At 42.4% G+C, this 65,212-nt stretch overlaps 2 protein-coding genes across 3 annotated transcripts; one reads left to right on the plus strand and one right to left on the minus strand.

Annotated features, from left to right (window-relative positions):
• The first annotated feature begins 7,166 nt into the window (after positions 1 to 7,166).
• Positions 7,167 to 8,111, plus strand: LOC146694483 (uncharacterized). The gene is made up of 2 exons (XM_085430680.1): positions 7,167 to 7,326; positions 7,691 to 8,111. Exons 1-2 carry the CDS (start codon positions 7,242 to 7,244, stop codon positions 8,050 to 8,052), a joined length of 447 nt encoding a protein of 148 aa, XP_085286806.1. The 5' UTR covers positions 7,167 to 7,241; the 3' UTR covers positions 8,053 to 8,111.
• Positions 8,112 to 8,452: 341 nt separating this feature from the next.
• On the minus strand, positions 8,453 to 43,706 carry cdon (cell adhesion associated, oncogene regulated). Of its 2 annotated transcripts, none has more exons than XM_085430682.1 (19): positions 43,244 to 43,706; positions 30,282 to 30,420; positions 29,430 to 29,708; positions 28,767 to 28,913; positions 27,912 to 28,055; positions 27,527 to 27,814; positions 27,176 to 27,445; positions 24,111 to 24,385; positions 23,604 to 23,778; positions 22,218 to 22,334; positions 21,415 to 21,618; positions 20,611 to 20,792; positions 19,264 to 19,369; positions 16,892 to 17,014; positions 16,431 to 16,622; positions 14,646 to 14,941; positions 14,449 to 14,528; positions 13,240 to 13,502; positions 8,453 to 12,373 (listed from the first exon to the last, which is right to left on the minus strand). In XM_085430682.1, exons 2-19 carry the CDS (start codon positions 30,352 to 30,354, stop codon positions 12,219 to 12,221), a joined length of 3,369 nt encoding a protein of 1,122 aa, XP_085286808.1. In that variant the 5' UTR covers positions 30,355 to 30,420; positions 43,244 to 43,706; the 3' UTR covers positions 8,453 to 12,218. The 2 variants fall into 2 exon arrangements, with proteins under 2 accessions (XP_085286808.1, XP_085286807.1); XM_085430681.1 differs by having other exon boundaries at positions 14,646 to 14,956.
• Positions 43,707 to 65,212: the final 21,506 nt, after the last annotated feature.

Here is a 65,212-nt window from a genome sequence, read left to right on the forward strand (position 1 = left end):
GCTTTGTACACTGGTGACACTGTCTGTGGTTTAAAGCTGTGGAAAAACAGCTTGTGGAAAAACAGAGCACGGCTTCATATCAGACGTTTGCTCTGACTTCCTTCTGTTCTTCTAGGACATACTTGACAAACAAACAAGATGTGGTTATGTCTGAAAGCTGTTCTGTACTTGGTCTGTCCTTCAGTGTGGATGTCAAACTTGGACACCTCATACTTAAAATTACTGATCCAAATAAGGAGAGAGAGACAGGGGTAAAAGGTACAGGCAAATCCCGCATGGCCACTGCCCACCTAAAAGCCTTTAGCGACTGCTTCCATATAAACGGCAGGCCCCACTTAAAAATGAGCAAATATCCATTTATGAAGTTTGTAAAACAACTGAAGGTACAAGAATAGGACAAGAAGCCTTTTTGTTGGTGGACTTTAACATGTCCATGTAAAAAAAAATAAAAATTGTGTGCTGAGCTTGAGTAAAACTACCAGTGAAATTTAGGAAAACAATACATTTTCTACTTTTAAGTGTGATGAACAAAGTTAGTTTTAGGTGCATGCGTGGATACATTTACATCTCAAATAAGTAGAAGAAAATAATTCAGTGTGAATACTAATTGACCTCATATGGGAGCCTGACCAACACGGAGGAACTATCAGACTTCCTTTCCAGCTGTGAGTTCTGCCAGTGTTGAATAAGCTAGCATCGTGCCAACCACCATCATGCACGTTCACACCCCTATTTGCCCAAATTAGTGGCGTGCTCGTAAATTACACAGGGTATATTTTTGCTGAAAAACCATGGAGTTAAACAACTTTTGACAACTTCATTACCCCACTGCAAACAAAATAGCAATTTCACTGTTATGTTCAAAGCAGTTTTAAGTTAATTTTTGGCTCAGTGGACACATTAACATGCCATATTGCTGTTTCACATTCTGCTGAAAGAAACTGATAATTTACTGTTGTGCATCTGTTGAAAAATTGGATAATGATACAAACAGATCCCCAAATGCTGCAGTATAATCAGTTTGAACAAGGGAATAACAGTGATGTATGTCATCTGTCTCTGAAGAAAAAGGAAGTTCTGCCCAAAGCCACGGAACATCTCATTGCATCTTATAATTACTGCAAATTATTTTGGAAAGCATGCGACAGTTTGTGGGTTTAGAACCGTGTTCTTACCAACTTTCAGATTGATTCAGCTTCTTTATAAACAGTGAAAATGTCCAAATGGTTTATACTTCTAGTTAAACCATCACTGGGTAAAATATATGTGATAGTTATTATAAATAGGACTGTATTCCTTTAGCAGATAGTGAAGCCTTTAACATTATTGCTGGAGATGGGATAAGTATCCTCTGCACTACCCTGTACTATAAGATGCTATGTGCTGGCTTATTTCTTGACTTTATGCAGAAATTAATGGTTTCCTGGTATTGGTAATTCAGAGGTTTCACGCTCCTTACTGAACTCTTTATGATAAGGCAAATAAGCACATTTTTTAAGATGTCATCTTCCAACAAATCTCAGTATTTTTCATCAAATGTGCATTAAATCATTAGAGTTTACAAATAATCATTTGTAGTCATGCCAGTTCCAGTTTAGCACAAATATGTTAAATATGGGAAAAGGTAAAGAAAATTAAAAAAAGGGGAAGGTAATCATTTAAATCACTAAGTCATCTGATAGTTTAGCATCTTGTGAAAATTATTTTGTTTCTCTTATTTTGATCCTTTTTTTAAAAATCGACCTTCCAAATGTCTTAAATTTCATCTCTGGCAGGTTATTCTTGAAGACTGTGTTTAAAAATATTAGTAACATATAACATTATCCGTGATTAAATAATTTTGTTGTCTATTTTACAATAAATGCATTTAATATTTGTTGTGGCAGCATTTAAACTGACCTTGCTGCTTCACTACTGCCTCCAGTATTACTCTATAGGCATTACAAAATAAAGTAGCTTTGTCAAACCACAAAAAAAGAATACTCACTGAGCAAAGCACTGTGTCGGCCTCACTCATCTCATCTATGATGACATTCAAACTAAATCAATTAAACCAAACATTTTTTTAAATCCCATAGATCTAGATTATTGCACGTGTCTTCTATTCTATGGCCTCAGCTGCCATGGGAGACTCTGGAAAACAAAGAGGCCTATGGCAGACCACCTGCTCAGAGAGGATTGTGGGTTTGAGCTACTGTACAATAAACAGTTGAACCAGGAGCAGCATGAGTGTCCCGTGGGGAGAAAGGCAGGAGAAGGGGTGGTGGAGGGAAGCTGGTCTGGATGAGGGGGTCTTGTGGAAATGGTTGCTGAGGTCACGGATGAATGTGGCATATCTGCTCCTTGTATCCTGATGGACAGTGGTCAAGTCTTTGCTCAGTACATAAATACTCCACGCTACATTAGCCACCAAAGCCTTTCCACATGTTGTTTGCAGAAGGCCTCTATGGTCCCTAAATCCCAATCCCCATCTGGTTCTTTCCAGGTCAACTAGTCGAGGACTTTGCACGTTCCCTGACATGGACCAAAGACATGGATCTCTGTAGTTCTGCGATTTTCATACCCAACTTAGCACCTTTCAAGCACCACTCAGACCAGCACACTGTAAAAAATGGCCTCAGCCAGACAGTTTTTAGCATTTGGCTGAGTCTGGTTTCTTCTGTCAGTGGAATGAAACTACTTGTGTTCGATCCAGAGTTGGTCCTCATGTTACAGGACTCAGTGTGTGTGTAAACATTTTGAAATGAGGCAGAATAAGCAGATCTTTCCACTAGTCTCAAGAGAACAACACTTGTTTCAAGTCAATCGTTTACACAAGTTATGTTGTTTTGCAATCTTAATACTTCAGTCTACTTGAAGGCCACCCAAATAACATTTGTTTAAAAGAATTAATCGCAGGCTACAAAATCAATAGATGGCAGTTGATCTGAATGCCAGCCCACATCAGTGATGTTCAGCTATTTAGTGCATCATATTTGTTGTTTTAGCCTGCCTGCAGTTTCCGCTTACTCTACAACTTCTACATTTAGGAGCACCCCTCAATGTCATATCTGTTATCATTGATGCTTACTTTGTTCTATACTTGGGAGGCATTACTGATAGTCTTACAAAGTTACTGGCACACATTAACAAAATGGGCAAATGTGGCTCTACCACAAGGTAAAGTATTGCTCTAGTGTTAGTTGACATCATTTCTGGAATTGTGTGTGTGCAAATGTAGAAGTGTACAGTGAGTAATGCTTGACAACACAATCCCAGAACTGAGAAAAAGGATTATGCATTATGCCTGAGTGCCGTGCATTAGTTTGTAGCTTCAGATTGTTCAAATTCATTTCCAGACTACATGGAGCCAGTCTCTTCTGCTCCAGCAAGTGTTAGGGCCATCCAGGTATGCTTCGGAAGAGTCCACCATAAAATACAGGCCTTAACATAAAAATGACTGAAAATTTTCTTTTGAATTTGTTAGTCTTGGCTAAAGTCAGATTTAGTGTCTTTGTTTTCATCAGTTAACATTTGTGTTATTTACAGCTAACCTTCAATCTGTCTAACAATGTCTCGCCATGACATCAGTCTTTGCATGTTTCAAAAATAAAAAGAAGTTTCTGGGTTACTCATTCAGCTTTATCTATCCACCCAGCAGTTATGGGACTGATTAAAAGATGAATCATTTCAGACACGCAAAATATCTCACTTGGTTCAAAGTCAAATGTACTTACGCACCTCTGAGCCTTGTTATTTTAATTTGTGCAGCTTTAAAATGCTGGTTAAACATTTACATGCATTTTTGTGTTTGGAAGACTATTTACTTGGGTCGAGAGCTACAGACTGGTAACTTAACATAAAGCCACGGTGCTGTCAAGGAGAAATGTATTAGCGAGCTTGTGACATTCAATATTTTATGCATCCCACAAGGAAAGTGTACATCTGTAGACATCCTCATTCACTTGAAACTGTAATCAAAACAAGACCATTCTTCTTCGGTTTCAACTGTTCTGCTCCAGTATTCAAAACAAACTTCTCTAATGGTGACAAATAACGCTGGGGTCTAGAAATAAGCTCTTACTAAGACTTCAAAAAAGTATGAAAGTGAAAGCAAGCTCCTAAAAGACACATTGCAAAGACTCACTAGAACAGTTTTGTTTGTTTGTTTGTTTTTGTGCAGCCCTTAATTATATGGTAGCTCCCTAAATTTGCACTTCAAGACTTGGTGATTAACTAATCAGCTCCTGGAAACAGCTGTACACAGAGGTATCAATCTTCTCATCGACCTCTCAGCAAGGAAGCAATTAAGCTTTTTTTTTTAACTACAGTGAACAGCTGTTTTATGGATGTGGTTTATTCTCTACCTTGTACTCATTTTAATTGGTTGTAATATTTGATCATTTCCGTATTCTTGTGTATTTGAATCTTAGTGATCTGTTTTGCTACTTACCAAGTTTAACTTGGATAGCAGCATGGAAACAAATGGATAACTGCAGAACTTCAGATTTAAGATGACATTTTGTGTTTGTGCACTCTTGGGGCTCAGTTGTGGAGAGGACCCTTCCTGCTGCCCTTGTTCCAAGGCCAGTCAGCTGTGCTGTGCTCTGCTCAGTGATTCAGGTGAAGGCCCAACAGGGAGCCCTCTGCAGAGAAATGGTGAAGTCTAAGACTAGACAAATGAGAAGCCAGCCAGGAGGGAAATAGAGGTCATGAGGGATGGGCTTCTGTGTTTTACGAGCGCAAACCTCTGCAAAACTTGGCTTACCTCTTCACTCTGCTTGCCTGGCAGATAGATGATGATAGAGAAGACATATATGGTAGGGTGGCTAATATATGTTAGCCTGTCTACTAGAGTAATACAACAGTCTCGCTCCACCTCCTCAATGTGTGGTCCATGACCCAACCGTCAAGAGAAGAAAAAGCGGGGAAGAGGAAACCTGCCAGCTGCAGCCAGCGTGAGACTCAAGTCTGAGGACAATGAGGAAAGGAAGACACAACGGAAGACACAAATAGGAGGAAGTTCACATTAATAAAAACTGGGTAACGCTCTGAAAAAATAAACACAGTGGTTGCACTGCAGTTTTTTATCAAATGGGAAAATAAAGGAATCATTAAATAAGTGAAAACACACACTCCTTACTGTAAGCCAGGCCAGACCTTTTTTCTCATCCAGCGACTGAATCATCTTCTGTTTAGCTTTAGTAACACATTCCAATACAGGTGGTCCTCTACAATGAGAGGTTATCTTTGATTTCAACAATGCCAGTGGTAATGACTGATCTAATCATAGGGCACACTCAAGGAACCCACCTGTTTTGCTAGCTCTGCTGTCTCATAAAGTGCATTATTGCCAAGATCTCACAGTCTGGGAGGGTGGGACATGTTAGGGTGGCAGTAAAGTGTTACACAGACCCCTCTATAGTCTCAGTTATCTGAGTCTGATTTTCTTCTCTCATCTTCTGCCAAGAACAAAAAAAAAAGCTGCAAGAGCTTGGCCTGGCCGGATCTGCTCAATGGGGCACTGCACCTGAAAGCTTTTACAGGGCTAAGAGGGTCCAGATAAGAAGCCTTCATCACTAACTCCCCACCAAGGCCACCCCCCACAACAACCACCTTCCAAAAAACATTTTGCTTTTAAAATGACTCACATTTTCCAGTCGCCTGGTCTTTTTCTTATCCATTTTTCAAAAAATTTGCAAGCAGCCAGGCAGCAAATCAGGCAGGCAGCCAGCAGATGTGGCAGCTCCTTGTATGCAGGACTACAGTGCTTCGAAAGGATGTGCTTCACCAGTAAAGAATTTGGTCAGCTCTTTCGCCAGCGAAACAGGACTTTCTAGTCTCATTAATGACAACTCACGCTTCTTCTGTCTTTTGTCATAACTTGGACATACAGCTCATAGCAGCTGCAGGGTAGTGGTGTGACCGGAGCTGCACTGGCACAGGCCAGTGCAGCTGGTTCATTTCTTATCTGAAGTCTATTTTATGATGATCAGATACAATATAAATTACCCCCATTTTTTAGAAGTTTGACTTACTAAGTTGTTCCCAGAGCTTTCAGCCCTATCACCCTTTCCTCTTCAGTGACTGGAAATTGCTCTTTTATCCTGTGATTTTGGGCCAGTTATAAGAGGTTAATATGATATAATAATATTTAAATAGAAGTGGTATGTAAGAAAATATGCTAACACCTCCTTCTAAAAGGTAGCTCCATGTTAAAAGGTTTCCAAGACAGTGAACTCATTACAAACTTTTGTGATGGAGATATCTCAAAAAACTGCATGTATCAAATAAGATACACATGGAATTAAGGGGTTAAAGTCCTCACAAAATGTGTTTGTTTTATATGTGTTTGTTTTCCAGACACTTTCTAAATTTAGTCCCCCTTTCCCCTCTAAAAAAGAGTTAAAGATGAAGCCCTTAGTAATTAGAGCTTGCTCCACAGCCTAGTCTGGAGCTGTGCACAGTTAGAGCAGTTTTATGGAGTGCAGCTTCAGCCTCTACTGCTGCAGCTTGCAGGCCCAAACATTAGCCAGATGCTCTGAGAAACACAGTTTGCTTTTACTGGAAGCTGCTGGGTGGCTCTGCTAATGATATTCACGTTTGTCTCCCCCCAAATCTAGTCCAAACACAGACTATTTTTGTAACAACAAAGATAAGTGAATGAATGTCCAACTTGAACAAGCAGTCTAAGGATTTTTGGACTAATATCCATACATGAATAATGCAAAGACATGCATTTTTAAGGGTATACTGCTTCCATGAGTCAAAGACTGGATGACACAATGCATTAGGAAGATTGTGTGAATGTGTAGGGATTTATTCAGGTTGCGTGCTTCTCATAGGGTAAATAATAACTCGTTGTGATAGGAGCTAGCGATTTTCTGACCTTGCTAGACCCTCGTTTCCATTTCACGCTGGAAGTGATGGAATTTCTGAAAAGGCTATCTGCACCGGTTTATTTAATAATATATGAAGAGATGGCATCACCGTGACATCCTATACCTTTTACTCTCAGGTCCAGCCATTAGCCCAGTCATGAGTGGAGAGCTGGAGAGACAGGCAAAATGGAGCAACACTGGGGAGGTGGAAGCATTGATGAATAATTTAAAGGGAATCCAGTGTAGTTTGAAAGAAATCTCCCTGTCAGTCCCCCTGCCTCGCTCAGTCACTCTCAGTGTGTACAGCAGTGTAGAGTGGAGAGGGACACACTATCAGCACTGTGATAGGCTTTAAATAGCCCCCTGGCTTGAGATTTCCAGATGAAACTTTGTGGCACCGCAGAGAGACTGAGGATGATTCCTTATCTCTGCATTCTCCTCTGCTGGATGGCTCTTCCGCTACACGGTAAAGGCTCATTGTACTTTAACCTTAAAATGTTCAGGTGGAGGCGAGTTGAGGCAAGGAGAATTTCTCTTTATCACACACCGGTATCATTATTTTGTCAAATTGCTAAGCTCAGGCGGAGATATCATAAAATGTGATCTATCAAGTGGCCAGAGGCGTTAAGCTGTAAGTGTTTAATTATGTGTTGTTTATGCTGACACGATTCCTTTGCAACAAACTGTGAGGTCTTAAAAAAGTTTTCCAAGGACACCAATTAATGCATAAATCTGTCAATAATGTTGCTTTGGTCTACTTGAGAAAAAAAGAGCTTTTCTTTGCACACAGTCACAGGCAGGTAACTGACTCTGCCTGTCTTGTGTTGCAGGTCTGGAGATATTTGACCCCGAGGAGGTGGAATACATCCGTTCCCATACCAACGCAACTGTGGGAGGCTCGGTCACCTTGGACTGTGGCTCCATTATGCCGACCATCTTCATCTGGGGCTTCACCAAACCAGGAAGCGATAATAATATAGCTTTGGCTTATAACTACGGGCAAGGCCCGAAGGTTCAGTCTCAGTCCAGCGACTTGGGTCGCATGCACGTGCCCGTGAACACCTCCGCTTTAGTCATAGAGGAGCTTCAGAGTGAAGCAGCCGGGACGTACACCTGCCAGGCTTTGTACGATACAGAGGAAGGGGCCAGGATAACGTTTTACTTCACTGGACTGGATGTAGAGGACAGCTGATTTTGTTGTGTATGTCTTCACATATATCTGCTCTAAAGAAGCGGTTCATGCAAATCCCCCCCCCCCCCCCCCCCCTCAAATAAGTTCCCTAACATTTAATAACGCAAATAGTTTTGATGTAATTTGTCTCAGAGTTTACGTTGTTAGAGAGGAGTTTTGCTCTTAAATACAGGTGAAGACAATTTCACAGTTAAAGGGAGCCTACAGCAATTCTACACAACTACAACAATTTCCAAATATATACTTTTACTTTGTCATATATGAGAAAACCTGAGAAAGCTTGGCCTTAAAGATTGCAAGTGCTTTTCCAGAAATCTACGTTGAAGGTGTGAAGTTTGAAACTTGTTATGGTTTGTAGAAGTTTGATTCATATTTTGAACAAAATGTACCTCAAAATGCGTTCCCTTTATAAACATCATCTTTATTATTCCTGTTTATAAATGACGTCCTGGTGAATCGAGATAAATATCTTTGTGTATTTTTAATAAAGAAACTTTGCTGTGTATATAATCCAGACTAACCGACTTACTCCATCTTCCAATACAGGGAAAACACCAGTTTGGGCTGAAGGACACTCAAACACTTTGATCAGTGAAAGACCGCACTGTTGCCTCCTGCAATCTTTGTAGCCATATAAACTTACAACGCGTGACACCATGTAGACCTGAGGTTGTGGTTTTCATTTCAGTGTTTCTCCACTCTTGCATTTTCTTGATTATTAAAGCCATCTGGATTTTTTTGTGCACTGGACATGACTCATTTTACTTGTTCTTTTCTTCAGTGACATATACTGTTCGTGAAATCTTCAGTTGAACTCCAATAACCACCATCCTGCGTTGTTATTCCTTCCTTAAGTACAGAACGATCGTTAGATAACCTCTGTGTGTTGTTGCTATCAACAGACTGAGAGACGGCGGCAGAGCAGACTGACACACTTCATCATTTTAAAGCACATCGCTCCAGGCTGCAAACTGAATAAACGTTTTAGCCTTTTAGCAATGACAGAAACGCTTGCACATAAAACAAGTTTTCTCCTAAATAATTAATTTGTAAAATAAACATATCGCTACTTATCTTCCTGCGCTGGTACCCTCATTTATTTTTCATCTAGGGTGAATTTTTTCTTACTTGTTAATACTGTTGACTCTGAAGATTAGCTCATGTCAACACAAGGTATCATCAGTATATTCATTATGGATCCTGATCAGTCCGATCAAAGAAATTGCAAATTTACCAGGAAAAACGGGGCAGTTAAGGGAATGGAGGTTAAATAAAGATTAAGAGTATTTTTCCCCCTAATTATATCCAACAGGTGCAGTCAGCTCATAATCAGCCAGCTGCTCCAACAGCATGAAAGTACAAAAATGAAAACGTTGCAGCATTTTTGTGTGCTACAAAGGCTGACTGCAAATAAAGACCAGATATCCTCGAGGGAGACTTTGATTATTAGTCTTAAAGCATTCTGCACATGAGCTCATCCTTTGCAGGGGCCCGTTGGAACACCGCTGGACTTCATCCAACAACAACACGCTTCACTTGTGGTTTGTGACATCTCAAGGATAAAACTGCCCGTGGCTGAATCAACCGAGTTAACAGCACACTGCCCGATTCATAAGAATTGCATTCATTCAGGGTGTGCTGAAGAGGGGAGAGAGGAAGAATGGTGGGCGGAGGGAAGAGAGACTGGCGTTAACAGGTCCGCTCTGCAGCAAGGGGCAAAAATTCCAGGGCGGACAATAAGCTTTCTTGTTCCCATGGGCTCCTTAATGAAGGGGTGTAGCTGTGTGGGTAGAGGGTGCAGGGCAGGGCTGGGAGAGAGTGCCGACTGACAGACGTGGGAGATGGAGAAGCAGCTCATTTAGAGACAACCCTGTCCTTATCTTTTCCTCATCATCCCAGGCTGCTTCTGTCAGCATCCCCTCTCCCTCCCCGGATAATTTCTCCTTCATTTCCAGCTTCATTTCCTATCCATTGTTTTGTTCTCTTTTTTCTTTCCAAACAGCAACAATAGACACTGTATGGACATAAAATAAATGCTAAGAGGAAACTTGAGTCTGCTTCTGTAATGCCGAGTTTGGAGCCAATAGGCACTTTTTTCTCTTTCTCACAATCAAATCAGTGTAAATTTAAATAACTAGAGTTTCAGGGCTGCCAACACTTCTACAGACTCTTCTTGGGAAACAATTCAAGTCAGCTTAATGGACTCTGGCTGCCTTAATGGCACAACAACCTCCATCAAAAATAAAAATAACAGCCGGAAGATGCTGCGCCACGCCTCAGCAGTAGGCGAGCAAATCCAGGAGCCAGGAATATCCCGTATACCATCAGTGGGAGGAGAAATGCCATGCGAGCCAGGGCCTGAGGACTGGCAGCCAACTCTGGCAAAAATCACAGGCAGACAGGCACCAAGCATGGAAAGCCTGCACCGCAGTCATCCTCAGTGAAGCACAGCCAGCCCCGTCATCCGCCTGCTGCAACCCTATCAACTTCAATCAGCCAACACACCATGAAGATTATTTTTAAAACCAATAGAGGTTTTACGCCTTTAGAAAATGGGCAACACAGGCTGAAACTTGAGAAGAATATTGTACAAGTGTTTTATGAATGAGTTTTCTGCACAGCAGGAACATCACACAGCAACTTTTCACAACTGCTTTGCTGGTTTCCTCTATTTGGTGCTTTTCTCACTGCCCGTCACGTTTTTCTCACTCTGGTTTTTTCCTCACAGAAATTGTAAAACTGCAGCAGTAGATTCTGGTACTCGACAAAAGCCACTAAAAGCTTCAGTTCACTGGTGACACAAAATGCACTTTCAAGCATGAGAAGCATTAGAATCTTTGCTACTTCTAGCAAATAACTACACCGAACTTTTAATCTGATGTCACATGGACCAGCTGTTGACTGTGTCTCACAGGTAACTCTGTCAGGTGATGTCTTGAGAGTTTCGGTTTAAAGAAAACTGGCTACATTCTCCCAATTAGCCCTTTATGATACCTGGCCACGCAGTGAGTTTCATTTCATTCTTTCATCTTTGAGACATTTCTGCAGACTAACACAATAGTGTTACAGACTTAATAACACTGTGTTGTTATGGCCATTTTCCCTGCAAAATAAGACATTAAAAACTGTTTTCTTTGTAAAGTGGTTGACGTTTCGTTTTTAGAACTAGTGATGCCACACTGACGAGAGGATTTAAGATTTCTTTGCACATAGTATTTCCTGCTGTTCGTAGAAACATTCTGCTTGTGGCCGAGCATTTGCACTGATGCATTGCAAAGTTATCTAGGCTGCTCACACTTAACATCTCTGTCTTAATGTAACTACTCAATTTCTCTAATAGATTGCGGTCAGCAGGTCATCAGAGCTCTCAAAGTTAACTGGATTTTGTGTAAAGTGATGACTTATCAAACAGTCAGTGAAGCAAAGCGCATCAGCCTTAATCTGAACAGTGCAGGGAGCGTTCACCCCATTCAGGGGTCACTGCAGTGGAACAGCCCATCACACAGCCACATCAAAGGCCTGCCAGAAATATCGATGGGTTTGGATCGAGGCGGGGAAATTCACTACGGCAATCATTCATCGGGTGCTGCACATGAAGGAGGTCAGGAAAGACATTGAAAAAGGTTGTTGTTGACTCTCCCACATCTTTTTTTTTTTATATTATTACAAAACTTTACACAGACAACTGCTAATCTCCACACTTGAGTGGAACACATAGAGACACAACACAACAAAAAATAAAAAGTATTTCTCATTCAAAAGGCATAAATAATATAAAAGACAAACTTTTTTCTTTAAAACAGATACATTCATATGAAATAATATTTTACTACTACAAAAAAATAAATAAGTCATCTAAAGAGTTTTTGATCTTTTATGAGACGCTTCCCGCCAGTGGGATATAGTGTCTTTTCGCTTCTCTCCATCTGACTGCGCTCTCAGTCTCTTGTAGTCCCTCTTTTTCCCCCACGTTGCTCATCTCAGCTCAGTCCAATCAACACTTTAGTGTCCTCGTCACCATAACATGCAGTGTCTCTGACTATCCCACCGCTCGCTGGTCTTCCTTTTTTCCACTCTTGATACTTCCACAGCTCTCGTTCAGCCTCTCTGTCTGTTTTCTCTAAACTTCCAAACTGTGGGAGAGTGTGCTTGTGTGTGGGCTATGTTCAGGCCTCCTGCGGGCCAGGCTGGATAAGCTCTCCCGCCAGGCTGCTGCTGGAGATCCACCCAGGCTTTTCGTCACAGTCCAAGTCTGGCAGGCCAAGACTCTCCCAGCGCACCACAGGCCCCTCCGTGTCCACACACTCCGGCTCCTCCCCAGCTGCACACAGAGCGAGAGAGAGAGTGAGAGTGAGAGAGAGCGAGAGGCCTTGGTTTACTATTTGTATTAAAAAAGACAAGCAGAGATTCTGGAGAGGCCCACAGTGTAATTTGTGGTGACGCCGCATAGTTTGTCTGCATACAACATCAGGATTGGCAGTGATATAAAAATCTACTAGCAATGCAACAGTGCTGAACCGTGAGCATCTAGAAGTAAATGTTTTAAATTAATGCGCTAATTTCTTAAAGCAACTTGTTAAAAGCTACATATGGGATCTTTTTCCCACTAGGAAATGTGTAGAAAACATCAGCCTACCAGCGCTGTAAGTACTGGGTCACCTTCACATTGCACCCACTTGGCCATGAAAATCAATGCCACGAACTTTCTGCTGCACAGTTTTTGCACTGATGGGCAGAGAAGCTTTGGAGCTCTGCAGTTATTGAGTCAGCAGATTGCTGGTGACTTTTACACTCTAAGTGCCTCAGCACTCAGCGACCCCACTCTGCAGCGGCTCTTACATGGTCTAAAACTTTGTGGTCGAGTTGACGTGGTTCCTTCAACTCTTCCACTTTGCAATAGTGACTCACTCTTTCACCCACTTCTTGAGTTATGATCAAGGGCAATAATGAGACCGGGATATCATAACAGCTACATAATGTTAAGGCGACAAGGTTGTCCCCGCCTAAGTCTTGTTCTATAGCCTCATTATTCGACTGATAGCAAATTTAATTAAATGATCTGTAATCATGTGAGAAGCTTGGATATAACTTGGGAATTTAATTGCATAATAGGTGCAGTGAGAAGATGCAGAAATGGAAGACAAAATACATGGAAAGAACTTTTTTTTCTGGAAAAACGTGTCTCACCAGTGTTGTCTGCTAGATAGGTTTCATTGTTGCTGATCAGACAGCAGGAATGCTGTGAGGGCGAGGACTCTTTGTGCTCATCTGATCGGTATCCTGCGTTGGCCTCCTGGTCCACAGAATGCGTGTGGCTGTCGTGGCCGCGGCACTGTGATGAAACCTGGCCCAGAGGCACCATCTCCAGCCCGTCCTGCTGGCACGGCGCCACGCGATGCATTAGAGGGAGCGTGCCACTGGAGAAAGTGCCATTGGTCTTGTTGTAACATCTGGTCAGAGACAAACAGAGATGGAAGGGAAACATTCATTAATGCCCGTGCGTTGCTGAGTGTTCACTCTCTGACAGCTCGTAGCAGTGCTTTACATGCTCATTCTTTCTCTCTGAAGGTTTGCCACCAGACACAGAAAAACTCTGAATTAATATTACTAGTCCACAAAACAATGACAGCTCTAACACAACTGGAGCGCTCTCATCGTGCTTCAAAAACTGTTTTCATCAGAGATTACAGGCCACACAGCCTCTAAGTAACTGTGACACATTGTGGTTTTGCTCTTCAGTGAAGTTCCAAAAAGCAGAGAGTTGCACGCAGCAAAGTTGTCCCTGTTTTTCCGAACTCAGCTTCCCTCAATCGGGACACGATTGGATTGTGACCTCACCCCCCTCTTTTCCCAGCAGACGGAGGTAAATAAACACAGGACTCATTAGGTCTGCTGGCTGGGTGCACACAGGGTAAACTGTGATGCTGGGAACCCTTAAATACATAAACAGGACTAAAAGGAAGGCAAATGTGTCCGTGTGTGTGTTTGGATCTCAAAAGGGGCTCTTGAGCACTTCTCAGCGATATCTTAGTAGAAATATGACCGATCTGTATTTTTAGGCCCAATTTGAAGTAAACAACGTTAATTTGAAATCCCAATAATTTCCATTTCCAGATTTTTTTCACTTGTTTGCTTGTTATTTCATTTGATTTTCCACACTGATCACTGCAATTGAAAGTAAATAATCTTAAAAAGGGGATGTCATATTTTCATTGGAGAAAAAAAGAGAAGATGTAAGAAAACTGTACAGGGACATAACTATATAAGAAAAAGGATATACAACTGGTATTACAAAGCCCATTAAGAAAAGTCCCGTTTCAGTTCACCTGCCAAGTGTAAAATAGATCAAAAACCCATACAAACACCTTGCTTAAGAGTTAGATTATGCTATCTCACCTGTTGTTGTTGCAGAGGTTTTGACAGCTCATACAATCAGAAGACTCTGTTTGGGGAAGAGCTGTGTACATGCCTCCACCCTGACAGGGAGACACAAACACCAGATTAAGCCACACTGAATGGAATTTGTACCTGTGCATGTAAAATACCACAATTTAAAACATCATGGACATGGACACCACGACCTCAGCACTCACGTTATGATGGTGGTGAGGGTGTGAGTGCTCGCAGTCCCGCGTGCTGTGCGGCAAGGTGCCGTTGTGGCCATGCGGGGGACCTGGTGTGTACAGATTCCCAGAGCCGTTGAGCAGTGCCAAGCCATTCGGGAGTTTGTGGTGGAGGTGATGGCATCCTTGGGGTAACATCTGGCCACTGTGTCCATAGCCACTGTGGATACCCCCATTAACGCGACTGTTGCCAGGCAGCGTGGTGTAGTCGAGCACATGGCCGTTCAACTCTGGTGACTGGTACAGGTAGCCGGGAGCATCAAACTCTGCAGCAAGAGAGGCTACAATCAAGATAGGAACAAGACCAGTTTCAGCTCTGGAGTAACTTTAGCTTGAAAAATTATTTAGGGCATCAGCTGGAATAGTTTTGGATATTGCTTAAATAGACAAAAAAAACTGTAAAACTACAATTCCAAGAAAGCTGTAAATAACAGCAAAATAAAATGATTTAAAAATCTTTGATTGCTCTGACCGCAGTAGAGTTTTCCACTTGGTGATGGTGGCATTTTTGGTGGATGGCAAAGACAATGATTTCTGGAAGCGTTCCTGAGCCCACGTAGTGATTTCTAGTTTTCAATACAGCTCCATCTGTGAGCTTGAAAGTCACAGGCATCAAGAGTCTTTTGATTATATTATTTAGTATAGGTTATTTAACGTAGTCTTCATAATTTTATATTATTCTGACAATGTTAAAAATTGTAGACGCAACTTGGTGAATCTCTGCCTATCTGCCTCTTCTAATTTTATTTAATTTAATAACTGTACAGTACTCTGTTTATAGTAACCATTGTCCTTGATGTAAATATGTAAGAAAAAAAATTGTGTATGTTTCTGTTCTGTGTCCTGTGTACTGTTTGTTGTATATGTGTCTTTCTGGCTGCTGTTACAACCAAATTTCCCCTTGTGGGACAATTAAAGGATTATTCTATTCTATTTTATTCTAAGATGCTCTTTTTATACCCAATCACATTACTGACCTGTTGCTAAGTAACAATTAGTTTCAAAATGTTCTCCCTTTTGTTGCCCATGTCCCAACATTTTCGAGATGTGTTGCTGCCGTCAAATTCTCGATGAGCTCATATTTTTCATGACATACTAATATGTCTCAGTTTAAACATGTTTTCTGTGTTCTATTGTGAATTAAATATAGGTTTGCAAGACCCGAAAATCACTGCTTTTATTTACATTTTACTGAGTATCCCAGCTTTCTTGGAATTGGGGTTGTATGCGTGGCTTTGCCAGTTTTGATGATGTTTACAGCCCCCCAGACAAGCAACCAAACAAGCATTTCAGCACTGGTGACATAATTCAAATATCATATTGTAACAGGTATCATGTGCCCAACTGTTTGATCAACTAAGATGTTGATGAACTGCGATGAATCATATGCGACCCTCATACTTACATAAAAGGTGGAAACCAGTGACCCAGTCTACGAAATCTTTAAGCTACAAAATTTCAGCTATTTACAGATCCAGCGGGTCTGATAAAGAGCTCATCTAACAATGGCCAACTCTTTTGCAGGCACTGTGGGATCTGTATATGCACTTGGAATGAACACTTGGAATATGTTTCACAAGCTGTCTTGGGGCCAGCTATTCTCAAAAATGAGTTAACTCTTGCATGCTTGCTGTTCATCTTGCAGTGAACAGCAGTGTAAGATAGAGCATGCTACGAGAAAAAGTTTGCTTTTCATACCCTGAGCAATGTTTGGGTATTGATTTTTAGTCTAGTCTACTTTGATATTAAACTCACTGTGCATGTTGTTCTGTTGACGATTCCTCCACAGACAGATGATAATAAAGGACACCAGGATGAACACCATCACCGTTAAAACAGAGCCCACAATCACGTAGAGCAGTCCTCCAGGAGGGCTTGGGGTATCCACAGGATGGGGGTCAGATGGGGTAATAGGGTGCTGGCTGGGTGATCCTGGAGACTGGCGTGCTGCAGAAGAGAGGAAGAAGGGGACATGAGGAACAACTTTTTACCCATTTGCGTTAAGGAAAATAACAAGGTACAGCACCAAACCATAAAATGCAAGCCATTGTTGTTGAGCTCATAAAACCCAGTACATTTATGTTGTGTAATTTTGGTGATCATACCCGTCATTAAAGTTACAGCCTTTGCAGAAACATGCCTGGACTTCTGATAAACTAGAGGTTTGGTTAAAGTGTGAGTCATTTCTTCTGCATTACAGCGTTGTGTTTCCTTACCTCTGGTCTCACAGATCATGACGTTACTGTATTCACTCTCTCCCCCGTCATTAAAGCACTGCATTTTGATATCGTAGGAGGTCTCAGGTTGGAGATGTCCAATCATGTGCCAGTTTTTTATACCTGGGAAGGCAGGAAAAAAGGGGGACAAAGGTGAGAAATCACAGCCAGTTTTTCGCTTCCTATTGTCCTTCGCTTCAGGCTTCTCACTCAGGTCATGTTCTTTCCCTCTCTCTCTGCTTCACACCCAAACCTTGTCTCCTTCTCTGACAGTCTCACCAGGACCCAGACAGTTGCCTTATTCGAGACAAGCTCCATATATGGCAGCTTCATGTTTGTCCTGGCTTGCCTCCAGTATTCCCACTCCACACTCACGCCACTGCTGCACTACTACACACTATCACACTACTACGTGCTTTGAAATCACAGATGAGACAGCTACAGTCTCCAACATGGAAATGCCACATTTCCCACAAATGAGGCTGAAATAAGCTGCTGTACTTGTCATGTTTCATTTCATAACAAGTATAATAAATCGCTGCACATGTACTACCTATGTCCCGAGGTAATTTTAGTGGGAACACGTTTTTAGAGAGGAAGCATACACTGAATCTCAGTATTTAATGTCAGTATCACCGTAACAAAAATGCCTCTAGGCAAGTGAGCGACTTAGAAACTGTTGCAAGAAAAGGTCTCTTCTAGAAAATAAGGATAAGGCTGGGTATGCTATGGGACAGGTCTCCTTTGTGATCGGCAAGCAGCGATGGCATGAGTGTATTCTAAATCTGACCCATCCTTCCCTCGTCAAGTGTAGTTTCAAAAGAAATAAAAGGCCAAAACCTTTAGCTTAAGACTAAAAAATGGGACTTAACACGTCAATAGGTGATGTTATGGTCACTACGTCCAATTTTATCAGCTTTTTATTTTTCCAACTGTGGCCTCAGTCACACAGGACAAGAGATCAGTCAGAAACCTGTCGGCAATTTCCCGTTACCAGGATAATATTACAGTCACACTAAGGAAAACAATGAATGGAGACAGTGGCACAACCAACATTATTGCACCATGTGCAATAAACAGACTACGTAATTGCCTTTGATATCATTGCTTCAAAGATGGAGGCAGTCAGTTGCCGTCCTCAAAGCAACTTCAGTGCATCAAGACAGCAATAAAAGGGCATTTAGATGGCTATCAGTCTGCTAACGGTTTGCAATTGAATGGCGTTAAGCTGGCAGTTGCACGCAATCTGTTTGTGACTAACACGATTACTAACTGTGATAAAACAGCAAAACTTCCAAATCTGTTATTGTCTGCTGCAAATCTGTTCCCATCTAAATACACAGAAAATCACATTGAACAGAAATCCAAAATGTTCAACTCAGCACAGTCTAAATAAGATTGGTTGTTAATTGTCGGCAGTTATCTTCAAACCTTTGCCAGCCTGTCTGAGACTGACTGCAGCGACTGTGCCTTGGGTTCAAAATTGGTCAGTTTTTTGGGTACTGCAAGTTAAACCTCATGGTCACCAGTTGGTTGGCCTCAGCTACATGCAAATGTGAAAAAAATCAATTTAATCACCAGACAATTGATTCAAGTGCCATTCTCTCTTCTGCCACTCTTCTGAAACTGGCAACATTTTAGTGCAAAAAATAAGACAAATTCTTCTTTAGTCCAAATCTTGTGCTCAGTCTGATTTGATACTTTATTTGCCAAACTGTAATTTTATGAGCATACCATAACACTATAACACTGGGCTTTGATGGGTATTACCATTTTTTCAGCTCTTAAAATCTGACATTAAGTGTAAGCTGGTCAGAGGTTCCTGTTTAAATCTACTAATTTTTAAATGTTATAGCAACGCAGCTATCCACATCTTAAAATTTCTCTCTTTAATGACTGAATTTTTGGAATTTGTAACTTCGGTGTAATAACAAGCTGCTCGCTGGGGACAAAGACCAAACAGACATTTGTCCCTGGCGGTGTGGAAAGTCACATACTCAGATGCTGGAGAGATGGGCAAAGTGAATGGATGCCCCTCCCTCCCTCCCTGCACCCAGCTCAACTGTTAGCATTCCACCCAGCAACCTGAGCTGCTCTCGTCTGGTCGGGCTCATATTACATCTCCGGCCTATTAGCTGGCAACCATTTATTAAAAACAGATTTCAGAAAGCAGTGCACTCTCTATAAATCAACGCGCCAAAATGCACACCACTCTCGACACAGTATCCATTACACTTCCAAGTTTATCTGTAAAGCACGAGCTTACGTCTACAACAGGACTGGGGGAAGCTGTCGACAAACACTCTACACCGTTACTCACTCGGTATGCAGTGGAAAAACATACACGCGGTAAAACATGTAGCTCCACTTACCTTCAACCACGTCCCTTTTGTAGTCGCTGTCATTGTCACTGTCCGTGGGCCGGTAGTAAATGTAGAAGCCTTGGATCGGAGTGTTGTTGTTAGTCGAGGGACTATACTGGATGGGGATGGAAAAAAGATTATGTTGGACTACAGCAATCTGGTAAGCAATTATCATACAAAGAGAGGAAATTTTCCAGCACCTAATAGCGGGCCCTGTTATCAGCAGATGTACAAGACTGCAAGCTAGATTGTGATTGCACTGTCTGTCTGAAGTTGAGGAAATAATGAGGCTGTCTGAGGTTAAGTAAATGTGGGGAACTATCTACATCCATCTGCAACCAAAACTGTTGTAAGGCAGAAACAGCTTTGAAGACAGAAGAATCAAAACCCAGAGGGACAGGGCCTCCCTTTCTTGCTGTTGGAGCAGAGCTCCTATCAGTACAGTCTGATTGGCTGCAAAAGAACCACGATCAGTTCAAACACAGGTGAGCCACCTGGAAAAGTCACTTCATCAGCCAAACTTTTCCACTGTTATGCAGGGACAGGAAGTTGTTCAGATCATTTTGATGAATGCGCACTTAACTTTGGAGACAATTACAAGCGATGCAGCTCTTATAGGAGCCTGAACAGGAATCATCAGTAAAAGCGGAAAACATTATCAACCATGTTGCGGCTGGCATAATTCTCCACTCATTATCGGAGAACACATGTAGGTAAGGGCACGCGCTGTTTTTCTTGGCTAACATAACATGAATTTCCACAGCAATTGTTCAGCGCTCCAGTGGGTTGAACCGGAGATGCTGATCATGTCGGCACCCTGTATTTAGGCGTAAATAAATCCACAATGGCATGGCATTTTGCACAAGTCAACAGACTTTTTAAGCACGGTTTAATCAGATCTGACTTAAGTTCCGGTGACCACTGAAAGAAACGTTTTGGCTCTCTACTCATTCACTTTAAAATTCCAGCCCAAGCAACCGAACAGAGCCACTGCCATAAAGGTGCTGAGTCCTAACAGTTGCCACTAGAATGTAAACGCGTTAGTATTTCATTTTTATACTTTCTTGCTTCCATTTCAACAGTATTTCATATCTGTAGCTGTGACATCACTGTTTCACAGTATCCACAGAAAGGAAATCCACAAGGAAACAAAAGTAGCCAGATAATCAAACACGACTGAAAAACCTTTTAAATGCTAATTTTGGTCAATGCACTAGAATACTGCGTGGACACAATTACTGTAAATACAGCAGTTTTGTGTAAAACTCACTGATAATTTTTGACAGTTTATCTTTGTTTTCACTACTAAATGCGCTTGTTTGAATGCCACTACTACTTCCATGATGTACTACTCACAGTCCAGCGCAGCATGATCTGTGTGTCGCTGATAGCATCCGTGGATGAAATATGAGGCCCAACCACTGGACGGTCTGTCTTAGGAGGGCTTGTTTGCGGCACTTGGTACGGCTTCGAGGGAATGCTGTGGGGGCTCTCACCGTACATGTTCATGGCTGCCACCCGAAACTTATAGGTGGATCCTGAGTGAGAAATACAACAGGAGCAGCAGTGTTACAGTACAGTGTTGCTAAGCAAAAGCTAATGTTGGATTTCTTAAGCAGGCAACACTCATATGATGCTGTTAGTTGGTGTATTGGAACTGAAAGGGGAAAAACAGCTGATGGCACAGCATCTGAAATCTTGTTAATAGTTGAAACTTTATATTATTTATAATATATATACTATTTGCTGATGTATGATATGATCTGTTTTATCTGGTTTATAAAGTTTGAGAAGCCCTCAATGCTTTGACCATAAAACTTTTATTTTCCCTTATTAATAATTGTCCCTGGGTATTTTATTTTATTCTCACTATTACTTTTTCTCTTATTTTCACATCAGCATTTTTGCAGACCAGTGACAACTACAAATCAACATAGACCAAGAAATAATAACAACAACTAATTGCTGTTTATCAATTGTTGATTTCATTGTCAGTGATGGGGTAAAGTTTTTGCGAGCCGAACGGCAGCATAAAGTTATTTATAAGAATTGTGCTATTTTTCAAATCTCCTTAAAAAAGGAAATTCTCCTCTGGGCAGATCAATCATTTTCTGCATCACTGGACTGTAGAGAGAAGTTGTGAACGATGTGTAAACTCACCAGGCTCCAGATTGCGAACCTCCACAGACAGCTTCAGAGGTGAGATGTTATCTGCAGCCACAACCCACTCGGCACTGCGGCCGCGTCTGTACTCCACGCGGAAAGCTGTGATCGGAGAGCCGCCATTGGCTCTCGGGATCCAGGTGACGTATGCTGAACTTTCAGTCGCCATGGAGATGGTCGGGCGATCGGGAGCCTCTGGAACTGGTGAAAAAAAGCAAATAGGAATTAAACTCGTACCTGTCATTACTGCATCTGAATTCATGCAAACGTGATTACGGAAAAAGAAAAAAAAGTAAAGCACGCACATCACAGGGAAGCCACAGAGGGATGTATACTTACTGCCTGGCCCCTTAGTCACAGAGTTAGAGAAGGCAGGAGCGAGTAAGACAGAAAGAAAAGAGGGTTAGTGAAAAGATTAATGTGAGTCTCAGCAAAGTAGGGCCTGCTTGTGACGCGAGTAAGTCAAATGCACGCACACAGATACACACACTCATTTCTGACCCTAAAGCTGTGTGTAATCTCACAGCATCTCTCTCCCAAAGAGTCATTACGGGGTGTCAACTATCATCTGACTGTTTGTACTCTGAGGCACAAAGAAACAAAGCAGACCACATCTAAACATTAAGCTCTGCGATCTGTTTAACACAGTCTGGTCATGAACTCCACAGTAACTAGCTACATGACAGAAAGCCCCATAATTTTCCCCAGAAACATCCCACAATCATTGTCTGCACAGAGTCCAGCAGCTGCAGCAACAACGCAGGGCCTTTCAGACAGTCTGCGATTGTGTCGGCACCAACCTCTGTCATGTATGACAACTCCAAAGTGCGTGTTGGGGGTTTTGTCCTCTGGAGCTTTGGGTGGCACGGAGATGACGGGAGGCTTGGAGGGATTCTTGTTGGGGGAGGTGCTCTTCTCTGAGAGAGGAAGAAGAAAAGCTGGAGGTAAGAAAAACATCAGCACTGCCACCAGAGGACACACTTCAAACATCAGTTTTGTAAAAATCTGCTTACGGCTGCATAAAGATCTGTGTTTTAAATTGCACACTAGGACGTGTTTTAAACAAAATGGGCGTATAAAACCTGCAAATTTCTTAGTTTACGGCAGGCCTTTGAAATTGTTTGTGGGTATTTGAGTTCTTTGTATCTATTTGGTGACTTGTAATGGTTGTAAAGGACTGTATATTTTTATAGACTTCGTGGAAGCATAAAAGTTTATGGATTTAGTATTTCTCTACCAGAATTGGATTCCTAAAAGCAGGAAGAGGTAAACAGAAGACACATAAAAATGCACGTTACTCTTCTTCTTGTTCTGGTAGAGTTTGGCTGGACGCAGGAGCCCAGAGGTTGGCATTTTGATGGTCCTGGACTATTTTGTAAATGATCCACCCCGAAGATATAATCATATCTGTGGTTTTTGGCAGTATCCCTGGCTTTGCATATTTCTGACCAGGGAATATTTTGTAACCCTGCTGTGGTAAAGCACAATTGTTATTGTGTTGGAATACTTGCGGTCATTCTTCTTTTATTTGTCTCTAAACAGACAAAAAGCATGTTCACGCTTGTCTACGATGACTAACACCGGTCATTATGATTGTGTTCACAATGGTGACTGGACGACCTGCTGGAATACCTGAACAGGTAAGGTAATAATCTACGATTACACTGAGTAAATGGCTGCATATAATAATAAAATTTCAATAACTGTCTTCATTGATCTGCATAAGATTTTATCATTTTTTCTTCATTCTGTGCCAAAAGCCAAAAGTTGAAGGCACTTTGTTTGGCCTTACACAAATCACAAATATCAAGCTAAATCCCTCAAATTAATATAATTGCGCAAAAACTACAGTAAATCTTCTTGCAACCCTAAACGAAAAATTCATTGTGCTTTGCTCATTTTTCTGTCCTCCGGAGACTGCTATCAGCGGAGAACATGCTTCTGTTTCTTCTCCGACAAATGTATTCTCTAGCGTCTGCTCAATGTTAGTGCAAAATGTCCAAAAACAACCAGACCCTCCTTAACTCAGCATGGCCCTTAATTTATTGTTCAATCTTTGTAGCTTTGGTGGAAATGAGAGTAAAGTTTTTTTCTTACAGCATTTAGCAATTCCCAGGAATATTAGCAGATACTGATTAAATAGTGTTTGAGAGTTTTCTTCATTATAAGCCAGTGACTGGGCTGACCTTTGCCCGTGCGGAAGGTGAGCATGGCCGGCTGACCCTCGCCTGCTGAATTTCGAGCCACCATCAGCACCTCATAGAGACTTAAGGACTCCAGCTCTGACAGCCGCAGGGTCTTCTCACTGCCAGGCACACGGACCGTGTGCCAGCTTCCCACCACCGTTCCCATTTCATCAACCTGACACACAGACACATACAACAGCATGACTAAAAATGACAGTGATAGTTAATAATCCTTCGTATTTAGTCTCAGTTTAGTTTAGAAGCCTGAGCAGCATCACTAACAAAGGCTGTGATTTACACAGGTGCTCCACAGTCACATTTTCCAACTCCAGCAAAACCGATTCCTGCCAACAAAGTTTAACTAGCAGTTTTATAGTCAGAGTGAGACGATTTCTGAAGCAAATATTTTAGAAGGAAAGTGAACAGCCTTTTATTCATATTCATATTTTCAGGGTAAAATATGAGCAAAATATTTCAGAAAAACTAAAGAAAAAGATTTTTCCCTACCTTACGGTATTTAACAAAATAGGCGTTGATGGGATTGCCTCCATCGCGCCCCGCCTTCCACTCCAGATCATACACATCAGGCTTGTGAGTCTGAGGTGGGCTGATGATGATGGGTGCCTCTGGGGTAGGACGGTTGCCGCTCCTATCAGCCGGCAGGTTAATCGGATCTCCTTCGTTTTCTGTGAGGAGACGCTCGTGGCCCTCGTCGCCCTGTATCGGGTGGAGTGACGGTGAAGCTTCAGGCAGCGCACCAACAGTGGAACCCGACTGTGAATCTGTCAGTGAGGAAGATCAGAGATGATTAAAGTGAGATGTGATACAGTCGCATCAAAGATCAGTCAGATTCACAACAGACTTTGTTAACTTATGATCACCAGGCCACATCAGCTCAAGTCTCAGCTGATACCCTTTTACACATGCAATCTGCAAGCTGCTTTTCAACCCACCTCCACAGGTGACTCATCTTTTCAGTGCAGACTTAATCAACGTCAAGTCTACCGTCAGTGATGCCTGCTTTGTTCTGTGTAGGGGGTCTTAGTGCAACTTTCCTGAGTCATACCATTAAATACAAATGACTGTAGATGGAAACGCCTATCTTTGCTCATACTTTAGGCAGAAAATAAGATTTTGGAAAGTCATGCTTTTCATGGCATTAGGCAAACAAATGCCATAAATAACCGTTAACAGTACTATATTTGTTGATCTCATTTTTGTGTTGTGTATGTTCACTTTTTCCAATACAATTGTGGATCTTTGTTCAGTTTTGTACAGCATGGAGGAGGAGAAAGCACCAAGAAAAGCTGACTAACACAGTGGCCCCACCTGTGCACAAAGGGCAACTTGCTGGAAAGTTTTACATTTGGAACAAATATGTGTACAGTGCTACATCAAATCACACTTTGCTTTTTTTATTAAATCCTTGTCAGAGCCAGAGTGGTCCACCTGGGCAAATCATGCGAGCTGGGAGTCTTATTATGGCTGACATTAGCTTGGCAAAGTTCAGGTGAACTGTTGGGTTTTTTTCACAGACATTTAGAAGCCACAAAACCTGGGACTGCTCAACTTTGAGCCACATCTCAGAGGTCAAACAGAGTCACAGCTGAATATTAAAAAACAAAACAAGTGAGTAAGGAGGTAAACACCGCAGAGGCACACACACACACTGCAGGGTCCTGGGTCCAGTTTCAGGCTGTTTTTGGTGTATGTGGGACCGGTTCACTTTGTAAAACAAACAGGCCTAGAGCTGGTAACACTAGACCTGATCCTGGGACTGTGGCCAGCTGCCACACATTCCACACACCAACCATTAAAATACCGGAGAGAATCAGACCTCAGCGCTACATCCAGCCCTCCACACGTTCCTGTTCGTTCAGCCCTGCAACACTCTCAGCTCTCCACAGCTCTGACTCATAGCTCAACCACAGCCAGGGCTCCTACTCTGACACAATGAGAGAGGAGGAGGCGATTAAGGACACAGCGACCTCACTATTCTGATGGGAAGGAGTGGTACATTACAAGTGCTAGTAAACCAAGAAAAAGATACATTGCCAGGTTCTTCCCAGAAAAAGGTCATGGCATTAGAGGAGAGCACCTGGGAGTGAATGTGGTGGTAAATCATGAAGGATTAAGGACAGAGACAGGAGCCTGGAAAGAGCCTGCTGGAGGACCTGTGGATACCTCCTTCCTGTGAAGACGGATCCAGTAAAGAGTAAAGTGTTTTGACTCCTCTTGTTTCACAAGTTTCAGGCAGTAAAAAGGCCAAGTCTTGCACTTAATGATCTTCTGTCACTGATAACCAACAAATAATGACTTTAGTGGATAACTTTGTGATTAGTTTGCATGTTAATTCATAAAAGGTCAAAGAAACCCAGACCACAGCATGATAGAATAACGCACATCAGCAGGTAAATACAGGGTGCTGTCAAACCAAATTTCTTTCTTTGATGAATTACTATCACAGGCTACATAAATCAATAATACTGTTTAATTTGAATGTAATAGCATTTGATAAGCTCCGGTGCCTGGTACCTGATAACAAACTGAATTATCAGCTTGTTTTGTGTATAAAAGTGGTCTGCAGCAAAAAATATTCATTTCTGCAGTTTGTGGAGGGAAGCAAACGTTTTGCAGTGAACCCACCTGATGGTGACTTGTACTCCCTATGTTCTGCATGTAGCCGCATTAATCATTCTGAAGATAGCAAGGAGAGCTCAGGAATGGGGCCTTGGAGTAGAAGGAAAGCTTGGGGGAGACTGCAGGAGGAGGAGGAGGAGGAGGAGGGGGATGGTTGTGATGTATTAATAAATAAAAGGCAGTTGTGTATGATGTTGACAGCTGGGTGGTCTGGTCCTCGTCATAACCCTCCACGGCTACTCCTTACATTCCAGCGTCCGGGGGCTTATCCCCGACGGTGCGCACAAAGCTCACTCTCACGCTCAAGCTCAGTTCAAGGCTCAGGAGGAGGGCGGCCTTGGCCAAGCCTCCCCTGCCAGTCCTTAGAGAAACACGTACATTCACACTCACAAAGCGAGGGCTCCCTGCAGATACTGTATGCACAGGCCCCACAGAGATCCCATCTGGTAAGATGCCTTAACCCTTTCTAACAATACCCTAAATTTTTTGTAACATTTGCAATGCAGTGTATTTCTTGGAACTTCTAACTTTCGGTGTGTGGAACATCTTCAATCTAAGACTCCTCCATTTGTGATGCAAATGCAGGGAAAAGTCTAAGTAAGTTTTGGATATACTGGCTGTCAGATCTCTGCACTCTCTTGAACATAATGGGACCAGATGGCACTTGTCTTGTGGTGCGCAAAGTGATAAAAGAAAAAAATATCAGCAGTGAAATCATAACCCAGTTACTGAAGAAATCTCCAAAACCAGACACCGAAACAATCTAGCGGCACGAATGTCACTAAAGGCTGAATGAAAAATAAATATGTTTGGTTTTGGGATGAATTAAACCTAAGAGAAGAAAACAACCTTTAGTTGTTCCCAACCTAGGAATCAACAAGGCAATCCGGTACAGCTTTTGTTGTTTGATAGAGATAACTGATCATACATACCTCCTTGAGTTGTGAGCATTCCAAAGGACTGCGCTGAGCTAAAGCCATTGTCCAGCAGACACTGATAAACTCCCTCATCCTGTCGTGTCACATCTGAAACAACAAGTGAGGATCCAGAGATCTGAAAGCGATGTGAAGGGGTGATGGGCTCTGCGTTGAACAGCCAGGTGATGTTTGGAGATGGATTTCCTTGGGCTACACAGATAAAACGAGCAGAGGAGCCGAGAGAGGCGAGCTGGTTCCCCGGTCCCTCGATGATGGAAACAGGCTCTGTGAAGGTGAGCGTGAAATGTTAAACATCTGCATCAAACAGTCACCACTCACACTCCTCTCTCATTGTGTTTTTCTTACCGAGAACCTTCACAGTATAGTTAGCGCTGACGAGAGTCCCCTGCTCCGTCTCAACAGCGCAGGTGTAACTGCCTTCATCGCTTCTCATCGCCCCAACAAAGGCCAGATTGTTGTGCTGTCGTTGGTGAGAAGGCCCCGGTATGACCTTGCCATTCTTAAACCACTTAGCTGCAGGTGCAGGACTACCAGACACAACACACTCCAAGGTCAGCGGCTGCGACTTCTCAATCGAAACAGTCTTTGGGGTTTTGGGATAAACGATCTGCACTGAGGAGGAGGGGTCTGAATCTAAACAAACCAAAAAAAAGACAAAGACGTTCGTTGGTCTGACATAACAGAGCAGACATATAAACGCTTCTCCTTGATTTAACATCATCTAACTTACATTTGACGGACAGCTTAGTGCCATGAGACTGTATGACGGTCTCCTTGGTAACAGGGTTCACTGCACCACATTTATACATGCCCTGGTGCTGGGCTGAAACAGAGATAATCTGGAGGTTGCCAGATGGAAGTATTAAATAGTCATCTGAAAAGAGAAGGAAAGGATTAAAGTAATAGGAAGGCCTCCACAGTATACAGCCAGCATGCATCACACCACAAGCAGATGAACAAAAGGGGACAAATGCATGGATTCCTTCATAAATTTTCAAAATGAATGACCAAATGGAAGTGTCTGTTTTGAGGAAATCATATTCACAGATGGCTTCACCAAACTTTACTTAACTCCCTCAAAGTAGTCTTCACTTCTTATCAGAGTCTCTACACTGGAACAAATTATTTTTAAAATCAATAAAAACAAAGCAATAAAAATGAAATATAGAAAATCAAATGTTTATTTATTAAAACAAGAATACTATAGAAGGAATATGTACCAATCAAGGAAAATTCATTTGACCAGATTCCATTAAATCTAAAACTCTGCCTTGCACTTATATCACAAAATCACATGGAAAATTTACATGTAATGAAAAATTTTCATAAAGCTCAAAAACACTCAAAAGGCCTCATAAATGAGAGCCACCTTTATCTCCCTTTGATAAGTGATAGTATATATAAATAATATTTAGCGTAGTGCAGTGTTGCACTTTTTAAATATTCTACAGTCTATTTAGAGCTCATGAATAAATAAAGAAAACTGACATAAGTGGTATTTTTACAATTGAGCACTTTTTGACTTTTTCAGAGAACAGCATATACAGTTAGAAAAACTACACATTTATCTGAGTTTCAAACATACCTTTTGAAGCTTCCACCCAGCCCCCCTGTATCCTCAGTCTAGGAATAGCTGGAGGAATGCTACGTGGTAGAGGACACTCTATAAGAGCAGTGCTCCCTTCCTGCACTGATAATGACCGCCGTTGGCCATCTTCGTATTTTGATATTTCTGCATGGATAGAAATAAACACAATTGCCTTAGTTCAACTTTCCTTGAGTCCAGAATATCAGACATTTAATATCTTCTGAGCATCTGCACAGTCAGTGACAAAGATGATCAGCACTACTTGAGCTGAGCTGTTTGTGTTGGACCACTTGGCTTGTTTATTGTTGCAGTGAGTGATTCGACTCATGCCTGATACAGTTCCAAAGCAAGGTCAGCCTCTTAGCATACTGTCCAAGAGCAAGAAGCATCCCAGCAGGAACATGCTGCACACAGGAAAGCCCAAAGCTCATTAAGGATACCGGTCAAGAGGCATCTGGAACGATGCCCGAGTAAAAGCTCCTACTGCTTCCTTCCCCTCCGCCACTCAGCAGCAGGCAGCTGAGGATAGGCATTCTTTCTAAGTGTTCAGCAATCACGAAATAGCCTTCCTTTTCTCAAGGCCATTTCCTCTCTTTCTTCATCACTGCGCTTTGAAGTGAGCGGGAGCATGCACAGGACTCTAATTCTCTGCATCCGTACCTGCTATGGCAACACGCGCGTAGCGGCTGGCGATGGCGGGCCCGTGGTCTAAGCGTGCCACACACTGATAGACACCAGCATGACTGGGCATAAGGGAGGAGATTGTGAGGGAGCCACTGCCAAGCTCCACACCAGGCAGAGTGTCCCGGTCCAGGGGAAGGCCTCGGAAGCGCCAGGAGACCACCGCTGATGGAGGACTTACAGAGCACTGCAGATGGACAACAGAGCCTTGACTCTGAACCAAGGAGGCGGGCTCAGAGTGGAAAGATGGATATTGAGCTGATGAGAAGACGAGAGCAGAGAAAGACAGGTTCAGACATGTGAATTAATAAACGGCAGGCTTGCTCAAATTATAAATCAAATTATAACTGTCGCATTGTTGTTAAAGCTGTTTTAATAAACTTACACAATAGAGACTGACTGACAAATTACTGTGCAGTATTTGCCAATACATATACAAAAGGCAGAAAGATGCTTGCGATAATTTAGAAAGAGTATAATCCAACAGCCTGTCAACAATTTCCCTTTTTTCAATAGAACTGCTTTTACACCAATAATTTCCAGTATTAATTTGTTTTTTGCTAGGGAAGACCAAAATGTGTAATTAAAAGGTCCAAAATATTTACTTTGAGTTGCACAAGTTAATTTATGGCCAATCAGGAGCTGAATCAGGAACATGCCTCTAAATCATCCACCTGACACTGAAAATATTTGCCTTTATTATTAACTATCTGTGTGTCCTCATTTGTGGACAGCATCCACTGTGTTTGTCAGCTTTGAAGCTGATCTTCTTCCATTTAAAAAAAATTATTCTTTGCTAATAAAAGTAAATAGAGCTGTACAACAACTTACATGAGCAGGTGATCAGCAAAGACTGGCTGAGACACAGCACAGTGGACAGGAGGACCCTTAGGCCACTGTCCATGGTGCACTTTGACCCCTGCCAGAGGCCGTGTTGTCCAGTAAGTACGTCCACGTCTGTTCAGCAAACCTGCAACACACAGATGAGTAGAAAAACATATCAGGCCGCAGCTCTGCAGAGAAACATGGCGTCATGTACGCGAGCGCAAGAGACGACATGTAAACAAACAGCAAAGCAAGGAAGAGGAAACCAGAGGTGGGGGAAAAAAATCAATTAAGTTCCCGTTGAATCCTGAACGACAATCCCTCTAATCTTCACGACACATCCTCTTTACACACTCCTTGATCTACACCTCCCACCCTCTCTTCTGACCCCTCTTCTCACCCACTTCAGTGTCTGTGTGGAGGCTGGAATGTCCAGCCTCTCTGCTTCCTTCTCTTCCCACAAGACCGCTGAGATCTCCTGATAATGGAGTATCTGTGGAGAGACCGTCGCCTCACTCTTAATATCACTCTCTTGTCACACTGTGTTGCTTCCTCATAGGTTCAATGTACCCTGAAGTGCAGGCCAGACACACACGGTAAGACAAGAGAAGAGCCAAAGAGAGAGACAGAAAAGAAGTGGAGGGCACGTAATTAGGAGCATTCCTCTATCCTTTTCAACCAGACCCCCCTCCGAATGCAACGCCTCCTCCTTTTTCTAAGAGTAATCCGGGCAAGCTTTGATCCCAGGTTCCTGGTTGCTAACCAGGGTTTGAGCCTGAGGCTGGCGGGACAATGGTTGTCCAGCTGTGATATTCACACTGGTGCTTCGTGGCTCGCAGACATTAGCGGAAGGGCCAACCGAGGCTGAAGGGTGGGTCAAATTAAAAGCATGATGCCTGGGTGGGAGCGGCGAGGCTCAACAGGTTTCTAACCCTCATTCTCTAACTAAAACATTGTTTCGTCCGCCCGACAATCAAGCAGGTCAATTTGGTTAGCCTCCTCTCGAGGGTGCAGTAGGGCTTGAAAAAGACCTGTTGGCGTGGGGCTACAATGAATATTTATTTCTGTCGTCAATTAATCTGCTAATTACTTTGCCAAAAAATAAACACAGGGATGTGAAGTGCTTACATGTAATTACAGTAATGCTGTGTGTATTAGGAGCACAATTAGTAATGTGCAAACTGTAATTAATGTCTCAAGCTTATACTGTAAAGGTTCAGAGCCTCCCACAATGAGACAGGCCTATTGTACCAAACTAAAACCAATGAAGCTTTCTTTGTAAGAAGATTAACTAATACAATTTTACCTTGTCATGTTAAACACCCAATAGCAACTCTGAAAGTTATTGCCATGAAGAGCAGTGTAGTTGGGATGAAAGTGAAGGTCAAGTCTGATGATAGGTGTGGTCTAACCCACGAGTAAATAGCGCTGGAGTCCATCCCACTCTCACTTCACGCCCTCCTCAGACCTTCTTTAAATTTTCATCTACTGTATTTGGTGTATAGTATATAAATATGATTAACTGGGGTAAAAACATTTTCTATGAAGGGTTCAGTCGAAACAGCAGTCTCTGAATTTGGTTACTGTCATGGATAGTGTGGCCTTTCGAGACAACTACACAAGGGGGTGTGAATGTTTTGCTTTTTTACATATAATTTGCTCATTTAAAGACATCAAGAGAGTGGCTACTTTAATGGACAGAACAACACAAGGTACTCTAGCAGCCAGGCCAAACTTCCACTAAATCGACCCACTGAACTGGACCTCTCCATCAAGTTTGTGACATCGACAAGTTGTATTATACAACCAAGCAGGTAAAGTGGTCCTTTTGAAGCTTCAAAATGCAGCATTTAAGACCAATAGGTGACACCCCTGCACCTCTGTCTATATTTTATATGCAATCTAGTGGGGCTCGATATAATCAGAAGATGCTTTCTAGCTTTATGGTGGTGAAAGGTTCATAAATTCTTATAAAAGCCACAAATGGCAAGTCAAATGATTTATTGTGCCAACGCTATGTATATGCATTGCTAATTAGTTAACACTGTGCATTTTTTAAGGTCATTCTGAATGCTGGGGCTTTTGCTGCCTTCACTTGATGTATTCATACCCACTCTCTTCATCTTGCTCTCTCTCATTCTCTCAGAGGGCATACTGAGAGGAGAAGGATAGAAGAGGCAGGAAATAATAAACTCTTCCAGCTCTAGGCTCACGCCCCTGATCACCCAGAGGTCAAAGGTTATGGAGGAGTAGCAAAAGAGCGAGAGGATGAACCAGCGGGTGTCTGGTGGCTCTGGGACAGCTCCCAGAGGTTACCTCCAGCTGCCTCCGTTTCAATTACACACACTGACACACACACAACTAAATATTTAAAGCAAAACAAGAATAAAGTGCTTAAGAATTAATATTTAAAAATGAATTCTTTGTGAACCCTCTAGCCTGTAAGCTAGTTTACAACTGCCGAGTTTCAGGAACATGCCATGATGCATATGGTGTATTCTTTGCATTTTAGGCTCCATATTAACTGTGTCCATGCTACTTCACACAGATCAAACTTACATCTTTGCAGGCTGGCGTTTCTCCAGCCCACAAGTTGCAACAGGCCCTGCACACTACCCCCATGTCATCAGTGGAAACTATCTTTCTCTCTCTGCCGGAATAATGATATATAATTACAATAATAACAACAGTGCTAAAACAATGAACAACCAAGCATGGGCACACTGGCACACAGTACGGTGAGAAACCGGAGCTTTTTTCCCTCTGGCTACCTTTCCTTCGCTCTCTTATTTTAACCTGTTCAGTCCTCCCATCAGGAGGGCCAGTTGGGCACTAAAGTTCTGAATGGATGCCCTTGTGTAAACACACACACAGCTGCCTATCTGCCCTATTGATCTGGCACAACGAGGAAACACAAGGGCATCATTCCTGTTTCTTATCTTTTTGGCTTTCCCCTGACATCCGCCACCATGAAGCCTCCTCAGTGGAGACAGACACTGTGAGGATATCTCTTATCTTTCATCAGAGACTAGTCCTAATGCTGGCAACACTGGCTGCATGGAAAGGCAAGTCCAATTTCCTATTTCCAGACACCCAGACAAAAGTTGGAGTGGTCCTTTTACAAAGGGGAAGTCCCTGTCAACTGGAGCCGGATCAGCCTGAGACTCTTTTTTTCTTTTCCAGTGTTAATGGTGGAGTGTTGATCTCACTCCTCCACATTTTACCACCTAAAAGGAAAATATGTGGTATTCCCGTTTTCTTTCTCTCCTTCCCGAAAATCTGATCTTATGATACTGTCTGTTTTTGCACTCACGGTGTGGATGCATGGCCCTTCTCAAGGCAGGATCGAGCAGCTATAAATCGAAGTGACATCCTGCATAAAAATCAACTGTGCACCGTTGAAAGATGATACACCGAAAAAGAGTTTATTAAAATAAAAAATTAGGTGGATGTGTCAGCGAGTTCAAGTGGAAACGTTCCTATTTTTTTGGGTGTGGGGGGTTGACCCATGTGTGTTTGGCAAATCTTTGACTGACACTTGGCTTAACGGTGCAACTGCAAGAAAAACATCAATCTCCTGAGACTTTGTAACTCTGTTTTCTGTGTTGTTTTTTTACTTCATCTGTCATACTCCCTTCCGGACAACTCCACAGTACAGATATATGATTGAGAGGCACCACCTTTATTTTTCTATCAAGGGAGACATTCAAACAGAGGAATAAAACCATCTACCCCCTCACAGGACAAGCAGGATCCCTGGTGATGACACAGGAGAAAATAAACACACTGACAGGCTGCCCTCAGGGAAAAGAAAGGGATTTGAGTTCTAGGGCGATTAGCACCTGCACCTCTTTTTTGGCCCCCTCTCTGCAGGAACTACTTAAAGCCCCATCTGCCCCCATGTGGGACTGGCCCATATCCCTGTCATATTGGGTAAACAGGGACAAAAGCAATGCAGCGAAGCATCAAAGACCTGGAGGGCAGAGGAAGAACAGGTCACAACTGGTGCTGCTGACTGAGACAGGGGCCTGGCTTCTCTGCTTCACAGAGAAACACAGACACCATGATGCAGCCCTCCAACATTAATGCACTAATTTTATATCATGTTTTTATCATAAATGACTAATAATGAATAGTAGAAGAGCACAAATTCATTAAATCAAAAGGTTTAGTTTAAGAAAGAGCAAACTGTTACAGGTGACCAGAACCAATTGAAGCTTAGAGATAAAGATGTCAAGGGTAAATGATCAGTGGGGTGTAAGAGAAAGGGCAAGTCTTTTCTGGTATGATGGTCTAATCTGACCTGTGTGCCGAAGCGGATTCACATGCTATACCCCAAACCTGTCTGCACTCGCCCCACATCTCACTGACAGAGGATCTGCAGCACACACATTCCTCAGTTCCACAAAGAGAGAGCATGACAGACACACAGAAAAAGACAGAGAAAGACACACACACACACACACACACACACATACACACAAGAGATGGGAGATAAATTCTGAATGATGAGAGGCAATGGGGTAAAAAAGCTATAACAGAAAAATAAAAAGAAAGGCTCTCTGGAAGAGAAGTAAAAGGAGATGTGTAGGATTTAAAAAGGTGAAACATTCAATAGGAGGTGAAAAGTGGCCAAGCCCAAACTTCTTTCTCCTCCTTTATTTGGCTCGGAGATAGAAGCGTACAGATAAAGACATCCAAAACTGCCAAAACTGACTGATGATTCAGCCGAGCTACATTCAGCTCAGCCCAGAAACTTTGGAAGACCCGACTCATAGAACAGACTCTAAGGGACCATTATGGGCTTCTTGTATTGGTCTGGGTGAGTCCACCGAGGCAGCCCGGGGCCACCGAGAAAAACTAATGAGTGGAAACACTGGGCCTCTGGTATGGCCTTACTCTGTCTGATTGAAGACTGAGATCTTATTAAAAGTGGGACTGTCTTAGACAGAAGGGGGTGAGCTAAAGTAAGGGAGAAAAAGACAGACATGATTTGGAATGAACTGAGGGAATTAGGGAAAGAAAGGGAGGGTCCTTTTTGTTTTACAATGAGAAGGAGGTTTTAGTCTATCCATGAGACAAATCGACTGCACTTGTCTGAGCCTGAGAAAGTTAATGAAGGTGTCTCAATAAAAGATTTAAACAGAGTTTTCTACAGCAGACATCTTCAAGGACAGGCTACTTTTGAGACACTTGTTTCTCTCATGTCTGTGTGCAGCTGACAGACAACCATCAGTCCAGGAGGCGCAGGGTGATGACGAGGCCAAGCGGGTCCCAGAGCATCTTGACGCCAAGGTCCTGACTACAGTGCTGTTGTACGGGACAGAAGAGCAATGAAAGGAGAGGCCCCTGGGGATCAGACAGTCACATCCCACAAAGCCCTGTTTACCAAGGACACACACCCCGTTCCCCCACCTCCTCCCAACAACGCCTCCGTTCACCAGAGTCCGACCCTCCCAAAGTGCCAGGGCCGGGACCTGGGAGACAGTGCTAATTCTACCCTCAGGCTTGTTGGCCAAGGAAACAAACAGAGAGCTGAGAGTGGATAGAAAGAGGGAGGGGGTAAAAAGATTGAGACAGAAGGGATAGAGACTGAATGGTACAGTATGTAAGACCCATCTTAATTGGCGATTGTTCTGCAATGTCTTGTTTTTCCTGGGAATCTGTGCGGGGGAGGGACAGGAAAGTAGGGAGGTATGGTTGTTTCCCAAGGTCCTGAACAGCAGGATTAACCACAGGGGCGAAACTCAATAGCAGCCTCGGACATTGGAAACAGATCCCTGGGTATCGCCACCATACAAGGCCACCTCGAGACCTTTTGCAAAGCGCATGTAACTAACAACCCTACCCCATTGTCTAAGCTCTCTGGGCCCTTCCAACTGATTTCACAGGCCTTTCAGCCCACAGGGGAACGTCTGCTCAGACGAAAAGGTAATTCTGATGGAAAGAAGGAATGCAGAAGAAGGCCTTCTTGCCCGCAGGGTGCGTTATAACACTGATCTCCAGCATGTGCCAAGACGTTGATTCATCATGGCAAGTGCGAGGGGAGCTGGGAGCTTGTGCAGCCGTGGCACCGGGGGCAGGAGGCCACAGATTTACATTCCCCACTATCAGTCCTGATTAGAGAGATGATGGGAAAACATGCTGATGCAGGGGAGGAGAAAAATGATCAAGTTTGCCAAAAGACTTGAAAATGTCCAGCTCTGCTGTGGGAGTCAAGATGCTATCTGTGTTTTAAATGCTGTTGTGTGGGCTATAAACCATGGGCATACAGCGATCCAGCTGCCCCCACCCTTTCTCCACTAAGCGCAGTCTCCCGTCCCTCCCCAGCTCTCCTGGATTCCATCACTGCCCGTGTCTCTACAGCAACAAGCAGCAAAGACGCAGACAAACAATTCCTGTTCAGTCTCCTCCTGATAGGTCCCTGGCTGCCAACCAAAAGCACTTTCAGACTGAAACATACATTAAATAATGTAATTTCAAACATGTGCAGCGAAAACAAAATGACAAGGTGTCCAAATAGATACTAACAAGAAACTCAGTTTCACAAAGTCAGGATTTAAAACCGGCCAGAAATAAAACTGAACTGGGCTGCCTCAGCAGCTCTTCTTCATTTGTCACTCGAGAGGCGTGAGAAAGAAAGTGCACACAGACATTTTCATTTTTTCATAATGATAAATGCACTTTGTAAGTATAACAGAGTAATGGCAACATATTCATGCTGGAGAGGAGTGTGTGCAAAAAGGTTAAAATATAATTAGTCTTCTTCACAGATTCCACAAATCTCTTGCAAAAACCCAAACAAACCAACCCAACCCCCCCTTACACGTACAAGCTCGAAGACCCAAAGATAAATATACAGTCCCAAACAGAGTGTGTAAATGCTTTATTTAGTTTGTCTAAATGTTTATCCGTCTCTCCTTGTAACGCTCCTCTTTTGCTGCGCAGCCATCAAATGATCGCAAAACAAACTCGGTGGCGATACATCAACACTCACATCATCCGAGTTTCCACTTCTGGCTCCTGGTCAAACTGTAAAAAGCTCTCCGAAATGTTTAGGGTCCCCGCTGCTTACTGCTGCAGCACTGGAGGTGAGAAAAGCTTTTGGGAGATGATGTAGTGCTGCAGCGGCGCCAACAGAAACGCAACCTCAATGACAACACCAAAACACAGCGGAAATAGAAAAACTGTGGCTTACGGCAACTCTGTTTTTTCTTGTCTGGGTTCGTGTGTTTGCTACTGTGTGAAAGCGCCGCGAAACGGTGACAGTGATTTACTTTACTTTGTTAAAGTCAGTCAAAACAGAGTTTTATCTATCCATCTCAAGGCAGAACTATACTCCGCAGGATGCAGAATGTCTGCTCCCATCTTAAAATATTCTCCGAACAATGTAAAAGGCTGGACCAACCCTATGTTTTATCCCTCTGACTTACATTCCTCCACTCACTTTGAATATCTTTTATAAATAGGGGGTTCCAATGTTCCCTAAAGGCTCACATCTCAGAGTAGGGAAGGCCCAAAATGGCACCCACAACCACAAGCCCAGAGGCAGGCAGCAGCAGTACCCACACTGCCTCACACTCTGATCTGGGAGGAAAACAGCCCTTCAAACAAGAAGCCTGTTTGTCAGCTGCAGGGGAGTGCCAGCCGCTAGTTTTGCCTTAATATAGTCTTGCTGATCTTTGTGCTGGCTTTTCAGCAGCACACACATTCTGGTTTGCAGAAAACCCATGTCAGATGTGACTTATTGGTTCAACATTTGAAATAGAAAGCTGCGGTCGCTCCGCAGATTCAAGCAGAAAAGGCTAACTCTTGGAGCCTGCGACGAGGTGACGGACTAATGCAGGCGTATTTAGTGGGGTCGCTAACAGGAAGGGGAAAAGAAATTAATCTTGCAAACAGGAAGACGCTGAGGATGCAGAAAGAAAAGGGGAAAAAAAATATTCTGAAATACTCTGCAGGAGGAGTCCAGTTCATAAGTTCACTCCCTGAAATCTTCTCTGGGGCTGATTAACAACACAGGACGATGGCTTTCATCGGGTATCTGCACGCGCAAATGCCACGTTAGGCCTTCCCGGGGAAAATTTTGTTCTCTGTCGTGCATGTGGTGCTCTGCATCATGCTAAAGACACATGTACTGTAGCTGCACAAGCCAAGAGGCACTCCCTCAGATGATTATGAGCCCATAAATAAAGGCATCTAGAGAAAGCGACGTACTTCAAACCATGGCTCGAGATCATTAAAGTATTCTAGTCCATTTTCATCTTTTGTTCTATCCATATAACCCCCACATCCCCAAGCTATGGATCAAAGTTAACCCAACTATATTTTCCTGTGGTAAAAAGTGCATCCCACTGTGTCGCACAACCTGCCCTTGGGGTATTCTCAGAATCTACGCGGCCGCCTGGACGCTGCGTTTGTGCTTTAAAGCGCTACGTGTGTGGTATTGGCTTACATTCCCTTATCATATTGAAAGCATGGACACATATATATTTAGCTAAGGCCTGTATTTCCATTACATTAACAGTATGCAAACATTTTTCAGAGAACAAGCAGACCTCTTCACCCTGCCTATCTCCTCATTCCGCTGCATTTCAGTGGCTGGCTGGAACATCTGTTTCTGCTGCTCCAAAAACTGTTTGTTTGTCTTAACAATTATGCCCTGATGTTTCTCATTTTATTTCTCAAATCTCCTGAAAGTCGTTATCCAGTTTCAGGTCCTTCAAGGTTCTGAATTTTTAGAAACTCAATATGGTGATCTGTTGAGAGCTGGTGTATACGTTGAGTTACAGTCAGCTCACCTTTGATATTTCAGAAGAGTCGTACCAGAGGAAGCACGCAGCTCATCTGTAACCTACAGGAGAAACAAGTTTGCGTAGTACGGCGAGTCTGTGCTGCTGTGTTTGGATCATCTGTCAGAGTCGGGGGAATAGAAGAAATAGGGAGGGGTGGGGGAGGTGGGGGTCCCGCAGAGAGAAATGTGTGTAGCATAGTTAAAATAATGACAGTGTGAGCTCATAGGAGATAAGAAGCGCTACTTATGTCTGCTTCACATAAACACAAGCGACACCTTACAGCTACCTCAATTCCAACCCAGTTCCGCTCACAGCCAGCCCACAGAATATATTTACAGAGGGAAACTGAAGTTGGAAAGTAAAGCCTTTTTTGTTAGCACCGCAGCTGCAGGGCGCTCTCACCAACCCAGCAGTCACAAGAGCTCAAACTCTTACTCTGACCTGCCCATCTTTCCCAGCGACCCCCTGCCCATGGCTGCTGGGTGTTGTCAATCAGCACCCCCCATGGCTCCTTGAACATGGGGGCTCTTTGGCATGCTGCCCACAACTCCCCTCTGTCCATCTAATGGGGCCTGAGGTCTGACTCTACCCTTGACGAATGGGAGCTGAAGCTCTCAGAGTAAAGGGCAGCAATAGAAAATGGTAAAAATGCTGCAGTATGACTCAATCCCTGAGCAATGAGAGTAAAAGGAGGGCTATATGTCAAGAGTTTAAAACAAGCCAGGTTTTGGTTTGGGAATAGTTACTTGTACGTTTTAACGTCAACCATAAAACTGTTTCATAAATTCTACATTATTATTACTAAGAAGCTGAAATGGATTAGTAATCAGAGATTTAGAAAATGAATGAGTCTTAATTCCAGCAGTCAAAATATTGTGAAGGAGATGAAAACTAACGTCACCGCTCCAAAAACTAAATTTTCTCCTGCTTTATGACTCTCATAACATTCTTCTCAGCCAAAGGTTGAATCCAATGGTGCAATAATACGACAGATCAGAGCGCGAAACCAAATAAACAAGCAAGCCACATTGTGATTTAGGTTTTAAACTCACTTCCATTCACTTTAGAGCCAGAACTGAGGTTTACTGACAGGCCTCAAATCTGTTCGGCTTAGAAAAGGGGAGAATGTGGGAGATGGCCAAAATATACTCGAGTCTCCCTCTTCCTCCACACTCACCTCAGACAAACCTTCATCTACAAATCTACAACTAAACTGCTTATTCACAATTAGTTTTAACAGCAGAATTACTTTAAAAATGGTGAGAAAATGATGAGAAGGGCCACTGGACTTTCCCAGAGTCTGAAGTAAGAGGAAAAAAAAGCATCTCAGGATATTAGATTTTTTTTTTACATTTTCTTTAATGACTTTAATTGTCAGTCAACTTATTAATTAATCATATGAGTATTAAAAAATGTTTTATAATCTCAGGAACTGCAAGATTTCACTGTATATATGACTTTACTTTTTGGTTTAATCATTAACAAAACCACATTCAGCAGTCATTTGTGATTGCTGGTGTGCAAGTGGTTGTGAGAATATAGTACTGCATCAGAAAAATCAAGAGAGCCATTATAAGTGCCGGAGCTGGTATCATTACACGTGGTTATGTCCAAATTGCCCACTTAACATAGTTCTCCTACAGCAACATGTGTTTATCATTAACGAGCACCCTAATGGCTCAAACATTATTCCAACTCGCTTAATGGCATCGTTGTGCTTTGTTCAGGTCTGTCTGATAAGCGCCGAGCCACTAATGGTTTATTAATTTCCCTAAATACATGCAGGGAAAACAAACACACACACACACACACACAAAAGGGTCTGAGGCTCTGTCCTCCAATTCAGTCACATTCCCAATACAAAGCTACTATAGATAAACACAGTCAATTGTACTAAATACATTAAAGTCATTCTGGAAAGTTTAAAATCAGGAACTTGTACTATACCATACAGCAATATAGTTTGGACACAAAAGAGAGCCTCATATAGACGGTATTTAAAAAAAAAATAACAGAGCAAATAAAGACTGTAAACACATATTTCTGCTGCCATAAAACAAAGATACGTTTGGCAATTGAGCTTTCTGAATAAAGGAGTAGTCGGTCCAAGAGGACTGACTGAGTAGAAAGCAATGCAAGGATCATAGAGCCAATTAGGTTACAATGAGGGAAAGCGGCTGCAGAAAAAGTTACACCTTAGTTTTTTGTTTATTTATAAAAAGAAAAATTTCTTGGAACAGACTCAAACCTGAGGAAGGATTTCTCCTTCAAAATCAACGCCCTGAACACAAAGAGCAAATCTCGCTCTGCCCTTGTCAAAAGCTCACCCAATATTGGGAAGCACTGAAAGGATTTGAAAGCCATCGGAAGTGTCTTCTTGTCCCCCACCAACGTAACAATGCGTGAGCAACTGTTTGAACTTGAAAGTGTTTTATCTGAGTGCAGCCATGTGTGTCCCACTGACTCGATGTCATGCATTCGAGAGGGATTCAAGACTTTGTTCTTGATAACTTTTAAGTGTTCAGCTTTCTGAGAGTCACCCCTATGTAACAATAGTCGCTGTGAAGCTCTGATGATAAGGATGAACAGCAGACAGAGGAAGTTGAGGAATCTGGCATCAGCAGCCACCACGTTACCGTCACTTTTACTCTGCCGCTTTCCACGTTTCCACCCAGAGCAACAGTCTTAATCTCATATTATCACTTACAATATTTATGGTGCATACTACATTTTCATATGCACATTTAGCTGAAAGTTTTATAAATACAATGATTTAGAAAACTGGGTTACATCAGCATAGGACTGTGAAAACATAAATCTTTAAGTTCCTGAAGTGCATAGCCTGAATAAAATTAGTTCATGCCCACACTTGTACAACTAGTCTTGAGCTCAAAGCAGCGCCGTCTTTATTTCTACTTTTTTGTTTTGTTTTTTTTATTTGTAAGATTAGAAGAGTGAGAAGGAACATGAAACCGAGGAGAATTGAGCAACGTGAAGGCTGTTTCATGACCATATATTTGCACACCTGCATATTTTTTCTTCAGTATACTCAAAGATTTCTCTTTGTCTCTAATGTTTTTACTCTTTGTCAAAAGCATGCCCCTGGTTGAGTAAATAATGACACCTTCTGTCTGCCAGGCAGGTAAAGTCGCTTTTGCATGCTTTGCACAGTGATTTGTGCACTTGCCAAGTGTCTGAGCAATGGTAACATGGATTTACCAAACCAACGTTTATGACACCCTCTGGGGATTCATCTGAAACAATAAAGGCTCTCTGTTTTTGTAGGAAAAAAACACACTACTTCAAATATTAGTCCAAGCCACCATGTTTCTGCACAGTGGTAAATGTGGCAGCTCGAGCAGTTTTTCTGTGGATCTTCTCTATAATAAAAGTATGACTTGTTGACAGTCCATTTTCAGCTTTTACCAAGGTGAATCCAATGTGTCAGAGGAGTGACATGTTTGCCTTTTTTCTAAAAATGTTCTTTCATCTTTCAAAGAAGAAATGGAGCCTGCAGGCCATCTGATTTCAACTGTGGGATGTTAACTCGAGCGTAGCTGCCTTCAAGGAGCTGCCAGAACTGTTTACCAAACAAATATTTTGGATTTTCTTTTGCTTCAAATCAGGGGATACATAAAGGATAAAGAGAACTGCTGAATAGCAACGTTAATCTGAGTGCTTCTGTGCGTGTTCAAGCAAAATACAAACCATGGCTGTAGGCAAAAGAATTGCTTAAAGGAGTCTTATGAATTGATTTCAGCATTAGAATTTAAAAGAGATTATTTCAAGCTCTTTTAGGACCATAACATCATATTCTTATACTTCACGCAAAGCAATGCAGACTTATGGGCAATAATTATTTAAAGTCATAGCAGACTTGGTTTATAGTGCGGGCCCTTAATTCATGGAAACGTACACACGCTCCGCTCGCCACAGTGCCACTCCGCGCCGCTGGTCTCTCCGCCACAATTCAAAGTTAAGAAAACGAGACAACATGGATCAAATCGGCACCGTGGAGCTCTCTGCCTATTTTATCCTAGCATCTCTTTTGTTTTTCCCTGAAAACTCGAGCTTTCCACATTGAGTCCTACCCCAGGTCTTCTCCCAGCCAGCCAGCCGGTCAGGCAGCCATCCCGGGACTCCCCTCTCTGCCTCCCCTCCGTGCCGTCTTACCTCTGTTGCAGGAGAGCAAAAGCTGCGAGACGTCCGGTGAATTAGCAGCAAAACGCATTCTTCTGTTGGCAAATCCGTACCGGGCCCTCCATTAGAAACGGGCTCAAAGTGCGAGACGGCTTGAGGAACATGAAAGCAGTCGGAGAGGTTGAAAAGGGGAGAGAGAGAGTTCAAACCCGTAAAAGCAGCGCAGGCGTCGGGGCCAAGGTGCGCCAAGTCCCCCCTGGTCGAAACTCGCGTTACGTCGGTGGTGGAGAGTTTTCTCTGGAGTCCGTTTCTCTCAGTAAAAGTCCCGACTTGGCGCTCTCTCTCTGTCTCTGTATGTCTGTCTTATTGTAACTTTCTGCAGTGCTCGGTCTCCGTCTCTACCGCTGCCTCTTCCACACACGCATCTTTGAAGTCAGTGTCGAATTGCTCCGCAAATCATGGCAGCGGCGAAGCTGGTCGTCAAACCAGGAATGTCCCAGCCCCGACGCTCAATACGACTCCTGGAAAAGGGGAGGGAGAGAAATAGCAGAGGGCTTGGGGGGTGTTGCCCTGTATAGACTGTGCATTAACAAGTTTTACAGTCTAACGAGAAAATAACTTCCTCCTTCCTCGACTGCGCACACGCGTGGACAGCGTTATCAGGACGTTACCACAACATTCTCCCACTATTTAATACCACCTTAATGATGCACACTGATATCACCTTTTTACTGTAAACAATCAATGCTTCTCAAAAAAACTGATGGATTTTATGTCACTTATGAATCTCGAAAATTACAAAATGACAGCACAGATATTTTGAAATACTGGCCTGGTCTAAGTTGGCTAAAAGTTGGGCCCTTTTTTAATAAAGTGAAAAGCAGGGAGAGGATTCAATAGTCCACAATAAACTCTGATCTCCTGCAGCTTGGTAATTACTACAAGAAAACCTACTACACATGTAATGCTACTTACAATTCCAGAAACTCCAATATTCAGTTTGAATTATGCACAAAGAGGAGTCTGCGTCTGTGTTAGATGGTGAGGAGACACATTTATAGGTAAGAAGTATTTGTTTGGTATGTCAAAGTAAAATGAACAGCTACAGTGTAAAGCTATAACCACACATATTTAACATGCTTCTGCTTAATGCTCATTTAATTTCTGTCTGTCTGTCTTAATCTTGTGTTTCAGTCTCAGGGACTACTTTCATCAGATTTCTCTGCTCCTTGTAGACTAAACCAGCTCTCACTGGAACTATTGACTTGAGTCAAAGTTATTAGGGAGGGAGGGTGTTTGAACAGCTAATAGCTGTGGGTCATTCTTTGGCATCAGGCCTGTTGGTTGGATGGTCTGAATGTTGGTTGGCTGCTACAATTTCCTCATCACTAGGTGAGACGCCTTCTCAGCGAGGCAGGGGAGAGCGAGCTGTGAGTGTGAAACAGTCATCTGCTGTGCGTATGGGCATGAGTAAACAGCATAATCATCTTTGAGGTAGTAATTATGTGTTCCAGCGTTGGCTGGGCGGTGGAGGCAGCGACGGCGGGCCCACCCTGCTTTAGACAGCAGGTGCAGCTCACCATCTGACAGCTGACTCTAATGGAAGGTGTGAGCCAGTCCACCCAAGGCTGGGTCAACCCAGTCAGGGCTTTAGATGGCCACGGCCAAAGCCAACAAACCAGCAAATCTCTGACACAGCGAGCGAGGGAAAACAACATGGAGGAGGTGGTGAAGCTGTCTGATGAAGGACAGAGGCCACACCTCTGTTTTCGCTCAGAAGAGTTGGACAGTCCTAACCTTTATTTAAAAAACATTCCAACAGACTTTAAATTGCTTATTTTGGCATTACAAGGTCCTTATTTTGGTTAAGGAATTTTTTTGCCCAGCATAAGTCATTTTCACAAATTACCTTTAAAATCATGACAAATTTCTCCAGAAATTGCCTAAATCTGCCCTTTCACAGACATAGCATACAACAAGACATTATCTGTGTCTGATACATTCTCACTTATTGGAAATGCTGGTAGATAGGCAAGGTGTTTTGCCCACATAGAGCATTCAGGATGTAGGATATGATGCACATCAGCACACATGTGCTCGCTGTAAAGTCTCAGCACAATTATCTGCTCCGTTCACAAGTCTGTGTAATATCTGGTCCAAGTGATCTCATGTGCAGCTCCTTCAGGCAATGTCTAGAAGATTTCAGGGGTGCAGTACATGTATGAAAGTGGCTTAAACGTAACCAGATCCTGATGACTACAGACTGCTACTCCTCTCCTCAGACCATCAGAACCTTTTTTAGCTGGATCACTTTTAAACGTTAAATAAATGCAATTGGCAGAAGAAGGGTTTATCACAAAAGCACATTAGGGTTTATTACAGCCAAAAGCTTGTTTCTTTATTTGCTTATATAGCGATTTGAAGTAGTTATACACAATTTATTAACCAATAATAACCATAATCTGTTGAACCTTATAAACCTTTATGAAGTCAATGTTATTAGCTAGAGCTATCCGCTTTTCTTTTCTTTTTTCCTCATCTTTTTTCCACAAATGATTAATTTTCCTTCAGGCAGGTATTCAGCTCACTAATGACAGCCTCTCTCTCTCAGGGTCAGCCACTGGTTGGAGATGGAGACAGAGACTCCTGATGTTGAGGGGGGGGAAACGGGGTGATTGGACACAGTCGCATGTGAAAGGCCAGAGAGCGGCTAGTCCACAGGGAGCACGGTCCACACACAAAGGGCCATGGAGGGCCTCGATGGGGGCGGGTGGGGCAACCAAGGAGGAGAGGCCACGCTGGGAACCAAAGCTGACAGCACAGACACTTCTCATGCACTGAGGGTTCGGCTGTCTCTGGCCCCCTGGGGGATACACTCACTTGTCTGTACGGAGCTGCCAGCTCCACGCTGTTGAGCCACAGCAGCTCCAGATAGCTGCTCACTGAGCGCAGAAGCAGCAGAAACATTAACCACACAAAGCAGCTCTGACCTCTGGCCCACATTTAACTGATATGCGGCTTGTTTCCTGGCTCACATCAGCGTTTATTCCAAATACCAATAGATTACAACACATTTAGCCAATTTCCGATTACTTTTTAATGAGCATACAGCCACTGTAGTTTACACTTTATGCAATCAAGTTTCCCGAGCCTGACCGAGGTTGAAAAGGTAGGGAAATGGCACGTGACTGTCTTACAAAGGCTTTGAGCTCTAAAGTCCAGGCTGGGACTGTTTGGAGTTGGTACATTCAGCATGTTGTCCTTTGCTGTGAGGATAATAAGCTTCCAAGCACTGTCAACAGAGTGTTTATGACCTGCAAAGCAGCAGTGTGTTGTGTTGACTCTATCAGCAGGGGCCTGAGGGACGCCTGTCGCCCAGTGCTATTAAAAGGCACTTTCAGATAACAGAAGAAACATCCCCTGTTTGAGCCAGTCAGGGTTTATTGGTTGGTCAGTGGGACAAAATACCAAAGCCTAATTGCTAGGCCTCAGATCTGACACCACAATTTACATAATTTACTTGAAAACAGATGTTGTGAATTTAGAGTGCAACCCTATGAAAAGTCCTGTGTTGCTCTAAGTAGAAGACAGACATGTTTGTCCTAAGCAGCGAGCACAAGGACATTTATTTTAGACTTTTTATGAGACAGGGAAAACTGTCCGGGTGAAGAAATATATACGAGAGTGAGAAAAATCACAATATTTTACAAGATAGACTCAATGGATTTCCCCTCAGAGAGCCATATATCTCATGTCTTTGACAGGTGTGTGCGATGAGCGTATATATGTGTACACTGCGTCTCTCAGAAGGTTTGGGTATGAGCTACAGTTGTGTGTGTGTGTTCGTGGATGTGTAAAAGACAAGGGTGAAAGAGAAATTTGAAGGCAGCCCTCTCCATCTGTTTTCTGCATCACTGTGGTGGGATCACATTATCTATCGTGGGCTCTCTGGGAATTTCATCAGTCTGTAACATCTCACTTATTCACACATCTCTCTGGGCTTTACCAAGTAGAGAAACCCAGAGTCCCCCCTGACACTGCGCTGACCCTGCACATCCTTTACGGCTTTCTCCCGTCTGATATCATGGCTCTGTGAGAAGCACACGGGACGTAAAAATGTCTGACTCCAGGTTGTAACGCTGTCCCTGTTTTGTCTAAGTTGTCCACAATCCATCAAATATATTCATCCACATAAATACGACTACTGCCAAACACAAATGGCAGAAACACAAAGGTTATTTTTATACTTAAATATGATATGACAGTAACAGAACATTTTGAATGAGCTGTCTACAAAGTGTTTACAAAGTCCCCATTTTCAGAGGCTCAAAAGTAATTGAGTAATTGTTGTTAAGGCTTCAAAGTAAACCCTTTGCAGTTAATAGCTGCCTGAAGTCTGGAACCCATGAACATCACCAAATGCTGTGTTTCGTCCCTGAGATGCTCTGCCGGGCCTTTGCTGCAGTTTCCTTTGGTTGCTGCATGTTTGCGAGTCTTTTTGCTTCAGTTTTATCTTCAGCAAATAAAGAAGATATAGGGTTGACATCAAGTTTCTTGGTTATCCGTAGAAAAAAAAGAGTTTTTGAGACTAAATAGTTCCACTCGCACTTATTTATTTACATTGTTTTATGAGCGTCTCACACTGTGAAATGATTAGCATCTGCAAAAGATATCCAGTGTCTACCCATGTAAAGTCATTAAAGCATCCCTCCTTCCATCCATGCCTACGCTCACGTCTACTGAGCTCTGTCAGCCAAAGACGGATGTTCCAGTCTCATCCGCAGCTTTCAAATCAGCACTGATGTGCCGTTGTCATGATAAAGCATTCTTGACTTGGTAGTGGGCATTTGGGGAATAGTGCAGCAGGAAGAGGCTGAAGTGAAATATCATCCCAGTTTAACGTTAAAGTTTCCTCCAGTCCCACAGGCTCATGGTGACCTTGTGATTTATGATGCAGTTCTGGAGGAGCGGATCAGAATACGACTGATCCAGATCCAGACACATTTAACTCTCATACGTAGTCACTGGTTATCTTGATCTGCACTGAGATCAGAGAAGCTGAGATCAGAGCAAAAAAAAAAAAGAGAGAGAGAGAGGGTAACCGCATTTTCTTCTCTTGCTTCTGTCCGTGTAAAAATGCAATGCTTGTTGCGGGTAACTGGCTTTTCCAGCTCATTCCAAATGCCATGAAGTGATGTAGAAAATGAGCTAGATGAAGAGGATTAGGACCTGAGCCTGCAAGTGCTTATCATCTCCCATAGCGCTCTAGTGTAGCCATGGAAACAGGAAGTGAGAGGCAAGCTTCCAAGATGGCCACCAGCTTGTGAATGGGTGCATTCCTCAACGGCAGGGTGTCTACAGCAAGGAGGAGGGGCAGCAAGTGTGTTTACTTCAAAAAGGGACTACATAAATAGTAACTGCTGCTGTTTAAAGGACTTCCTGTCACTAGTTATTGCATATAAGAGCAGTTAAATAAACGATCAGTTTCCCATTGGGGCTGCCTCGTCTTTACTGTAGTGGGGTCTGCAGTGGGTTCAATCCGGGATCCTGGCGTGTGGATTTTAAAGCCCCAGACTGGAGTCATGGAGCTGTTACAGGTCACCACACTCTCTTTCACTCACACCCCGCCTGGTCATATAACCATCAGGCACACACTCTCAGCCTGAATTCCACATTCAGCATGCTTTTTCTCTGCCAAGTGACTTCTTTGCTGACTTTTCTATGAGAACTCTATTGCTTTGTTATGTGAGGAGTGCATCTGGTGCAAGGGTTCAATAAACTGTTATGATCTGAGGTTATTTCTTTGGAGAAATAACCAAGAATCAAACAATTTAGACAAAAATTGTTAATTAGATAAAAAGAAATGTTGTTTTTGTTCTTTAGGACAACAGTGACAATGAGGTCTTTTTGTTCTTATACAAGTTTTTATTTTGTTCCACATACCTGTCAGTTATATAATGTGAGGCTTTTCTGTCACTCACAATCCTAGATTACAAGACTGTTGTCTTAAGTAATACCTCAGCAGAGGGCCTGCCACCTTGGTGCAGGTAACCTTGTATTTTATTGGTTCCTCTGTCTTGTTGTCTCTCTGCAAATGCTACTAGGCTTATTTTCATGATTTTCTTGATATGGAGCATAGACAAAGGGACAAGTTTATGTGTGTGTAATATAAAACTATCATAGAAGAATGGACTTGGACTTGTTTTTAATATAGTTTTATGTGTTCACCTGACAATGTGTGATGTTAAATTACTGCCATCCTTGCCAGGACACCTTTTGAAAGGAGGTGACCTGGCCAGGATAATTATCTAGTATAGCAGTTGCTTAATTTTAAATCTAATATTACATAAAATATTTGATAAGATATTTTGAATTCAAGTGTTCAGAAAGTTTCCTTTGTGTGTTCTTAAAGATTAATAACTGACAACATGCCTTCTTAAGGATTACTGGGTGCCAGTGTGCAGAAAGGCTTTACAAGGACCTCAGTTCAGTTTTACCACAGGCCATTTCCTGCATGTCTGCTCTACTCTATTGTCCAAAATAAAGGCTAAATGCCCCCAAATAAATGTTTAGTAGTTCAAGGCTTTCCATTAGAGGCTTGATCATCATCAAAAAAATAAAAAGAAATCTGCACCTTTGTCCCACATACTACATACATAAACAGGTGGAAATGAATATTTCTATATCATATAATGAATAAAGCAAATTTTCATATTTTCATGGACCTATCCACATGACCTGAGTGGTCACTGAATTGTCTGATAAGCATGAAATGTGTGAATTGTTTGCTATGATGTGCTTTGCAGCCTCCACATTTCAAACCACTTGCCCTGCTAAGGGAGATTTTGTTACATCTCATTAAAACAATAATACCTTTTGGAACAATTTTGCTTCATCCCTTCAGTGTACTACTTGAAGACTTGAAGAATCAATGCCAAACTACATTTAAGCTGCTCTGAAGGAACATGTTGGTCTTTTTTTTCTCTTTAACTTGTCACCTGTCTGTAAGCTGCATATTGTAGATGTCACTGTGCAAATATGCAAGTATCTACCAAGTGGCATTGTTAAGAAGGAAACCATCCATCAAGCTGTCAACATGAATTCCTGAGTGTGGAGCACATTTGTCAACTTTAAGTGGAGCACATGCCCAAAATATTTGGATATTTAAACTTACCTCATCGTGGCCTTTGGAGTGGACCGGCATTCCCACCGGTGCTAAAATAAACCACAAACAGAGCACTTGGGTATCACTGGAAGCCTTGAGTGGTATTCTCTAGAGGATATTTTACTATGCCTTCATGCTTGTTTGTTTTCAGGATATGAGCAGAGATAAAGAGCCTGGCGTTTTACAAACAGAATGGAGGCTGAGAACAGGATGCCAGGGTGTGATAGAGCGTCCGCTGCCCTCATTGTTTTGTTTTTTTTTTCTTTGCTTGCCTCTTCTGATAAAAACAGTGCCCTCATCTAAGGAGAAGTATTAAAAAAATTTTGTGCATCACACTGGTCAAACATCACCAACCAGGAAGATACCATCTGCCATGTGTTTGCATTCGCAGAAGTGGAGCTTCACAGCCCACAGCAGGGGCCAGGCGCACAATCACTGCAGAATATCACCAGATAATCACTGTGGAGCCTCAGGAAAACGTACCGAGCGTAAACAAAGAAAGTATGTGTACATAGCTGCCCGTTTTCAGATTTACTGTAGATCTGTTTAGTGTGTTTGTGTATATATGTAACTGTATAGATGCATGTTCTGTCTCTCCAACCACATTGCAGTGATGACCCCTATCTAATCAGCGACACAGGAGTTTTTGTGACGTTTAAACAAAACAGAATGGGCTGTGGGGAAATCTCAGGCAGATGTGGAGTAAAGACACTGATGTCTTCATAATGATATCTGTATTTTTTTACAACGCTTGCCCACCTCCTTCTTTCTCTCTCCCTCATGCCAGTTAAACAAGCTAGATCCGTGAACAATGTGCTCCATGCTGCAGGCTTCTCTTCCCTCTTCCCTGCTCCATAAATTGCAGTTCCCGGGGGACCGCTGGAAAGACAGTACAACTGGGAGCCAGATAGAGCTGTCTGAAAAGGCTCCAGCTTCGAGTTAGGCATGCTGAACAAAAGTCCATCAACCATAAAGTTAAATGAATTTATATTTTCTCCACCACATTTGGTTTGTCTGCACTCTAGATGGTGACAGTCATTGTGTTATGGCCGAGCAAGTTTGCAGCTGTGCATGTGGTCTCTTGATCAGGGCAATGAAAGGCAGTTTACAGCCTTTTAAAAGGTATTAAAAACCTCTCTCTAAAGAGGCATATACTTCATGGCGTGTGTGTTCCCACGATTAATGTCTGAGCGCAGCATGAGACCGCTGGACATCCTTCCTCATTTTGCCTCCTTGCCTTAAAGGACTGAAGCCACTGCTGAGTTGCAGGCTGATGATGTAAATGACACACTGAATAATGCCATTGGGGGGTGGTGTGAAACTGCGTGCACCTCCATCTTCCAGCACCATGAGCGTGCTTCTTTTTCTAGGTCTTTGCTATGTGATTGCAATCAAGAAGCAATCGCATAGTCACCCGAAGAAAAGGTGTATGCGGATGTTTAAACAGATCAAATATTATGACAAAGAAGACAAGATGAGGCATCCGGGACAAATTGGTTAAAAGAGAGAAAGGGCAGGTTGAAGCTCTCAGGGACACGATTAGGAACAGTCAGGCAGCTCAAGTTTACTTCACAATTAGTGCTAGGCAGTTTGGGATCAGGAGGAGAAGAACTCAGCAGACCACCAACTGCTGCTACAGGTGCAGTATCACACCAACTTTTTCAAATGGTTTTATAATGACTAACTCATCCCAGGTGCTTGTGATTGGATATACTTGCAGGGTCAGGGCAACAGAGTAGCACAGCCAAGATGACCCTGACCTCTCAGAGAATCATATTCTCCAGCAAGGCTGTGACAATAAGCTTCAGCTGACGTTACTGCGTGTAGTTAAATCAACAGCCTTGAGCTCCTCCACCCAGCTGACTATTGTTCTGATTTAACATTATCGAATGAAGAGAACATGTCTCCACGGTGCTTGCCTCGCTTCATTGGCTCCCTGTACATTTTAGAATCAATTATAAAATTTTATTGGTGACCTATAAAGCGCTGAATGGACAGGCCCCAGGGTATCTGTCAGGCCTACTGCAGCCTTATATGCCCCCTAGAGCTCTTAGATCGGTGATCTTTTGCTCTTGGCCGCACCAAGGTCGAGGCTGGTTCTTAGAGGTGTGTTTGCAGTTGTGGTGCAGAAATTGTGGAATTATTTGCCTCTCCACATTAGACAGGCTCCTACCCTCAATCTTTTTAAATCTTATCTTAAAACACATCTCTACTCACTGGCTTTTAATACTGCATGAGAGTTATTTGCTTATTTGTTATTTGCTATTTGGCATTGATGTTAATTGATATTGCTATTTTATTGTGTGTTATTTCATTGTGTAATTTGTATGTTTGTACAGCACTTTAGTTAACACCACTGTTGTAAATAAAAGTTGCTATATAAATAAATAAACTAAAATAAACGAAATGTATTCTGACTTAAAAAAACAAACAAAACAAAACTCTCCTGTGGATTGAAGTCAGGTTTTGTAAGGTCTCAGATGAAAAGACTTTGACTATGTCTAAGATTAACAATGTTTTTAAAAAAAAAACTATATAAATGCTACAACCAAGCTCATAGAGGACTCATTTTTACGTTATTCTTTGATTCTTTTCTTTTGTTTATTTCATGATGATGATGATGAATATATGTGAAAAGTAGATAAAACAATGAGGAGCTTTTGTAAGTAATTTAAATGCCATGGTGCAGCCAGGGGAGTTGCTGGCTGTTACTTTTCTCTGAAAAATATGCTACTTGTAGCTCGAAAGCGTTATATGGCTTTAATGATGCTTTAATGAAGTTACTCTTGTGCACTAGTGCACCACCACACCATCACAGATGCTCTCTTTTTAACCTTCTTGGATTATTGAATTGAGTAGTCTTTTAGAGTGATGAATGCTGGATGTTTTGTTTTGTTCGGTGTTGTGTTCAGCCACATTACCCTCGTTATTTCTTGTTTTGCTCATGCCAATTTTTTTTGTTTTATTATATAGCAATGTTAACTACATTTTAAAGGGTATTGCGGTGTATTTAAAAATGGGTTAAAAAAATCTTACCTATGTGAAACTATGTCTTAATGCTCTTAGCAGCTCATACTTGTAAATAGGTGTGACTGGTTAAATGAAAAAAACACACCTAAGCAACTATTTTTCGTCTAATTTTGCCCTTTTCGAACTGTATCTGAAGGAATTGTTTTTTATATTTAATAGTTTTTAAAACTTGGTGCCTTACACAAACTCCTCGTCGTGTTTATTTTCTTTACTGCTCATGGTGAGCTTGCACACACATATTTGCTTTAATAAAGGACTTGCTTGCCACTGAATGGCCTGTTTATCAGCATGTGGCTGTCAGGGAAATTTATGAGATAATGAGATTTTAGATTTTTTCTTAATGAAATTCTTTGGCTGCAGAGGATATTAGCTGTGGTGGATCAACCTTTAAAGACTTTTTTTCCTTTCTTTTTTTTTTTTACCTCTTTCAACAAGAGGCAAAGGCAGGCCAGTTTTCATTTTGAGGGTAAACTAAATCCACTGCATGTCTACTGCACTGTAGTGAATGCACACAGATTAGTTTCCAGCTTGATTCAGAATTGCCATTTTGATTGTGAGGAATGGTGGAATCACATATTGATGGAGTTTATCTCTTCTGTGCATATAAGGGCCAACCTCCGAGGCCCCCGTCCAGCCATCAGCTCATTAAGCCCGGGGAGTTCACACCTCTTGCCATGTTGGGCCCAGCTGTGTCCCCTCAGTGTCCAAGCTGGCTCAGTGTTCAGGAAAGGCTGCCAGCTTCACAGGCACAAAACAGGCCAGGCCCTCTGATCTCTGCTAGAAATGCTATGAATCACAGCGTGGAGGTGATGGTCCAAAGTGCTCATTAAAATGGGCCATAATAAATATGGAGGGAATGAAAGGGTCTCTCTACCTGTCAGCCTGGGACAGTTAATGAGGGGAGGCTGTTAGACGTCACTAATGACTGATGATTAGGAAAACAGTGGAAGGTGTGTTAACAAACATTTAACTACAGATTGGCAGTCGTAAATGTTCCACGGCTAAAATGGGCACCACAGAAGGGCCTTGTCTGAAGTGTTTAATCCAATTCAGCTTGACTCAAACAGATTTTAGCATCACATAGTGTCACTATGCTTTTAAATGTCAGTGAAAGTTAATGTTTTAACGCTATTTTAGCTCGTCTTTTTATCAGCAAGAGTCCAACTAACACATGAAAGTTGGTGTAAAGGTGGAAGGGGCTGCTGGAAGTCATTGCCTTCTTTTAGAAAAGTGAAATAGCATACCTGGGGGGGCACTCACTTTATGAGTGCTTTTGTAGTTTTGATAGGACTTTTTTTAGATGACAATTCATTCTCTCTAGTCATTGATCAGGTAATCACTGCATTTAAAATAAGAGTCCTCGTTGAAAATCATGGAAGAAGCTCACTTAATATCTTTGGAGAGTTTTGCAACTTTGCAACTTGAGTCAGTGATAACTTCACTAAGAAAGTGTCATCATTCATCATTTTAATAAAGTAAGAGTAAAGTAAAAGTGCCAAAATTGTGGATTTTCCAGCTTCTCTCAATGGTGTGGTTTTCTAAATTACATCAGTATGAACTTTATACCTGTAGGTTTGGGATTAATCGTCAAAAGAATAAGTGTAAAGTCTTGGGCTCTCAAAACTATAGTGACTCATATTTATGACTTTTTCCTATTTAAAATAATAAAAAAGTGTTTAACTAATCAACTTTCATGAGTCGTGGTACAAAGCAGATAACACAACTTTGTATATATAAATATATCCAATATATTTATATGTATAAAGTATAATTTTTTAAAATCTCAGCACTGCATCAGAACGTGATCCATAGCCACATTCCTTCCGGAGCTCAGGAACAAGACACACACAATCAGACAAACATGCTCATATTCATTACCAGCACTGGCCAGCTGCAGAAAAGCTAATATTGGGCTTGGTGGTTGGGTTTGTGCAGGGTGGATTAGAAAGCACCATCCTGTGAAAGAGCTCTCTTATCGCCTTGCAGACTGAACCCCCTGCTGCAGGTCACCATTCAGCATCAATCCAAAGACGGCTTTCACTGTGCAGCCAGGTGGATGCAACATAACTCAGGAGTCAGCCAGTGTAGTCTGATGTGTTTACCTTCCAGATAGCCAAGATTTAATATTTCAAAGCACAGCTGACATCTTTCTGGATGATGTGTGCTCATGTTGATGAAAAATAAAGGGGAAGATGATCATAGTGTTGCTCTTTATGTTTGGAAAAACATTGAATCAAGTTTAGTTGATGCTGACATAAAAATGTATAACCTCAGCGAGTTACAAATTAGCTCATTTCAGCTGAAGCTGTCGCCTTCTTCTTCTTCTAGGACATTCTCTTGCTTTGCAAAAATAAAGACATGAGCACCGTTTTCTATGTTGAAAATAAAATAGAAGGAAAATAAGGAATCTAATGAAGAAAAAGAGACGTGCAGGCCTGACTGGATTAGAGAGGGCCTGTTTTTCCTCTCCAAGTCAATGCACTCCTTGACCAGGACAGATAGATAGTGACGGCCTGCCAGTTGGTTTTCATTACATCTTCTGCATTTCAGACCTACTCAAAAAAAGAGAAAAAGAAAAACGGTATCCATCCCTTCTTCCCGCCCCCTCTCATGTGAACACACTTTTCCCTCTGAGGGAAAGGTACAAATTGTTCCTGAAAGTGAAAAAAAAATTGCCAGAGGGGACTTTTTTCAATGTATTTTTCTAATATCCTCTTCAGACTTGAAGTCTCCCCCTGCCTGCCTTTTTTCTTTTAAGTAAAACCCCGTCATGTACCCCATGGGGGCTCCAGTGGAATGCTGCTTCAATATAAGATCTGTAACTTTGCATTCACCCCAATGCATGGCTACGTGTGTCCAAATGGGTTTCCATATGGGGGGAGGAGGAAGGCGACTGGAGGGAGGGGGAAAATTTCAGTCAGTGATATGGGAACAAGGTGAAACTGTGCTTTGTTTGTTGCCCTCTGCGCATACCATGACAAAATTGGAACAGCAATAAAATAAGGCACAGATGTGCATTACTGGCTCAGACTTCAATTGTCCACAAGCTGGATGGAGGCCTGGTCAAATAGTATTAAAAGTTGGATGGTCTGACTCCCTTTCTCCCCCCACTCTCCCCCCTAAAGGCTTGTTATCTCTCCAACATGCTGTGCTGCCTGGATGCCAGCATAGCACACCGATAACCACAACCAGAACATCTCCCCTCATAGGTCTCCTCACCCTCTTCTTCTTGAGTCACGCCATGCTACACCTACGGGAGCGGTGCACTTCAAAGAGAATAAACTCGCACACACATCAGAGCCACAGCAGGCTGATTTTCAGCGGATAAGACAACTCCTGTCTGTTCTTCGGGAAGCATTGCCCTTTGACCTTCTGGCTTTAACTCTGACAAACTGAACTGTTCATTATTCCAATCAATCAGAAATTCCTTCCTGAGTTCGCCTTCCTGTTTTAGATCACTGAGAATTAGCTGCATCATTTGAAGCTGCAGGAAAATCAAAAACATGCAAAGCAACATGGAGGAAACACACAGACATTTGAGCAGCAAATATGCCATGTAGAGAAAAATAACAATGGATGAATCTTAAATCAGCTTTAAACACATCAGCAAAAAGCACCAGAGGCCTTGAAGATGTTTTTGTATATATATTATAGTTATAAAACTCCTCCTGTAGCTGTGAAAGATGTTCTGCCAAACTTCACTTCTGCTCTTCATACTGAATACAATGCCAGCTGTCAAGGCTTGGGCTGAAAGGTTTTCCATTTGCTGGGCCATATTGTCAATAAAAACCATTGTGATAGCCTTCCATCTGCTTTGTTTCTACGTAAGAAAATGCAACACAGTCCATGGACCCATAAATCTTGGATGATTATCACCAAACACCCCGGCTTTCCAAATGTTCTGATTTGTTGGATGTATAAACTAGGCGCACATTTAGATGCAGACTTTTATGAACCCCAGCTAACCTTCTAACTGCACATTTAAACAGCATAAAGCCAGAAACTAAATCTATATATCCTTTTATTATAAAATAAAAATTAGAAATAAAAGATATCATGCAGAGACTTAGCCTGACTTAACCTACAGATGTTTATTTTTTATTCTAAACTAGTTCCAGGTCACTTATCCCTTTTTTGATTTGCCAGTATTTTCATCTTTGTTTTTACCTCATGATGATTCTTTGTTTGTGTGTTTTTGTGTGAAAAAAAATTGTCAGGAAGAGAAAGGGGAAAGCAAAAGACAAAGTAAGTGGGCAATTATTCTGCATCTTTAGCCAAGCAGAAGAGGGACAAGTATGGGAACTGTATAAAGCGAGCAGCCTGCTGATTTTTCCAGATAGCATATCTGCTTCTTTAACTCTGCCATGAAGGGTTTGTAGGGGACCCAAAGCCTTCAGCAAGCATCAGTCTGTTGATGCAAAGCAGACCAATTACTATCCCCCCCCCCCTCCAAATTGCAGAAGATATTGCCTGCTCAGCCTTACGCTGAGTTTGACTCTGCATCACCACTATGTACATGCTGGACTCTTATCTGCTGTAGCAGAAAAGCCAAAGATAGGGATAAAGAGCTGCAGAACTGCTAGGATGGGAAACAGGATCGCTTAAATGACACACAGACAAGTAATCTCTACACTAATCACTCTAATTAGTTCACTCAAAGCCAGGCTCGGTCAGAGTTTTAGCCTTAAGGCATCCTTTTCGTTTAATCTTTAGCAGTTAGCTCTATTAGCGAGGGGAAAAAAGAAGAAGAAAAGAAAATCAAGTAGTATGTGAACACAGCTGATAATGATTATTAAAACATGAATTACCATTAAAAAATAATCCCCCTCTCTTTCTTCCTGTTAAAAGGGTTTTTTTCCTTCTCACTGTTGTCAAAGCGCTTGCTCATAGGAGGTCATATGATTAGTGCTAAAACTACATTTTGAAATAGACAAAAACTTCAAGAGTTTTAAAGCAGAATGAACAATTTATATGGCAACCAATTAGCTTCTATAATTGTGGCAGCTCACAAAGCTTCATGTATCTTTAACATTGAGATTTATAATGAATATTCAAGGCCCAGCCCACTTCATTGGCCAAACAGTGAAGAAGCAGCAAGTAGATCGTGGAACATATAACAGGACTTCAAAGCTCAATCACTGCATGATTCACAAATGGTATGCCTATCCAGTCGTAGTGGTGTTGGTATATTTTAGACTCCACCCTCAGCTTAAAAAAACAAGTTCTGCCACCCGCCATGATGCAGATGGCAAAACCCTTCTTTCTGTGTAAAGGTAAGTTTAAAATAAGGGGGTGGAAAATCAGGCAGATGACAACCCACTAACTGGTCAACAGCTGAATCAAAGGTGTATCAGAGTAAACTGGCATGTAATCATGCCAGTGGACCGATGCATAACATCTATGTGGACATTAACATCCAGTGAAAGAAGACTGCTGGTGGTAACATTGCTAATAAGTGCTACTGATTTCAGCAGCATCTGATGAATCATTATCATAGAGTTAAATTAACTTCTGCTTGGCATCACTGTCCTACGGCATGACCCTGTTTCTGCAAATCTTTAGCTGTTAGGTAACCTAACCAAAAATTTGCTGCTGTGCATTAACGAAAAAATATCTACGCTTTGGTCTCATCTCTCCAAAGGTCATTGTTCCAGAAGTCTTGTGATTTGCTCATTGCTCGTCTCTGCAAACACGTTGTGCTGCCATGTTCTTTTTAGAGAGAAGAGGCTTTCTCAAGACTTGTCCAGTCTTTTTTATATCGTCACTGTCTGAGATTGTTTAGACATCTGCAGAGGACGGATAGTCGATACATTAGACAAAGGATGTTGACTGTGGAGCTGCCAGGCGGGAGGAAAATAGGAAAACCACAAAGATTATTCATGGATGTAATAAAAAAAAGAACACATAGAGGGATGATGGGACAGGAGAGGATGTTATGGATAGGGTATGGACAGGATCTGCTGTGGCAACCCCTAAAAGGAGCAGATGAAAGAAGAAGAAGAGGAAGAATGTTATCATGAACTTTAATACTTAACATGCTAACTGAGCCCTGTAGAGTATGAGAATCAGACCTTGAGTAATTTGTAATTTCTCAGAGCACTGCACAGTCTGATCTTGGGGAGAATTTGATAGGACATCCACTCCTGGGAAGGATGTACTTGAAAATAAAAATTTTGGATTCTATGTGACTATAAATGCAAAACTAAATGTTTAATAATGTAACAAAAACTCAAAGTTTACTTCAGCTGTAGCAGCAGAAGCTGATTTGTGTGATGTGCCTTTCAGCTGTTATTATGACCACATGGAGGAGCTTTTAGCATGAAACAGATAGTGCAGTAACTGCTGCTTCGTGTTGTAGCCTGCAATTCTGTAGGAACAGTAAGATGCATCCAGTTCAATCTAGCTGTATAGCTTTAGTGCGGATTGTTAAATTTCATAGTGTGATGGTTCCTTAACAGTTCTGAAAATTAACTAAGAGACTTCAGAAGCTCCACATGCAGTTGTAATCTACTCTCAAAGAGCAGTTAAGCTATGACCCCATGACAACATATTTAGTTTGTCAGAGCACCTTGAAGTGGATTCATACACGGTCAGTTAACGCCCATAATAAATTTCAGAAGCAAACATAGTTCAGGGTGAAGCATTAATGTTCATCTTTGATGCATGGAAGAAGAAGTGAACAGTGGTAGGTGTGTGTCTGTCTTTGAGAGTCACCCAAGCGAGTGGTGTGTAGTGAGCCTGTGGGCCCCTGCTTCAGCAGGTTGCGTTTGAGAGCTGCTGGTGCTGTATGACTGTCCTGCGGTGTGAGAGTGAGGAGCTGGAATCATCCGAACCCCCTGCCGCAGCTCCAACATCTGCTTGCCCACCATAACCAATCAGAGGGGAGAGCTCAGAGCCGAGACAAATCGGCCTGTTCGGTGATCTTTTCAAGGGATCCTGGTGGAGGGGTCAGAACAAAAGACAACCCCCGCCACCTCAAAACCCTCCTGCTGTATCCACCCTCTTCATCCTCCCCACGGCCTTCTGGCTTTGATATTTTAGACTCCTGCATGGAGGAAAAGCCTTCCCTGTTCATACTCTCTCACACACCCCATGTCCACACAAATACTTCACTGGGTCATGACAGAAAAATGACGTTAGTTGAAGTATCCTAAGCATGAGTGACATACAGTGCATTTGTGCGAGTCCTTTCTTTTCTTCGCTTTCATAGGACAAATTGAGGTATTGACATGCTGGAGTTTGTTGCCCTCATCTTTTCAAACTATCTATCTCATTGCTCATCTCTTATCTAGACATTCTGGCTCTGAGCTGAGATAAACTCTGACAGCCTGAGGATACGCAGGCGTCAAGCAAGCCGATAGGCAAAGCAACTGCAGTTTTCCAAAATGAGATAAACAGATATGCAAGTCACATAATAAATCACAGTCCTTAAGATCCTGAGCTGGTTTTAAGGCCAGTGTTACATTTTATTTGTGAAAACAGACACAAAGACTGAACCAGACGGCCTGGATCCAGACAGTCTATCCTCTGGCCAGCCCATCTAAGCAGACTAAAGACGTGACTCCCTTTGAACATCTGAGGAATTGGCAGAAGTGCACGAGGTAATTATGTGATACTGTAACAGAGAGAGAGAGAATGAAGAGACAGAGGGCATGTGTGTATGTAACAAAGAGCCTGTTGGTACAGTGGATGCCCGCACAGGGATGACATTCACTCCATCTCGGTGATAGCCCGTGACCAGCTAGAATTACCTTGTGCTGAAATCTGGCCATATATTCCATTTGATGCTGCTGCTTCTCAGAATGACTTCAAACAGTAAGAAGTTGAGCTGTTTCTGCCAAAAGTTGCTGAATTGAAACATATAAATCATGCTGAACAGATATACAATACCTCCATTTCTCTGTTCCTGAATGGCTCTTCCTGATGCTCACAGAATACATGTGAAGCAGCGATTTTAGAGAGTGAGGCGGGGATTGTTGCTCTTTTGTGATGACTCTTCAGTGAACCAAAAACCAGATAGATAACAGGATCTTTTATCAATCAAGTACATAAAGCAAACAGTAACCAGCAGTGCACAATGGCTGTGGTTTACTTTACTCGGTTTGATCTCTAAAAGCATCTCAACAGTGATCGGGCTCATTAAGAGGAAGGCCGCCAGAGCCTGCTGGGTTCTGGTTTCAGAGCAGATGTGCCTGGGTATAGGGGTCCACCTGATGAAGCCTCAGCCAGCTGCCCTCCTGAAACAGGTGTCTAATGGCTATAAAAATCAGGTTCGCTCAGTTCACTTGTGCTTTTTGAATTTGCACATTAGTCAGTCCTCTCCCCTTTTTCCTCTGCTGTCAGTTCTTATTTATCTAATTGGTGTTACTGGTGAAGAGGCACTGACCCGCCGCCCTTCACCTCTTCCAGCAACCTTTCTCCCTCCTCCACACGGCCCTGCCTTGGCCCTCTCCCCAGCCCTTAGACCTCATGTCTCCGACTCCGTACGTGCAGGCCCGCTGCTAATTTTATGCGCTTCTGCACATTGAACTCTGGTTAACCCCTGGTAGTGATGCGCTTCGCTCCTAACAGATCAGAACTGGCTGTCTCATCGCTGAGAGACTGAAGGGTGCTGTAGATTCATAATACTGACCAAGAGAAACAAAGAAGTCGAGTTTGAAAACTTGTTCAAACCAAGCATCAGAATGGGGAAGAAAGGTGATTTAAGTGGATTTGAAAGGCATCAATTCACTGGATGAAAATACCTTGATGATCCCATAGGTCTGAAGAGAATTCTCAGACTGTTTCAAGCTGTTAGAAGGTCAACTATACCTACAATAAGAGCATCTCCGAACACACAAAACACTGAACTTTAAAACAGATGGGTGACAGCAGAAGAAGACTGTATCGGCTGCTTCTCCTGTCAGCTAACAACAGGAAATTGAGGGTGCAATTTCCAAAAGCTCACCAAAAGTGCACGCAAGAAGATTGGACAAATCTTGTCTGATAAGTCTCAAGCTCTGTTGCAACATTCAGATTGTAATGTTTTGGTGTGGACAACATGAAAGCATGGATTCATCCCATTTTTATATCAACGGTCTATGTTGGTGGTGATATCCTCTTGGCACACTTTGAGCCCATTAGTACCCTTAGCATTGTTTAAATGCCACGGTCTGGCGGAGGATCAAAGCTGACCATGTCCCCCTTTATGAGCACAGAGTACCCATCTTCTAATGGCTGCTTCAGGTAGGACAATACAGCGTCACAAAGCTCAGATCAGCTCAGACTTGTTGCTAAAAACATGACATCGAAATCTCAAATCTTATACTCAAATGGCTTGCACAGTGACCAGATCTAAACCAATAGAGCACCTTGAGATTTACATTATGTATTTGCAGCCTACAAATCAACCAAGTGTTGGCATCATATTAATACTTGTTAGAGCTAAAATCTCTGGCGAATGTCTCCAGCACTTTGTTGAATCCATGCCATGAACAATTACAAATTAAGTGCCTAATAAAGTGATTAGTGACTCTCAGTACTTGCAAGGGAGAATTCAGAGAACATTTCACGGTATCAGCTATAAGCTATTCTGGCTGTTATGTGCCTTTGATTTGTCAGTTGTGCTGAAAAAGCTGAGATAGGATTATCTCGGTCAGTGAACTCAAGACTGTGCATTATGACATTTAGTTGACAATGCAAACCATGGCAAAGAAAAAGAAATCACGAATTCCTACAATTCAGGGACATTACATCCTCAAATTTAGTTCTTAAATCACAGTGACGTCCCCAAGATTGATAAAATGCTACCAAAGGCAAATCCCACATTAAAATTCAATATTTACGCTCTCTTCTTTGTGGCAGGTTTTCTGGATGCAGAAATACAAACATGGGTTCGCTTCCATATATGTGACACTGTCTTAAAAACGGGCATAAGCACATTTGTTTTCAGGTCTGGTCTTTCCAGGAAGATATTATTGGTGTTTACTGGATTTCAAACATTTAAAGTGACAGAAATAGTTAAGAAAAAAAAAAGGGGGGGGGGGGGGGGGGGGGGCTTGGAGTGGTTTTGAATATCGCACTGTCAGTTTTGAAAAGTTAATATGCAGGTGTGGTCAGATGTTTGGGGAGGTTGGTTTCCATTGCCTTAAGAGCATCTCTAACCATAAATAACACTTAAAAATATCACCATAAGCCAAGTGGTTATACACAGTACTCTGTTTCCTCAAATAAAGCTTACTTACAGACCTCATAAGCTACAGAAAGAATCAGAATACGGTGCTGATTCCTAGATTTATGTTGGAAGACCGAACCATCAACATGCTGAACAAACATGCATTTGAGAAAAAAATGTAATCACCTAGCTTAGACAAAACGTGAAATGTCTCTGGCTAGGAATCTTTAAACTAAAATGGTTCACAATTTACACCTTTGGACGCTGTAATCTATATGCAGTGCTCCAACCTGTCATACGCAAGAAGAGGAGAAAGAACCATGTGGTTTTTCAGCACAATTAAAGGACTGGGTTGGGATAGCTCACAAGGTCACAGAGAGAGCAAAACACTGCCCTGCTGGATAGAAATATCTAAATACCTGACATCAACAATGATATAAAGACCAGGACAGTGTGGAAGTGTGGAAGGCTGACAGGAAGAAAGGCCTGATTTTACTGCGGGAGTGTTAAGAGGGAGTTTTGAAATGGAGAAAGCAGAGAAGACTACAGCAAGAAGGAGGAGGGGGAGGAGTCGAGCGGACTGCCTGAGAAACGCAAACTGGCCCACTGAAGGAGTTTCAGTCAGGAAGGCACAGTGGCTGGTGGGTAATTTATAGCACAGAAAGGCTTGTAGGGTGAAAAACATTATTTTAGCGGCCCCCACATCCTAATAGAAGCCAGATGTGGAAGGATTAACAAAGACCATTCCCCCCTTCTCTTTCTCCCTCACTCTGCCTCTCCCTCTCTCACCCACCTCTCTTTCGTCTTCTCCCTTTCTAGCTCAAGTCCCTACTGTCTCATTTTCTTCCACTCTTCCTTTCATACTCAGTGTCAGGCTCGCCTCCACTACGCATGCATATTTTTCCTTCTGAGTGCGAGATGCACTGGGAATATGAGAGCAGTCAACACTCTGGTTTTTGAGGTGAGACTTAGGAAAGCATCAGTGAACCTCTTCAAACAGATCCTCTGTTTATTCCCGCTCCCTGCTCGTGTGCAAATGGGTGCTTTGTGGTTGCTGATGTCACTTTACTCTAGGGGTTGGTCGGGGTTGCCAGGCCACATGTCAGGCAGCAACAAAACAGGCTGGCATCACTTTACCCACTGCTATCAGGATGTAATTTGTTTCTCTTCTCAGTGAGCTCCCCGGGCCACTTTAAAGGTCTGATTATACAGTGGAGATACTGTTGTAATGCGGCGCCACAACCTTCAAAAGCTCTTTATAGCTGTGAGATGGTGGCAGCATCACAAAAGCCATTACCTGGCCGGCTTTGAAGAAAAACCAACCAAGCCACGACACAGCAGACGTGCTGAAACCCATATCGAGCGGGCAAGCCAAATGCAGGAGCTAAAGACAGTTAGATGAGAAAGTGGGACAGATGTTTCAAGTCTGTTTGAGTGCATTAATCACTAAAATGTGCTGAGTGAGAGTGCTGCCAATGAAAAGGTTCTGTGTTCCTTCCAGCAGAAAGGTATCGGTTCCAAAGTCAACACATTATGCAAATTGAATACGATTATTTTCGCTCTTCCCTCAGCGCTTACATCATCACCTGGGAATAAAAGCTTGATGTTGCAACTTGTGCCGCAGCCTGAGAAGATCTCTGGCTGCGGGATGAAG

This window comes from Copadichromis virginalis, linkage group LG14 (genome assembly GCF_057382275.1).
Source record: "Copadichromis virginalis isolate Kocher_CV1m ecotype Utaka linkage group LG14, C_Virginalis_male_GT1.1, whole genome shotgun sequence".
Taxonomy (NCBI): Eukaryota; Metazoa; Chordata; class Actinopteri; order Cichliformes; family Cichlidae; genus Copadichromis; species Copadichromis virginalis.

Coding starts and splice junctions, on each gene's coding strand:
- LOC146694483 (XM_085430680.1), top strand. CDS start 7,242: ATGAAACTTTGTGGCACCGCAGAGAGACTGAGGATGATTCCTTATCTC. Junction 7,327..7,690: donor GATGGCTCTTCCGCTACACG/GTAAAGGCTCAT, acceptor CTTGTGTTGCAG/GTCTGGAGATATTTGACCCC.
- cdon (XM_085430681.1), bottom strand. CDS start 30,354: ATGGACAGTGGCCTAAGGGTCCTCCTGTCCACTGTGCTGTGTCTCAGC. Junction 23,779..24,110: donor ATTTTGTTAAATACCGTAAG/GTAGGGAAAAAT, acceptor TCTGTGTGTCAG/GTTGATGAAATGGGAACGGT. Junction 16,623..16,891: donor CATGATCTGTGAGACCAGAG/GTAAGGAAACAC, acceptor TCTCTTCTGCAG/CACGCCAGTCTCCAGGATCA.